The sequence below is a fragment of the Toxorhynchites rutilus genome, chromosome 3, assembly GCF_029784135.1.
Source record: "Toxorhynchites rutilus septentrionalis strain SRP chromosome 3, ASM2978413v1, whole genome shotgun sequence".
Lineage (NCBI taxonomy): Eukaryota > Metazoa > Arthropoda > Insecta > Diptera > Culicidae > Toxorhynchites > Toxorhynchites rutilus.
The window spans coordinates 174,841,471-174,913,559 of record NC_073746.1 but is presented as its reverse complement, the minus strand read 5'-3'; the positions used below and the strand labels follow the sequence as shown (position 1 = coordinate 174,913,559).

The following is a 72,089-nucleotide window of genomic DNA, read 5'->3' as shown; positions in this document are numbered from 1 at the left end:
GTTAGGAGGACATCTTCATTTAAAAACATAACGTCACGACAGGACACAACGCATTTGCGTTGGTTCAAGGTGGGATGGTATAAAATTTCAATGGGTGTTTCGTCGATCAGCGACTTTGTACCCAGAAGCAGTTGAACAAGTTTTTCATCTCTTAGATGTAGCGCATATTGAAGGCGATTTTTATCGTCGCGTTGAGGTTTCGCGTCTTTTAATTCCTTACCGATCACTCCTTGGATCGATTTGGGAACAGTAAAAGGATTCGATGGAAGAAGATTACCTTCAGTGGCTCTCAAAAGTAAGATTTGTAAATTGCCACCAAAAGGGTCAGCCCATCTGGGCGAGGTACGAGTGGTGGGAACACCGTTATAAATATTGGTTGGCCTTCCGGCGCCTGAGCTGCTGGAAGCCATGATCAGGGCCTGGCTATATCGAAGTACAGCCAGGCGCGGAAAAATATTCACAAACCGAGGTAGAATATACGACGTGCGACGGGGGACGAAAACGGCGGGGGACAATGCCAACGCAGTTACAAAACTAACACCGAAATCACTTGGCGGAAAAACACTTGCGGATAAATTCACTGGCTGAAAAACACTTGCTGCAAACCTATCACTGGATAAATGTCACTAGAGAAATAGAAATCACTTAGAAAGCTTTGGGATAAGTTATAGAAAATATCTAACCTATGCCCTCTGGGCGTCCTGATCTTTCTAACTCCTGATAATAAAAGTATTTTTATCACTCACCGATCGTACAGAAGAACCACTCCGAATTCACCTAATGGTAGTGGGGTAGCGGGGAAGGGACCGGATACCGCCGACGGCAGGGCAATCGCCGCAGCGGTTCGAAGCGACAAAGTGAAGATGACCTCCTTTCACACCTCCTGAGTTGCTGACGGTTGAAGAGCAGAAATTGCGCCAAAATCGCGCGTCACTGGCAGGAAAACGATGCAGATGAGACGGGTGCAAACAGCGAGACACGCAAGGCGCAGTGAAAACTGCTGGTCAAAGTGGCCAATCCGACCGGACCAACTTCCTGAATGGCCGTTGGGGGCTTCTCGGCTGCTTCCTCCTTTCCTGGTATCCGGACAACTGTTGCTGCAAAAAACGCTTTATTTAGGACCGAAATTAGCTTTGAAAAAATCTTTGCATCCGGTAGTAGGAGAAAACTTATATTTCTATTGTTCTCTTTTAGAATGGCGCTAAAAACATAACCGTTCAGGTCGAGTGTCAGTAGCACCTTGGAACGAAAGCAAAGGAAGCATCTTATTATAAGCCATAAAAGTCCAGAATGTAAACCCCACCCTCTTTATTATATAAGCTTACTGTATACTTACTTCGATGTTGTTCGTTTCTCTCTTAGAGTAAGCTACGAATATAATAAGGGTGGGGTTTACATTTTATACTTTTATGGTTTATAAAATGACGCTTCCTTTGCTTTCGTTCATTTCTTACTCTACTCTCGCACCGTGAGGACTCGTTTGTGTGGGACCAAGCACACAGCTCGTTAGTCTTTCGGTGGTAAGGCACCACGGAAGCAGCTCGGATAAGTGCACCAGCCGCGGGGAGTGTGACCACATCGCTATCGACCGGGAACTTTGCGTGAAATTCGTCGCTATCAGAAGTCGACCGAATTGCTGATCCACAATCTACCTTTGCAGCATTTGATTCGTGGAATTGCTCAGGACTTCAAAGCCGATTTGCGCTTCCAAAGTTCCGCGGTTATGATGCTGCAGGAGGCCTATTCGAAAATAACAATTTGTGTGCTATCCACGCAAAGCGCGTCACATTATGCCCAAGGACATCCAACTGGCCCATCGTATCCGAGGAGAGCGTGCTATTAGCTTAGCATAAAATCAACGGCCCTTTTCAGGGCTCCAAATTTGATGGATAAGAGTTCAGAAAAGTTTTTTACAGACCAAACTGAAAGGAATATTTTCGTTTGGACGCCATTCAGCATCGAGAAAATTTCGGAAAGATCTAATCGTTGCTGAAAAATAATCTGCCAGTTCCCTGGGAATTGAAAAATACATTCATGCGAAAGAGTTTATTTTAATGTTTTCTAAACATATAACACAGCGACCAAATATTTTTAAATCAAGTGCTATTAACAGGTGGTTATCGAGTTAGCAATAACCACTGGAGGGCTGGAAAGAACTAATCATTGCTGAAAAATAATCTGCCAGCTCCCCGGGGAATCGAAAAATACATTCATGTGAAAGAGTTTATTTTAATGTTTTCTATCCTATAACACTGCGACCAAATATTTTTCAATCAAATGCTACTAACAGGTGGTTATCGAGTTATTATTAACCACTGGTGGGCTTCGAGTATCGAGGAAAATCTGAAAAGAATTAATCGTTGCTGAAAAATACTCTGCCAGTTCCCCTGGGAATTGAAAATACATTGATGCGAAATAGTTTATTCTAATGTTTTCTATCCATAATAACACTGCAATCAAATACATTTGGTTTTGTGATTTTTCAATCAATCGCAATTAACAGGAAAGCTTCTGAAAATTATTCTTCCCCATCAGTAGGATATTTCCGTATCCAATATTGGATGCATAAAACCTTGTGCCTCCAACGTAACGCTCTCGGTTTCGAAGTCCCCCAAATATCCATTCATTCAGAATGAATTCAGATTTAACTTCAAACAAATGATTTTTAAATCAACGATAGTCCTACGTCACCCTTGCGGTTATACCATAGATATAACCCACTTCCTGTTTTTTTTAACAAAAGCCATTGGTGTAATTGATTATTGGCGTTACGAAACCCCAATCTTCAAGAATTATTTTTTTTCCCGTTTTCCGGAAAATGACAAAAAATCAAAAAAGCGCCAAACAAAAGCATTGGCCAAAACCTACATTTTTGTTCCTGTAGCAGGTTCAATCCAATGGTTTTATTCCTACATCACAATGTGTGATATTTTATTGAAGTAATATTATAGAAAAGTTTACATATTTTTAAATTTTGTAAGGTTTTGTTTTTTGTTAGGCTATGTGAGGTTATGTACTTTCCGCGCATAGTTGCTTTAATCTGATTTTTATGCCCAATAAAGTGATACAAATTTGAATGGAATTGATAGTGGTGATAACTAACGGACTAAGCTATCATTTGATGCCATACCTTACCATATGGTTGTTTTCCAAAGCCATAAAAAATTATCGAAGTAGCTGTTCGATTTTTCGAACGCTTGGCATAAAACGGGTTTAGTGCGCTACACATACAACGTCCTGTCACCGTGAAGTCAACGTAAAGGAATGAAACGTCAAATATTCTCCCATGGAAATCGTATTCACATACACAATTACCGGCAACTTTGACGTCGGCAAAATAAGTCCAAGAGAATAGTTGACGAGACGGTGACTGTGACGCTGTATGTGTAGCGCACTTGAGGTGCGATTCACATACAACATCCACGTCACGTTCACGTTACGTCCCGCCACGTCGTGTCAATTATTTTTCCAAGCAGTTCTTATGCAAACATTCACATGCACCGGCAACGGCAACTTCGACTTGCCGTTGCTGGTGTATGTGAATGTTTCAATAGGAATTGCATGGAATAATAATTGACGCAACGTGACGTGACGGAACGTGAACGTGACGTGGATGTTGTATGTGAATCGCGCTTTATTCTTTTATACAAATCCTGCCGGTCGTATTCGATAAACGGTCACTGACGGGTCGCTGCGTTGCCATTGTATGTGAATGTTTCCATAAGAATTGCATGGAAAAATAATTGACGCAACGTAACGTGACGTGAACGTGACGTGGATGTTGTATGTGAATCGCACTTACGGCAATCAGGCGCTCGATGACAACAAAAGTGGACGAGGTGGCTGCGAGACGAAGAATAGAAGGTGGGAAGATTCACGGGTTTTGGTTGTATTGAACTTTGATTGTGTTAGTAGCCAGGAAGATAGGAAATTCACATACAAGGCATACCAGTCAGTTACTCATATGGTACAAAATTGAATGTGTCAACGAATAACGTTGAAAGAGGATATGCAGAAGCTAATTACAGATTTCCAAATTATATTTTTCGCATTATGAAAAAAACAGAACATATCACGAACTAAAATGTTCATTTTTTTCTTTAATTTCAGAAATAGTATTCTAATGTCTACTATGTTTGGATTCTAGAGCAACTTCATGGAAGTTTGACTTTAGTCTGCAATTGTAATAACTTTTTCCCAATTAGGGTGCTGAAAACTTCAGTCGTCTAAAACTAAGACGCAAGCGGAAAACTTTTCGTCTCCATCTAAGTCATACGGAGTCAATTAGATTTACTTTTCAAGTTCATTTTACATGAAAAAAAACTTGCAACCTTTTTTCCCATGCACTGTCAAATGTTTATCCGTCAAAGGAACAACAGATTGTGTGACTATGACTTTGTTCGTTTACGTTTTTGGTCGACGTAACGAGAAGTAAAATTGAATTGAAATTAAGCTTAGAACACTTCAAAAATACTGAAATTTCAGTTTCTGTTAAAATGTCGGGCCCTTATGATTTTGAACGCTAGGATTGATTTAGGAAAAAAACTAGTTCGTTCATTTCATTTGCTTATTTTTACTTTTAATAACAACACTTTTCCTATGTAGTAGACTATTATAAGGAAAGTAACATACATAAACATCGAAGCATTTCGAAACGAAATACATGTATTCCATACTTGGTGTGATAAAAATGTACTAACACTGAATGTGAAAAAGTGCAACTCTATAACATTTAGCAGAATAAAACATGTACCAAATATTGTAATATGTTAATGATTGTTAAATCAAAATGTGGAAAAATGTGAAATAGTTAGAGATCTAGGCGTCGTCCTGGACTGTAAACTCACATTCATAGAACACTACAACTCTGTAATAAATAAGGCAAATAGTGTGTTAAGTTTTGTCAAACGCTTCTCACATAACTTCCAGGACCCATACACAATAAAGCTTTTATATATTTCATATGTAAGGCCTATTCTGGAATACTGTGAATTTGCAATGCTTTCTTTTGTTAATGACCTAATTTCGCAACGAGTTCAGTCAGCTGAATTAATAGAAAAACTATATTTCTATGTACCTGGGCGTCAACTAAGAACATGAAATTTGTTTCTAACCAAAACATCCAGAACAAATTATGCAAATAACTCCTCTATCAATCGCATGATGCGTATATACAATCAGCACTGCGAAATAATTGACACAACAATGAATAAAATACAGCTAAAAAGAAACATGTACCGTAAAAATAATATTTAACCTAAGAAAACATTGTAACATTAGTGTATAAGTGTGTAGTCTACTTTTGTTTGACGAAATGAATAAATAAATAAATGAACAAAATCTGTGATGTCACAGATTTAAAAAATCTTCCCACCTTTCATTTTCCATCTCGAGGTGGCTGTACGGAATCTGATGACAGGGTAGTTCAGATTCGGTCAACCGGAAAATTAGCTGAATATTTTTTTCTCTATTTGATACTAATTGAACTTCAAAAAGAAAAATAATTTGATTTTTAAATTAAAAGAATTTATCAATTTACAATCTTATGCTACCAAATTTTGATCATAACACCCTTCAAATGTGCTCTAGACGAAGAGGATCCGCTCGCATGTAACCGAAGTACATCGTGCATATCATAATCGCCGTCGTATTGCTCTGCGTTTCATAACCTTAGAATTTCCGAAAACATGAGAAACGAAACACTTTGATAATTCCGAAAACAAAATGAACCCCAGAATTTCGGACAGGATATTTAGGAAATTCCGAAAAAGAGATATTCTTCACTGTTTTTAGATTTTCCCTTCTTCTCTTAATTTTATTCATTGAAAACACTTTTCATCCAAATAAAAATGTCGGCATACACATTTACGATTCCATTTAGATTTTTTCCATAGCTACCTATTTTATTAATTGTAAATATACATGTATTTAATTGCTATCATTTCATAAAATCCTAAACTGATATGTTTCCGTTTCGTGCACTAAGTTAATCATAAACTTTAATCAATATTCAACACATCATACTAATAAGCTTATTTCCTAGCTCAACTCTCAATGTAACACTAAATCATGTTTATCACAGATTGAACATAAAACATTAACCAAAGAAAACCAGACGACGGTTAAAAATCATTCTGTGCCAGACATGCATCTTTGAAGTTAGTAGCGTTCAACGGAAGGAAGTAATCGTCATGAAGGAAACGTATTATGTTTTCTATAGGACACAACTTTGCTCTATCTCCTCGTATACCGCGAGGAACACTCAAACTCTTGCCACCTTCACAAACTCCAATCGTGCTCGTTACATCATTCCCGTTGTAAAGTAATCGGAAATAGTATTGGGTATCCTTATCGCTTTTATAAACTTCGAATGCCATACGAGAGGCATACGGTATGAAGGGTCTGTCTGTTGTCAATCCTAGAGCTGCCATTACGTATTCCATGGTTTTATCGTGGCCCGAATAGAGAACGAATTTCACCTTATCACCGGAGATCATTTTAAGCATGTAACCAACAATGTTGCGCAAAAATCCATAAGAACGAAGCAAACCTTGTTGGCGCATTTTCACACTTCTCCATTCCTTTGAACCAGCCCACTGTGTGTAGGACATCAGAGCGGTAACGTGACTCCTCTCAACACAGCCCTCAATTTCCGGTTCCTGCACTCCAGTTTGGCTCGCATCACTCGGTTCTTCGGTGTTCGGTTGATTCTGGTTCGTCAAAACTGTGTTATCATCTTGGTCTATATTGATAACATCTTGAGGGTCTTGGGTACTACTACTACTGCTCATTCGCTGTTCGCGAGGCTTCAATGAAATTTTCCTACACGGGAGTGGAGCATCATGGCAAATATGTGTCAGAATTGCATCCCGAATTTCCAGAGGACTGACTTGGCCGTCGAAAGGTTGATTTTGCAGCATAGTCACCGCCATCCACTGAACAATTGCTCCCACGGCAGGGTGCGCTGTGAGTGAGAGCTTGCTTTCCTTATCAATTTGCTTCTTCAGGTTATCCGCTTGTGGGCACGCACAATCCGTGAAGCAGAAAGATAAGCTGTGGCTTTCTTGTATCTGCAGAGCCTGCCACTTTTCGGGAGGAATTATACCGAACATGAGAGCCATGGCCGATTGGAATGTACGCCGATAACGTGTCGCATAAACTACTATATCATCTGTGTTGAAATTAATTTGACTGCTGGTATCGGAAGTGCTGTTAAAAGTGGTTGTTTTGGTGTGCACAGTTGGTCTAGCATTCAGTGATAAAGGATGAACGTAGGCCTGCCTGATAACTTCTCCGATCCGCAGCAATTGAGCAACACCCTTTTGTGTCAGCTGTCCGAGTAAGCATGCCTTTGGACTGGCCGGAAGCAATGGGAAACCATGAAATGGACCGGTTTTCATCCAGTGTCCAGCAGTCGTGGAACTGCTATTCGTAATATAATGATTATATTTCGCTTGCACAGTGTCGCCTGCATAGCTGCAATCCACGGAGTCAATATCACGCACGTGTGTCATTGGACCCCGATCTCCATGCCGTATCAAAAGTAACACGCCCTGCAAGGACCACCCATCGAGCACACCACCCTCTTCTCCGAGTCCAATCATTGGAGGGTGATTACAATCAATATCGTTCATTTTCTTCGCCCGAATTCGTTCCTGTTCCTCCAGCAGGAGCTGCTGTTGTCTGTGGAAGAAACTTTTCGAACCCAAAATGCTGTAGCTATTTTCCATCGATCCAATGTATTTGTACATTCCTACAGATGATAAAAAAAATCAATATTGTACATCGTGTTATCACATATATGTACTTATTGGAGTACCTGCAATGAGTAGGAAAATCCAGATGCTTAGAATCAAATAGCAATACAGTGTTCGATGTTGCAATGAGAATCGAGCGATTTCCCTAAGCAACATTTCTTTAGATCTTCTTGCAAGACTAATTTTGTTTATGCTTTTCCATGGAAAACAGTGTCAGGCGTTCGGAGTAGCATTAACATCAGTAGGAAAGGTATCCTTTTCGCCTGCGCGCGTTTGTGGTTTCAATATTTTCCGCTAGATGGTTACGATTTTTTATGAATGAATTTGTTTCGTACGCAACATGTGGTAACCCATGTGGTGAAATGCATAAAATAAAATTATGCTTGCTGCCGGTTGTGAACGACATAAATAAAATATCAGGTATACCGTAATGTTCTTGAATCCGGACACCTTTTCATTATATTCAATATCATACCAAAACCATAACATCTTTTGCACGTTGAATTAATGTGCCCGATAGTTACTATTGTATCAATTTAGTATAGTGTCAAGCAAGGAGTCTCTGTTGAGTAGTCATCGAGAGCGGACGTGTTTTCTTATTGCTCCGCTTATATTTAGTTTAACGGTCGTTTGATTTGATTTGACCCTTTGCAGTCGGAATTAATTTCACGTGAGAGAGGTCTCCTTATCTTCCCACGCTAATAATATTTTGTTTATACCGAGTACCGTTACCTATTATTCATAGAAACTCTGTATACATTCGTGAAAAAGGTTACTAGACATTACAATTCGTTTAAAAAATATGTAAACTATTACATCGTGGTGGCTGAGAGCAGACAAATGACCGCAAAGGGTTAATTGCAATTCAACAACTACGTACGTGAATAATGTGTAGAAATATATTTATTACACTCTGAATTGCGGTGTGGGGAAGCTTGCTCACGTTTCCAGAAGCATTTTACTCAACATGATTCTGTTGTGTCGATAATTTGCACATTTTGAAGATGCGGCGTCATATATCCCAGCAAACATTAAATCGTATAATTTTGCACGTGCCAAGTCTTACAAGAAATCCGAATAAATCATAATCGCATATAATATCAATCAAAGTATGTATCTTGTATATTTGAAAACGCATAAAATGTAAAAACTCGATTTTATATACCATTATCAAATTAAGTCGCAATTCGGTATCAATTTTATGATGTACATTATCGTAAAATATATTTAATCCGCATCATATGCGTATATTATGCTGATGCAGTTTGTGTGTCGTATAAGCGTATAATTTAAATCGATTCAATACTGTAGTAAATCGTGTTGCATGCTGAAGAAAATAATGAAAAAGTAAATCATATTAGATCCTAATAAAGAACATATTAAATCATATTGAAATGTCAATGAAATGCTGATGCACTCGAAAGTTTTAACCGCTGTTAAATTAAATTTCAGATAGCTGTGCGAGATGGTGGATGATAATCCAGACGACCGAACCCACATCGGAGCAATTTTCACCAAACATCAATCTGTGCCATTTTAAACATTCATATTCCACTCCCAACACAAGTCAATCAAACAATTATTATTTCTACAAACATAAATACTCATATATAAAAATGGCGATTCGTGAGGCTGTAATAAACATTTCACAAAAATATTTTGAGCCTTTTTTTTCTATGTCTGTAATAAATCGTATATAAGTATGGCAAAAGTCGTATTTGATGCTTTGACAATTCATGAATATATTCATATTAGATCGCAATTCAATTTCAACATAATCGCTATTATAGCCGGTCAAAGTTGCATATTCATCCAAACAAATTCGGTAAGCATTTGCCATGTATGTATATGGCCTCCACTTTTGCATGCATATGCCAGTTAGGCGCATTATATGCCAACCAAATTTTAGGGCATATGATGTTTTATATATACGCTTGTTATGCGATTTAATGTTTGCTGGGATGTATTGTTTTGTGTTATTTATGTGCTTTAACAAGAAACGTAGGGATTTATTCGTTGTTATCCACAACTATCAATTGAAACAGCAGTGGAAACAAAATGGTTGATAAGTGCTGAAAGAAAACCATATTGTACATCCTTTGCTAGTTTCGTGGATGGTATTCGCGATGACAGTGGTACGATGTCAACGTCTGGCGGTGACTTCAATTAGGGGTCATAATTTGGGTCCCAAACACGTTAGTGTAATCTCCATCAGATTAGAAGGCACAAAGCCGGTTTTAAAATGTTAAAAATTGAATGAAAAAAATTTTCATATCATGTTATTTAATTACTTGAAACATGTATTTATGACTTTTATTCAACCATATAGCTATACATTTTAAACATTGTTACTGAATCTTTTAATTAAACTAGAAAGTTGTCTTAAAAAAAAATGGTATGAGATTTTTTCACCACCTGCAAAACAAAAAGTGTTTTTCATTTAAAGAGAATGCTATTTTTGATATGGGAAAGTTAGTTTTCATTCCTAATTCTAATGTTAAAAACGTGTTCATTCCGCCTGAAAATCAGTTATTCTTTGACGCTCCCCTAAAATAGTAAAAGAAGCTCAATGCAGTCAAAGCGGATTAGTTTCGAGATTGATTTCTCCCTGCCCTGATATTGGCGAGAGGAAACGACAAGTGCGAAAACGAGTTCTGTTCAAAAAATATCGTGTGTGTGTGCGCACTCTTAACCAACCCTACTGTTTGGTTGGTTCAGTGTGCGCACTAGCAACCCAACCCGATCAAACTATCGGCCGAAAAAAAAGTCTGCAAGTCTGCAGGGCTCTAAGAATCTCTATCGGCCGAATATTCTCGAAAGACTGTGTATTTAATTTGTGTTCGACAACGGAGAAGGAGAATCAAAAAGAGATTCCGAGAGCGTTGGGTGCATCCCATTCTCAGTGATTCACACGGCACGTATGTCGGATGCCAAAACTGAGAGCGAATTAAGAGCGAATTGAACTACCGACCAATAAACAATCGTCGTGTGTGCGTAGATCAAAGCTAGTCAGTACTGATAAAACAGTTTGCAGATAAAACAGTTTGAGTAAAATCGGGAAGCCCATTAAACTTTTTAAACATCCGATACTGAATCGGTGTAGTGTGCACATATGCATATCGCTCCGTACTGATTAAGTCGGCCGATCAAACTATCGCCCAACAAAAGTCTGCAGGCTGCGGGGGCTCTAAGTCTGATTATTAGATGTCATTCGTTTCGCGTTCGAAAAAAAAGGAGAACGCAGCTAAGTATCTCTTTCCTCTTCTCATACTCTCTGCTCTCAGTTTCGAAACATATTCTATCATAGGGCTGTCATTTTTTACTGTTTTGTAATTATGCTGAGAGACGTTATATTTTTGTTTGTTTTTTTTGTTTCCCTCAGCTGGGCTAGTGGTGATCAGTGACGGTCCCAGCTCCCAAAGATACTTATTGTAGATAGATAGATAGAAAATAGATAGAAAATAGTCAGAAATTCGACTAGAAAGTAGTCAAATTATGTAAAAAATCCGAAAACAAACCGTATACATTTTTATTTTCTTATTCTGTAACTGTCAGTCACAGACAGTCAGCGCTTTCCTACCATAAGGCTAGGCGCAAATTGAGAAGCGTATAGCGCTCGTAAGCGAACGCGAGACTACCAACAGGACTCATACATGCCACAAACGTAGCGTGATGGAGCGCAAATTGAGTCGCAGTTTGGTGTAAATAACATGCCACTCGCATACAATGACTGATTAACACAGAGTTGCGCGATATATTTATATACTAACACAATCTCCCAACCAGAACAGCCATACAGTGTCAAACCCACGGCGCTATATGATTGTTCACCAACACAACTACCACAACCGGCATGACCAGCACGAGAAACTGTGGTTCAGCCACAGCGTCGCGCGAGTCGTGTCTCACGAGCGCTCCACCATCTCGCGTCATCTGGCCAATTTGCGCCGTTCTATCTTTTTCCATTAGCCACTAAAACAGGCGCTATATCGCGCCAAGTTACTCGCGCTATATGCGTCTCAATTTGCGCCTTGCCTAAAGCTCAACGTCGGCTTCTCAGGTTTCCCACAGTTAACTCTTCCCCGTCGCGATTGGATATCTATAAACAAGTACGTGCGATAAAAATAACTACACAGGATACCTCTACCTCTACCGCGTGTTGTGATGAGTTATCGAATGGACGATAACTCGCGTTAACATAATCATATCAACGTTAACATAATCATAACAACTATCCCTTCCTTGATAACCTCTAGGGAACACCGTGTAATAGGATCGCTAGACCACCTACACCCAATACACAATGCCCTTATGGCAATCAAGTTCTAGCGAGTGCGTTATGCATGCGAAAGCAAAACGGAAACTCAATAGATTGCCGAGCTGGCATCCGCTTATGTTATTTCAATAGCCTGTTTTCAAAGCAAGTTCTAAGCTATTAAAACAAGTTCTCGGTTTTTCGAATTAAATGATTATCATACCACTCCGTCCAGCCGACAAATAGTAATTAACGGTCAAAACCTTGCACTCCAAGCGTCACGCTCTCGTTTTCGAAACATTGAACACCCCGGTACAGAAATGAAAGACGTAGTCCCACGTCAAAACGGTAACTGTACTGGCATGTAGGTGCAGGAAATTGGCATATTCCTTAGGGGGACCACTTTACCGCCACTCTAGTACATCATATTAATCAGACTGCTGGATTTTGAGCTGTTTCGTAAAAGCTAACTGATTGTGAATACGTTTTTATGAAAAATATAAAATTGTCAATATGAAGTGAAGAACTCGTTTCGTCATTTTCGGAACCACAACAAGAGAGCAGCCTTCAACTGTCAACATTCTTTCACAACCACATGCGCATCTTCTTAAGCCGCCTCGAAAACAAAACACACAGCCACTTGCTGAACACGTCGATTTCGCACCACACAGAATGGTGACCGCATGCCGCCACAAGTGTACTCAACCCATTCATTCAACGGTGTTTGTATTGACATTAGCATACCGATGCGAGCAGCTGACACCGAGAGAAGGTTGGCCGTGATGTGATCAGTGAAAACGTGTGAAAATATCAGAACCATTATTCTGCTGGCAGATTGGGATAACAAACTAAATATTTAGGTAATTAGTTGCTATATACAGATTGACAAAATTCAATTAATCAAGGTTGAATAGGCTGGCCTCACCGGAACATCCGCGTATTTAGTATGTTGATTCCAATTCAAGGTGTTCAGTGATCCTGTTTTGTTTTAGAATCAAGTCACACAATCAGCAGAAATCCAATTTGTTGCCACAAGTACACAACACATTCGCAAACGGTTTGTTTTGATTTGCGAGATTAACGAATCGAACTGTGAAAATCGATAAAAGAAGACATAATACGGGACTTGATTTCACACAAGGAGGAATGTACGCATGGAAAATCAAAACAAAAATTCTTGTAGTGGTGCCTGCTAGTTGACATGTGGAATTAGTGTATTGTATTCCTTCCTTATTCATGAATTGCATAATACTGTTTTCGGGCGATGAAATTGATTTTGCTCCGAAATTCTATTGGCTCCATCAAAGCGAACCTGGGTTCGCTCTCAACGTGGCTAGACTATTATGTCATGAATCTAATTATAGCGATCATGTATCTTCGCCTCGTTCATGTTCAAAACAGTGATTCAATGAGTGCGTCAGCTTTTCAAGGATGTCGATAACAACAAATTTATTCCTGTTCCTAAGATGGGACCATTGTGGACCGAGGGATTTTTTAAAGCATTTAAAAATAAGAGTTTAGGGTAAATGATTTTGGTTTATGCACTTTTGGGTGTTTTCACGCAACTAGCAAACTATCGCAACTAAATCGATTTTTCTTCATTAAAATCACATAATTAAGACGAGTTTGGGTTTGTTGAAAAGCCCGAAATTATTCAAATAGTTATGTTTTTTAACGATTTTCCTCAAAGAGAAATTATGATCATGGTTTGTCCAGCTTTGATCATGGTTTGTCCAAAAAATGATCATTCTTTTTTGTCCGGTTTTAGAAATATACATCTTTGAATGAAAAAAATCGAATTTTCAAGTAGATGTTGCATTTATCTTGGCTTGAGTTTGCTGTCATTATATTGATCCATTCATAATTTAGGCTTTCTTCAGAATATTACCTTTTATTGGGCATTTTAAAAGTGTTCACTTCAACACACTCAACACAGAGAAACCTTATTTCTGCTATGCGCGAAGGACACCATAAACAAACTGCAGCGCGCCAAGCCGTTGCCATAGGAATCATGTGGACAAAACAACATTAGTGAATCGGACAACTCATGATCAGAATTCAGCTCATCGGAATGCGTTAATTGCATGGTTTAGCCTGGTAAATCTGATACAAATGGTGTGCAAGCTATGATGTTTACAACATTTGTAAGTGTTATAATCCAAAAAAAAGGTCTGAATACGTACCAAATAATTATCTGGTGATTGATTAAAAGTTAGCTCAAGTGAGGGGCGCATTGACGCCAATATTGACACTCCGTTGGATAACTATTTTTATCTGTATTATAGTGACTTTCAACACATTTGGCTGGTTCTTCACTTTTTACTTCCATTTTTGGAAGAATGTCGGGACTGAGAATTGAACTCGTGACCTTTAGCGTGAGAGGCATGGATGTTACCACTACGCCAGATCGCCTCCTTCTAAAGTTGGATAACGTGTTTAAACTCTACTCCCTTTCTTTCCTAGAATAAGTGAAAAACATCGGAGAAGTTCCGGCTTACTGCAAATCTTCTGATTTCGGCCCCATCGCAAGGCAATTCTACCTTAGCCTACGATTCAATTTTCAAAAGAGCGGACCAAATGCAAACACTTCTTTCCCATACATTCATTGGCTTTCTTATGCAATTGCACCACGAGTGAGACCCGAAGTTGTTGTTTCTGGTATAGTCATTTCACCATGAAAAGCCGCAAAAACTAAGTGAATTGACACTACTATACTGCCATTCTACGCATAGTTGTCCCATGTTTCATTTTGACAATTTTCACTTTTCTTAATAGAACGATGTTTTTAAGCCTAAACTTTCAGAAAACCACAAAACACTTCGTTCCCAGCTTTTCAAAAAACAAAATCAAGCTCAATTATCCCATGTTGATATTCCAGACATAACCCATCATGTGTTTTATGTAGATCCATGATAAATGAATCGATTCAAGTACAAGTATTTTATGACACGCTTCCAGCAGGACTAATGCACTCATTTCTGATTTGGAAGAACTAACTAATTCTCAAACAAATAAAATAAAAGTTTAACAGAACACGTGTACACCTTGTTATGCTTGTTTTAGAATGAGCGAATTTTTCAGAGGGCAAAATTGGTTCTTACGAAATATTTTCGCTAAAGTCATTCACATTGAATTACGAAACCATGCGAATTTGTCAAACTATCGTGCTTACAACGAAACGAGGGGCTTCCAAACGTCGAAATCAGTACCGTGTTACAATAGAACGAACTGGGTCAATTTTCGTACCGTTAGATGAAGCGTGTTTGTGTTTGATTGAGTCACACTTACGAGTTGTTGATTTTATGCATTCTCAAATAGATAACGATGATGGGATAATAAATATGTAATCAACTCGGGCCGCACTGTGTATAGCACGAAAATAATCTTCGCAATGCATACTGAGTGTCTCGTGTATTGTTATTGCGAGAACAATAATGAATCCTGAATCATACGTTTGAATGTATTGGTTTAACGACGATGTTGTTTTGAGTTATAGAAGCTTTCTCAGCATATCAGACTTTCTCAGTTCATTCGCGTCTATGCCAATTTGGCCAATTTGGAAAAATAAACTGAACACTCGGCCTGGAAAAGGGCTATTTGAAAAGCCTCGATGCCGCTGCCAACTGGTCGTTATCAAGCCGTTTATGATTAATAAATTATGAATGATTTATTGGTGACTTTTTGCGAATGATCAACTAATTGTCATGAATTCGAGCATAGTTTCCGTTGAATGTGAACGCAGTCATTTTGCTGAGAAATGCTGAAAAAGTACCTAGATATGCAGTAAGTTCAGTTTTCATAGTCCCGTTCGCAGGCTATCGACTAGGATTGGGCGATCTTAATAAAAAGATCGATCTGGACGAATCTATTTTCTAAACAGCTTAGGGATCGATTCACTGATTGAACAAGTACCAGAGAATCGATCTTTGTTGAATCGACCATTGAAAAAACGAATCCTTTTTTTCAAATTTATTTACTTATTCTATATAAGTGTTGTCTTTTCTTTAAACATGGAATAAACATTTTACATTTCTATTCAAACATAAAAAACTTTTTATTTTGATTCTCAGCACGAAGGTCACAAAAAAGTGAATACACAGAAACATTGTATTGAAATAAATAAATTATTTACTATACGCTCAATGCACTGATATTTTTTCTCACCGTTGAAAAACCGGACCCGAAACGGACAGTCTAGTCGAAACGGCCACTGAGAAGGTTCTATTAAAATCCAACAATTAAAAATTTGCTACTAAATGGGAATTCATCAAAAGCTGAGCAAACCAGGCGAAAGACCTTCCGGACCCGGTCCAACGATGGAAAAGGGAACTCAACATCCCAAGACTCCGTAGACATTTGAATCCCACTGAAATTAATTCTAATGATGTCATTAATGAGATTGTATTGGATGTGTTCCAGTTAATCATGAAGTGGGACTTCCAAGAATCGGTTCCAAATCTTACAGCATCTTGTGGAGAGGCTTACCAGAGTTGAAATTAATTAAAAATTTGCGGTCAAGACATGTTTAATACGTTGAGCCCCGTACCGTTATTGTTGCGCATTCCATTCAACTCTCAACAAGAGAGCGAAAGCGCACGGGAAGCACTAATACAGTATCAATGTCGGTCTCTGCTTCCAAAGATATTTATTTCATAAGATTTATTATAAGTCGCATTTCGACATCCACAAATGAACTATATTTTATTATTTTTATTATTTTGTAACTGTCAGTTCCAGTGACCAACGTTTCTTGTTTAGATAAGTTTTATTTTCATTCGAAAACAAAAACTAAATATTATGGAGGGGTGACTCCCTAGTAACCCGCCCGGGTGTCACCCGGTTACGCCACACCACTGTGTTTATATATCGGATTTTTCAATAAGAGCGCTTCAAAGTTTTTTTTAAATAAAACTAAAAAGGTTTTGGATATCAATGAAATTCTTTATTTATGTGAAAGTACATTTGATGCCATTGTGTATGTAACTCGATTTCTTTTGCATGGTCACCACGGGCACGCTTGTAGAAGTCCAGCCGCTGAACCCAATTTTCGACGGTTTTCAAGCATAAATCGGCCGATACTGCAGCAATTTCACGTTCGATATTCGTACGAAGTTCTTCAATCGTCGTTGGCTTGTTGGCATAGACCACAGAATTGACGTAGCCCCACAGGAAACAATTAAACGGCGTCAAATCGCCAATTGATTGGGCCATTTCGTGAGATAACACACTAACCAAACTTGGTTTTCAATAAATAGATTTTTAAATTCGCTGTGTGTCTTGCGGCGCCATCCTGTTTAAACCCCATATTATCCAAGTCCATATCATTGAGCGGTAGCGATTCCCATTTACAGTAACTACCGGTCTTGATCATCACGGTAGAAGTACGGCCCAATGACGCCACCGGACCATAAACTGCACCAAACGGTATTTTTTTCGGAATGCGATGGTGACTTATGGAGTACGTGTGGATTGCTGTCTGACCAATAACGCATATTTTGCTTATTGACGAAGCCATTCAGCCAGAAATGAACCTCATCGCTGAAGATTATGGCCATTTGATGTAGGCCAAGATCTTTTTGCAAAATTCGCCATAACGACGTCACAGAGCTTGAGAACGACGTGTGAGAGACTGATTTGGGTCTTCCTCAATTGATGCGCTAGCGGCAGCAATATTCTCGACACTACGGGAACATTTTGTACTGTGCCTGTGGCAGTGGCGTCGACTGGGGGGGTGCGGAGGTGGCGGACCGCCCCCGGGTACGTAATTTTAGGGGTGCAAAAATACCCCTATATTAATAAATACTTCACCATTCGGCATACATTATATTGGGTTGGGGAAAAAGAAATATCGTATATTGTCAATATATGGCAACACTTAAACATATCTTGTGTTGTACTTATCGCATCGGGTCATACTATACGGCTATTCAAAGTTCATCTTTCAGACAATCAGACAATCTGTGCTACAAGTTTCGTTTTGACAGTGTTGTGATTGTCCTTTTCAGTCTCAAGTTATAGCGCGTCAAAGATGGAGTCCACCAAGCAAGAAATTCGCCATATTTTACGTTTTTACTACCTGCGAGGTAAAACTGCAACGAAGGCGTCCGAAAAAATTCGTGTAGTTTATGGACCCAATACTGTAACGATTCGCACAGCACAGAGTTGGTTTGATCGATTTCGTTCTGGTGTAGTGGCTGTCGAAGATACACCCCGGATAAAATCGTTGAAATCATCCAAGTAGACCGGCATGTGAGCACTCGCCCGATTGGCCAGGAACTGGGTATAGACCATAAAACCGTTTAGAACCATTTGCAGAAGATTGGATTCCAAAAAATGCTGGATGTATGGGTGTCACACGAGTTGACGCAAAAAAAATCTTTTATACCGAATCAACGCCTGCGATGCACTGCTGAAACGGAACGAACTCGACCCATTTTTGAAGAAGATGGTGACTGGTGATGAAAAGTGGATCACGTACGACAACCTAAAGCGAAAAAAGTTGTGGTCGAAGCGCGTTGAGCCGGCCCAAACCATCGCCAACCCCGGATTGACGGCCAGGAAGGTTTTGCTGTGTGTTTGGTGGGATTGGAAGGGAATCATCCACTATGAGCTGCTCAACTATGACCAGACCCTCAACTCGGTTCTCTACTGTGAGCAGCTTGACCGTTTGAAGCAGGTGATTGACCAGAAGCGGCCAGGAATGATCAATAGGAATGGTGTTGCTTTCCACCAGGACAACGCTCGGCCTCACACATCTTTGATGACCCGTCAGAAGCTACGGGAGCTCGGATGGGATGTCCTATTGCACCCACCGTATAATTCGGATCTGGCTCCAAGTGATTATCATCTCTTCCGGTCCATGCAAAACGCTCTTGGTGATACTAAGTTGGCCTCAAAAAAAGCTTGCGAAAACTGGCTGTCTGAGTTTTTTGCAAATAAGGAGGGTGGGTTTTATAAGGGGGGATAATGAAGTTGCCTTCTAAATGGCAACAAGTTTGCGAATAAAACGGCGCATAATTGACTTAAATTGGATAATTTTAAGTATGTTAAATAAAGCGTCAAATTTAGATCAGAAATACGACATTTCTTTTTCCCCAACCCAATATATAGAAAGCGAAGAGCAGGGGGTGCAACCAGATACTTCCGCCCCGGGTGCGAAAAATCCACTCGACGCCACTGGCCTGTGGATTCAATTTTTTCCACTAGACGTTCTATTGTTGATCTGGCAGGACGATTATGACGACCATAAATTGGACGTAGCGCTCTTAAAGTTGAGGCCATTGACTACGAATTTCGGTAGTAAATTTTAATAATCTCGACTCGTTGTTGGATTGTATATCTTTCCATTATGAAATGGCAAACCTTACTGAGCGGGTAAAATATGGCGTCGATTGCTGTCCCTATCGATCTACTTTTGTAGCGTCCCTATTGAAATACCCGTTATATTATGTCATATTTCAGGAATCAGATGTTCGAGAAACGCATTCTCCCCCAACACAAAAATGATTAAGTCGCCTGTGGCAGTTCCTATAATAGTAGGAATATCGTTACTGAGTGTTGGAACTGCATTCGTTTACGCCTACCTGACAAAGAAGAAGGAAGATGATCAGAACAGCGAGACTGCAAGCAATAGATTCAGTAACCAAGTATCGAAGCTTGTTAGAATGCTGAGCAAAGATGAATCGAAAACGGTTGAAATAACACTCTCCAACAAGATTGTACCCCTTGTGGTGGGTAGGAAAGGATACACACTGAAGCACATCCAGGAGTGCACCCACACCGAAATTTGTTTTCGAGAAAAAGATGAATCATATCAAATTTGTGAAATTCATGGAACCGAAGCAGGAATACGCAAAGCAGAAGAATTAATAAAGAAAGAAGCATCTCGACAAATTACGCTGACGGAGGAAATACTTGTGCCGCAAACCGCATGTGGCAAGATATTAGGTAGGCTGAACATTCGAATATATTTACCACAGAATCAGCATATTCACTTCTTTCAGGTCGATGCGGCGACGCTCTTCAGGAAATTTGTCGGAAATCCATGGCGAAGGTGTGGATCGAGGGAACTCGCATCCGCGGCGAGAGTCGTCGTGTTATGATCACTGGCACTCAAAATCAAATAAATGTCGCCAAATCACTCATCGAGCAGAAGGTAAAAGATGATGCCGATTTCAGGAAAAGTCAGGAGCAGTTAGACATGCGTCGTGAGCCTCGTATTCGAACACCTCCGAATAGTATCACAGCAACTCCAATCCCTAGAGAGATACCGCCCCCAACGGTTGAAAAACTCAGATCGACGAGCTCATCTGGTCAACTTGAGGTATTCGTATCCGCTGTGGTTTCACCGAGTCGCTTCTATCTACAACTGGTTGGCCCACAATCGGCGGAACTAGATATTCTTGTCGAAACTATGACCGAATATTACAATCAAGTCGAGAACCAAGAGATCCACAGAATTCGGAAACCATATCTTGGTCAAATAGTGGCCGCAGAGTTTAACGCCGATAACAAATGGTATCGTGCTGAAATAGTTGCTATACTTCCAAACGAGTTCAAACCTGGTGAAGTTGTGTTAGACCTGTATTTTGTTGATTATGGTGATAACCAGTATATTCAGCCGTCGGACGCTTATGAACTTCGACCCGATTTCCTGGCACTTCGATTCCAAGCAATCGAGTGCTTTCTTGCACATGTTGAGCCAAATTCTTCGATAGGTTCGATAACCGGAGAAGAATGGGATCCATCTGCTGTTAGCAGATTTGAGGAACTTACGCATGGTGAGTCGTCAGTCTGGTATGAAATTCAAACTTTTTCATTGTATATTCGTTTCATTTAGTGGCGCAATGGAAGAAACTTCTCTCTCGTATTGCAACATACAAAAAGAAGGGGTCACACCGTGGGTCCCTCGAAGGTCGCGAAGGGTCGCCCGTACCCGGCGTTGAGCTGTATGATACCGCTCCAGGTGGAACGGATATCAATATCGCGTTGGAGCTTGTTAATGAAGGTCATGCCAAGGTGGCAATCAATTTTGGCGATATCAACAGAAGTCACGTTCTTCAAATAGAAGAAACATCACACACATCTAGCTCTGGAGTTCCCGTAAACCTATCTTCTTCTTCGAAGACAGTAACTCCGTTGAAAATTAGCCCGAAAATGCCACAACAAAGTGTCATCGAAGAACTTAGCCCTAAATCGGACGCATTACAACAAACAGATAAAGGTAGCACTAGTCAACAATCATGTAGCTTTACAAATTTGAAAAGCTACCCAAATGATGTTACAAATACGACAAAGACACGCAACGATAGCTCAAAGAGCACCGATAACGATAGTGCTAAACTGTCTAATATTTATAAGCCAAGCAGTGATTCGAATGAGCTTACCTGTGAGGAACAAAGCAATGGCCTGATACAGTAATATCTTTGCGAGAAGTATTGAAATATTTAATTACTTCTCTAAGAGATACAAATTTAGAACTAATCAATTGTTCAGTTTCAGTTTTTTGAGAAAAAAAAGTCACAATAATTTGTTAAAGTTGTAAATAGATTTTATAATTACTGATTACAGATCATTAAAACTAATAGATACCGGAGAAGTTAATTCAAAATAGTTCTGATTTTCTAATTGCACACATACAATACAATTTATTTTATTTATTTATTTTTAAACTCGATATGAATAGAATTAGAATGTGCTTAATATTGGAATACTATGGATTCCAAGTAAAAGATCAATGAGAAGTGATAGGAATGGTTATCTAGTTTGTACGTACGATTTCTGAAGTACTATTTTTGGATGATGTCTACCTTATACAATGTAATTGTATAGAGAAGTTGATCAGGGTGATTGACAAGCTGGAATATAAACGCCAGCCTAATGAGGATCAATAAAATGTATTATCATAGAAAATCTTTGTTTTAAATAATCATCAGAGTAGAATAAATGAACATGACTGTTCTTTGTGATCAATATTTCGATTGACATCCGTAAAACAAACCAAGTTTCCTCACTCTATACCAGCTATACTCATCCTGAAGGGTGTAGCTCAACCGGGAAATAGCCAGGATTTTTGTCGTGGGACTACGTCTAACCGGAATATATGGGGGGTAAAATGAAAACCTAAACACAGAACATGCAGGAAAAAATGAAAGATTCTGAATGCTTATAACTCGAACATTTCTTACTGGATCGGAAAGACGTTTACATCAATTGATAGGGAATATTTCTACGCATCCATCGCAATTAATAAAATGTTATTTTTCATTAGAAAAACAATTGAATAACTGTAAAATGTTAAGCGTTATCTAAACGCCCTAACTACCTCGTTTTGATTGGCCCGATTTACGGTTTCCCCAACACAGCCATCATAACCAAGCAGCCTTGTGGAAATCGGCATAGCAAACACATGAAAGTATGGGGATTTTTGTTCTCACCACAATGTGTTCCCTAACACAGACTTCAAAACCAAGCAGTGTTGGAGAAATCGACATTGCAAATACATGAAAGTCGGGGTATTTATTGTTCCGACTGAAATGTGTTTCCCCAACACAGACTTCAAATCCATGGAGCGTGGAGAAATTGGCATTGCAAATTCATGCAAGTCGGGGGTATTTTTGTTCCGACTGAAACGAGTTTCCCCAACACAGGCTTCAGAACCAAGGTGTCTGAGGAAATTGGCATTGCAAATTCATGCAGGTCTGGGGTATTTTTGTTTCGACTGAAATGTGTTTATCTAATACAGACTTTTAAACCAAGGTGTCTGGGAAAATCGGCATTGCGAATAAATTCAAACTGCGAGTACTTTCGAACTCGCTTGCCTTTGTGCAGACTAGAATATGTTTCCTTACCATGGTCCTCTAAATTTAGGGACCTGGGTAAACCTTGCAGAGATTAGAGGCGAATGAACTTTCAAGTTTAAAGGCTCTATAATATAAAAAGTATAAGTTGAAGTTGTTGCTTCATGCAAGCCGGGGGTATTTTTGGACTGAGCGCCTGAAGTTCATCAAATCAAGCAAATTCGCGGCTCGAGAAGTACGTACACTTGAGAGATGCAAACTTGAGATGGAAATGTAAAATAAAATCATCGTTTGATAATTCTTCCGTTCACATATTTTCTCCTAGGCATCGTGAGTGAGCTCAATATACCCCTCAATAAGAGTAGCTCATTTAGGAAGTCATGGTGTGCATTTATTATTGATACTGGCAACACATCAACGTGGCGAGAAGCTCTGAAACATCGTTGCATAGTCCTCTTTCGATTACGGACCGACCTCGAGGTAAGACGTGTGGACTTGCGCAATGAATAAGTGCTCTGATGCGCCGGGTGATTCCTGTCTGGATTTAGGGCCTCAAAGGCATCATACCAAACGTAAAAGAACTGTCATTAAATTTTATTTTTAACGGAGAACATAATCTATCACAATGCATGAATTGTCCTTACATGGCATTTATTCAATCTCTTTACACATAAAGCAAATATATTGAATTCGATTGAAACCGGAAATTGTTTCATTCAATCAAAATTTAATCAATACAAACAAATGATTGCTAAACTATGCTAGTCCCACGTCAACTTTGCGGTTATATCATAGATATAACCAAGCAAACCATTTGTCATGACAATTGTCATGCGTAAATGCGAAAACAGAATAGAAACATACGGTATGAGGCATGATGTCGACGCCAACCTCTCTCAGTTTCTATTCTGTTTTCGCATTTTCGCATGACAATTGTCATGACAAATGGTTTGCTTGGATATAACCCACCCATTTTTTTTTCACCGGGAATTTTCAAACAAAAAAAATCAGATGGATTAGTATTTTAAATTATTATTTAAATGTAGTGTACCTGTATGTTTTATATACATTGATCATCAATCAGTCAACGGACGTTTATTGCTCTCTATCTTTTTAGCATACGCATAATTCTTTGGCTCTTGCTCTAACGTTCTGTGATGATATGGTGTTTGATTTTACCACCCTCTACAGCTTTGAAGACGCTCGCCGAATCCGAACAAACAACGACACTATTAGTATCTCACCCTTTAGGGTTTGATATTTTTGCTTAGACCTAACTCCGTATGGAGTATTAAGCGTTACGTTGGCTGGGCACTCCTCCCATCTGACTAACGCATGAACCATTCTCTGTACACATACCATCTCGGATGGCGGATCACCTATTTCAGCTAGTAGACTCTTCATAGGACTACTGTAAAATGCACCCGTGATTATGCGAGGTTATGCTGAGAGGGGTGACACCCAAGAACATGACAATTATATTATATTGAAAAAAAACAGGAAGTGGGTTATATCTATGGTATGACCGCAAGGGTGACGTAGGACTATCGTTGATTTAGAGATCATTTGTTTGAAGTTGAATCTAAATCCATTCTGAATGAATGAATAAATGAATATTTGGGGGACTTCGAAAACGAGAGCGTTACGTTGGAAGCACAGGGGTTTATGCATCCAATATAGGATACAAAAAACCTTGTTCTGAAGAATAATCGTCAGAAGCTTTCCTGCTAACTGTACTTGATTAACAAATCACAAACCCAAATGTATTATATGGATATTTTATGGATAGAAAACATTCAAATAAACTCTTTCACATGAATGTATTTTTAAATTCCCAGAGGAACTGGCAGATTATTTTCCGGATCTTTCTCGATGCTGAATGGCATCCAAACAGAAAGAATTCCGTGCGTGTATGTGTGTGTGTAGCGGCTGCTTCGATGGTCACCATCTCTTCTCCTGAAGGACGGCTTCTCTGTGCTCCCTCACAGTTTCAAACAAACTGCTTGCGTTTCAGGGCAGATCTCGATCCTTCGCCGTCCAGCACCCTCAGCAACGATGTTGTCTTGTCGATGTCCTCACGAAAAATGAATGCATCTCACCACCAGAAAATCGCTTAAGTATGCTTTTTGTGTGTGATTGAATCGAGAGAAGGCGTGGTTTACGATGGCAATTTGGAAGGCAAATTAGAGGGGAATGAACTCTCTGAGCTCGGAACTTTCGGCGACTGAGCAATAATCGATTGCGGGCGCATACAATATTGGATACGGAAATATCCTATTGATGAGGAAGAATAATCTTCAGAAGCTATCCTGTTAATTGCGATTGATTGAAAAATCACAAAACCAAATGTATTTGGTCACAGTGTTACATGGATAGAAAACATTAAAGTAAACTCTTTCACATGAATGTATTTTTAAATTCCCAGAGGAACTGGCAGATTATTTTCAGTGACGATTGGATATTTCCACATTTTCCTCGATACTGGAAGCCCACCAGTGGTTTATGCTAACTCGATAATCATCTGTTAATAGCACTTGATTGAAACATATTTGGTCACAGTGTTACATGGATAGAAAACATTCAAATAAACTCTTTCACATGAATGTATTTTTAAATTCCCAGAGGAACTGGCAGATTATTTTCCAGCAATGATTAGATCTTTCCGGAACTTTCTCGATGCTGAATGGCATCCAAACGGAAAGAATTCCGCGCGTGTATGTGTCGATCCTTCGCCGTCTTCCTCCTCCAGCACGTTAGGCAACGATGTTGTCTTGTCGATGTCCTCACGAAAAATGAATGTCTCTCACCACCAGAATATCGCTTAAGTATGCTTTTTGTGTGTGATTGAATCGAGAGAAGGTGTGGTTTACGATGGCAATTTGGAAGGCAAATTAGAGGGGAATGAACTCTCTGAGCTCGGAACTTTCGGCGACTGAGCAATAATCGATTGCGGGCGCATACAATATTGGATACGGAAATGTCCTACTGATGAGGAAGAATAATCTTCAGAAGCTTTCCTGATAATTACACTTGGTTGAAAAGTTACAAAATCAAATTTGTTTGATCGCTGTGTTCTATGGTTAGAAAACATTAAAATAAACCCTTTCACATGAATGTATTTTTAAATTCCCAGAGGAACTGGCAGATTATTTTCCAGAAATGATTAGATCCTTCCGGAACTTTCTCGATGCTGAATGGCATCCAAACGGAAAGAATTCCGCGCGTGTATGTGTGTGTAGCGATGTCTTCCCGGGGAACCGTTTGTGGCATCACTCTCCTCCTGATGGATTCCCTTCTGGCCTTAGGTGCACAAACAGGCTCTTGGTGACACCGTTCATCAGCGCTTTCATGATAAACGAAATTAGCTTCACCACAACAGCGACAACATGCTCCAATCGCTGTTCAATTAGAACTGAGTGGATTTCCGAGCGGCGCTCGCTTATATACCGATTGGTGATTTCAATAGCCTGTTTTGAAAGCAATTTTAAGACTATTGAAACAAGTTTTTGGATCAAAAAGTAACAAGTATAGAACGCGTAGACATTTTATCTTTCGAATGAAGTGTTTATCATACCATTTCGTTCAGTTGTTTAGGAGCTATTAACGCTCAAAATCTCGGTCTCCGGCGTAACTCTTTTGTTTTCGAAACTTTGGTTTTACACCCCGGTATAGAAATGAAAGACGTAGTCCTACGTCAAAAAACATGATTTTGAATGAAGGTAACCGGTTATTACTTATGGTATCACCTGACAATACAAGTCACTATGGAAAAGTCCATGTGATAGAATCTTTCTTGTTTTTTTTATTGTTCATTATTTCGTTATGCTACATCTTTCATTTCTGTCCTGGGGTGTAAATTCAAAGTCTCGGAAACGAGGAGGTTACGTTCGAAGTACAAGGTTTTCAGCGGTTATAGCTCTCTCTACCGGAAGAACGAAGTTTTATGAAAATAACATTATTCGAAAGATAAAAGATCTATGAGTTTTTTTACTTATTGTGTTAAAAACGTGTTTCAATAGATCGAAAATGCTTCGAAAGCAAACTATTTCAATCATTATTAATAGCGATAGCTTCTTGAAATTTCATTTCAGTCTCGATTGGTCTGCGGTTGATGCATGATGCATGAATCTGGTCATCCTCAATCACATCACAGATATAACCCACACCAAGTTTTTTAGTTTTGGGTGGGAGAAGCTGTTTTCATGAAGTCCCGTTTGCAGGCTATCGACCGCTCCAATCATGGGCCCTATCATAGAAATCGAATCGAGAAATCGATACAATCACTATCACTATCACACCGAGTAAAATCTGGAATTATAGAAATCGAGGAAAACTGCTCGATTCGTTAGCAAGCTCGAATGTCAGCGGTTGTGATGAAATATTTTGAAACAAGTTTGAAATGTTTCACGAAGCACTATAGAAAGGATGCCAAATCTTTTTTTGGTGGCATCTGCTATGAAAATGTATTTCCAAAAGTGTTAATATGGTTATGTTTTGGAGTAAATTGATATTCCCTCAAAGAATAAAGCTTAATAGGCGTAAAGCACGCATGCATGTGTAAAAAAAACGACAGCGTGGAACAATTTGCTTTACAAAAAAAAATTATCAAAAAATGAACTTATTCATGTATTTTCATGACTGCAATCTATGGAATTCCGAAAAGAGTCACGCACGAATTTCACTTTTTTTTAGCAAAACAATTTTTGTTATTCATGTAATGCAACATGTAATTCTCTTTTAGCGTCGATTTCTTGTTGTAGCGGCGTTAATAGCTTTATTGTATTGGGACCACCACCTGTTGCTCTAAATTCTCGCTTGTTGTGTGCTAGTGTTTTCTTTACGTTTCCCCTCATGTCAATCCAAACCTGTAATTTAAATAAAACCATTATTGTTTTGCAGGATAGCTTTAGCATATGGTATAGAAAGTTTGGAATCTTCTATAGGAGCATTGCGACCACTGCGACCATTATTTTGATCTATTGTAGTGAAAGTGGTGTAGTGTGGCATAGTATAGCAATAAAAAAGAAAATTGTTGCCAAAAATAACTTACTAATGTATGCTAGTAGAAGTAAGCAATTTTTTGGTAGGAAATTCGGTTGAAGAAATTCAAAGAGTATGATAAAATTTACTTATGAAAGTTATGTGTATCGTAAAAGAAAAACTTACTTTCTGCCATTCTGAACCTAAATGCATTGGTGGTCTCAGTGCATTAAGTTCCTCTCTGGATTCCTCCAACTTTTCCTACACCGGGATTATATAAGAACTGCCTCCACAAAGATCTCGAGCAATGTCTACGTTCGCTTCCATTGTTTCAAGGAGCCGTTCAAACTGGTGGTTATTTGGTTTTTTTTCTTCTACCACTCATTTTCAGCCACTGAAATATGCGCTGGAAGTAAATTCTGCATTGTAAGTTATAACATGATTAATGTAAATAATGCTGGATTGAACACTTACCTTGTATAGACTATTCTGGCAGCACCGTAAAACAAATGCTGATCAAAACAAACGAACATGTGTTGCAAATTGCATATATTGAAGCGTTTCTGAAATGTTTCCAAAAGGGATGCAAGCCAAAACAAAATAATTCTCTGAAGATATGCAACAAGTGAACCAAACAACTCGAAAAGTTCTGACACATGCATCGATAGTTATCACTCGCTCGGTGCTATCGAATTGCTCGATTTCTATAATAGTAAAATAGAGCTAACGAGAAAAATTCTTATTGCCTCGATTTCTATAATAGGGCCCCATGTCATGATCAAATGAAGGAGTTCATATTTTGCTGGGAAAGCAAAACAAAGAAAACCGTATCCATAGAGTTTGTATACAACACTTTAGGCTTATGAGGACAATGTGATTTTGCTAAGAATCTACAGTGTGTGACATTTTTAGAACTGTTTAATATGTTTAGTTGTTTTAGCGCAGTTTCAACTGATCGCTGAGAGATGTTTCTGAGCAACACAGGTGTGTTGTTAAAAGATTGTCGCGAATTCGATGTGCTCATTCAGATCAGCAGCCACTGAAGTATTCTGCGATTCAAATACTGGATCGAGTGCACAGTCTTTCCTACCAGAATTTTATGATTTAATACTTCCGTTTATCTGTACTTCTAGTGCGTTGTACTACAAGTACTAGCGCAGAATATTTGCAAACCAAAGGACCATCTCTGAGTAACGTTGTTATCAGACTGAATGCACTTATAATATGTTCGGTTGTGTCCCATTTACCCGAATACCATACCCGAAGCACATTTACTCGAATGTAACACATACCCGAATGTAACAAATACTCGAATACAACTTATACCCGAATGCGACAAATACCCAAATAGGCATTTACCCGAATGTAACAAAAACCCGAAAGCGACCTAAACTAACTAGAGAATAGTCTCCTGTGTTTTAAACTAACCGGGCAATCGGTGAAACACAGGTTTGCTTACGAGAGGCAGCCTCGGTTCCTTGTCCTCGTTAGATGGGGACTTCGCCCCATTACAGTAATCTCAGAATAAATTTCATTGCGATAAAATAAATTCATAATCAAAATTGCACTTCAGTGCCATAATATCTATGTACCGAAATTGACAGCTTTCTTTTAAGTAAACGGGCTGCGTCATCCATATGAATGGATAGACTTCATAATACGTTATGAAACAGCATTCTTTCACATTTCATTATTTTCAAAATGATTTTATTCAACGCCACTATTTCTCAAATTGCACTACCCACGAAAAATACTTTTTGAATAGAAATGAACGTACGAAACTAATATTAACACTGATCAAAAATAAATATACAAATTCTTCCTAATAATGAAATTTGCGTGTTATTTGAATATTTCGGGCAAGTCTCGCATTCGGGTAGATGTTACATTCGGGTAATAGTTGCATTCGGGTAAGTGTAAGTTCGGGTAGAAGTTACATTCGGATAGCAGTCGCATTTGGGTATTTGCTACATTCGGGTGAGTGGAATTCGGATGAATGCCTTTCGGGTGAGTGGGTTTCGGGTACATGTGACACAATCAATATTTTCGCTGTTGAAATGAACAGTCTACTCGAAACAGCTATTAAGAAGGTTTGATTAAAATCCAACGATTAAAAATTAGCTACATAAAGTAGAATTTCTGATAAGAGCAAACCAAGCAAAAGACCATCCAGACCCGGTTCCACGATGGAGAAGGGAATGTTGGAGTGCATTGGCCATTTTCATCGGGAATTACAAGAACGGTCAAAATTGTCTAAAGAAGAAACAAAAAAAATTTAAGCAATTCAAGCTCGACACATGTTACGAGTATCTGATAGCGAACTGAAAACGTGTACGTTTCTGTGGCTTCTTGTAGAGAGGCTTATCTGAGTTAAAATTAATTAAAAATTTGCGTCGAACGATGGGTCAGACATGTTTAATACTTTGAGCTCCGTACCGTTATTACTTTCTTGTTTTGTAACTGTCAATTACAGTGACCAACGCGTGAAGACTTTGTGATTACTTATTCGTCCTACCTAATATTATTATAAATACGTTTCTTGTTGAAATAAGTTTGATAAGTTTGAAGTAAAACTAAGTATTATGGAGGGGTGACACTCCAGTAATCCGCCCTGGGTGTCAACCGGTCACGCTACGCCACTGGATTTGCCATTCATAAAAATACTCTCTTTGAACACCCCTGGCCCGTTGTCTTATTGCTAGAATACTTGATTTCCCAATAGAAATCGTGAACCCAACTTCGTCTGCCCAGTCGATACACTCTTGACTGCGCTTTGCAATCGATTTCTGGATTTCTGCCATAAGCCTGATCTGCCGTTCTACGCATAGTTGTTCCATGTTCCTAAATCAGTAACTGAGAAAAACGCAATCAAAGCTTTCTAGCATATTTCTCTACCAGAAGCTTTAAGCATTTCAGTTCGGCAATACACCGGGTTTTTTATAAGCAGTATACTATTGGTTAATGAAATGCGAAAAGTCCCCTCACTCGAATCAATCAAGCTTGATTACGGTTCAAAAATACATGGTGGGACTGTTATGCCTAGCATATCAACTAGGACAATTGAACTTGATGTTGTTTTTTGAAATACTGGGAACAAACAAAAAGTTTTTTTTGTGTTTTACGGAATATTATGCATAAAAACATAATTTTATGATGAAGGGAATCATCTAAAACACCTTAGCAGAATGTAAATCTCATTGTTATTAGGCATTCGCTAACAAGGTGTACACGTGTTCTGTTAAACTTTTTTCATTTGTTTGAGAATAAGTTAATTCTTCCAAAACAGAAATGAGTGCATTAGCCTTGTTGAAAGCGTGACATAAAATTCTAGTACTTGAACCGATTTATTTGATATGGATCTACACAAAATACATAGTGAGACAGTCCTGAATAGAATGTCAACATGGGACAATTGAGCTTGATGTTGCTTTTCAAAAACTGGGGAGAACCTATAACTTTTTTTTGGGGTTTTCCGGAAGATTATGCATAAGAACGTTTTATGAAGAAAAGTGAACTGCTACTTTGAAACATCTGTCGGTTAGAAAGCTAGCAAGGTATGATATATTCGTGTGAAGAAATATGATGAGATTTATAGAAATCGCATCAACCGTTTACACTAGCGCGAACTTTTATAATGAATATATTCATATTTTCGGTGAATTGATTTCTAACCAGTGAGAAATTCACCAGCGTTTACATATGCCTGAATTTATTTTATACACTCTATACATATACTCTATACTATACAACCTCTATACAACCTCGAAGAAGTGTATATATATTCTCACCCGTTTACATCTATTTTCGGGTGAATAAATCCATCTATAGCTATAGAACTCCCTAATGTAAACCCGCCATAAGAGAGCACAGGCGCAAACCTGTGCTAACATGTGAGGGCTTGAAATGCTTATGGAGGCATGTTTTAAGTTCTACAAAGTAGCTTTCGACTCCCCTACCAGAGCGGAATCCAAACTGCAGTTCGTCCAAGAGCTTCTCTCTTTCCAGCACCTCAGTCAGTCTTCTGTTAACCATTTTTTCCATCAATTTCCCCACGCAGCTGGATCTATAGCCAATGACACTAGATGTTTTCTCTTTGGACTTGGGTAGAGGTATTACGATCCCAGTCTTCCACACACTAGGGATGGTACTACGCATCCATATATAATATCATTAAATACTTGCAGCAGCAAGCATTTCGACGCGATTGGGAGGTGCTTTAGCATGGGGTAGTCTATATCGTCCACACCACATGCCTGCCCTTTCAACCTGTACTCTCCCCCGGCGTGTTGCTATAAGCGTTGGTAATTTCTGCTATTTTGGACAGCAACCCATTTTCGCACTGGTCGTTACTACTGCGTTGCACAATTTATGAACCGGCTGTTACCCTATGCGTGCATTGTTATTTTATTAACCAGAATGGCAACTCCCGGTGTAGTTGCCAAGTTATGGTGAAGGGTTGCCTAACTGTGTATGTCAACCGAAATTTAGCAACTGGTGGGGGATGCTTTAATTGGACAGACCTGTAATACGACACGAATAATTGGACATTTGATTCTCTGATTGGAGATTTTTGTAAACATACTTTGTGCAAGTTTCTACAACACGATACATTTTTAGGAGAGTTCTCAACCTAGATCATGTATTTTGCGCACTTTTCTAATGGTTATTTGTTAGATTTTCCTGTTTCCTTATTTTCCTTATTTTCATAAGCTATACGAAAACAACTGCTTATTAGTATTTTTTTGTCGGACGAATTATTCGTACATATTACGCGACGAAAATGGTAAACGAATGTTACACAGGCAGTAGAGACCGTCGGTTCAACGTTGATTTAGGGGGCCTTCGTAGCTATTTGGTTACGCGTTCGCTTACTAAGCGATCGATCGTGAGTTCAAACTCAGGGCCCTCAATTGACCATCTTTGTGTTGTTATAGAATAACTACGTTCACGCAACCATCATCAGCGATGGAGATCGATCCACGGTGGAACAAAGATCGATTCATCCATACAACTGCTTTGCTCTGCAAGAAACATCGGGCTGTTGTTCTATCAACAACCCAACAATGATCAATATCAACTGTCTCCGCTGTCCGGTCTGCTGAACAATGGAAGAACAGAAAGGAAACCATTACGCCTAAATTGCTAGTACTGTGTAATTTACCATAACGTAAAACCCCGGCTCTGTTACAGCTAAAATGTTAATGAGCCTAATAAATAAACAAATGGGATATTTCATAAACACGTTAGAAAATGATTGAAAATAATTTACCCTTAAGCATTGTTGCTATCTGCGAAGTTACCAATACAGTGTACCAATCGTTGGTAGAGATGTGTATTGCAGCTGAAATTCATTTCACATACGGTTGGTAACACGTACAGAAAATATCGTCATTCTACTAACGTTTTCGTTACCAAAGATTTGGTAGCTTCTTTTATTAAAGGTTTTTATGGGTGCAGTATATAGACCTGTCATGGAAAAATGGAAAAAAATATAACAAACTTCAAGAACCTTGAACGGTAAGAAAAAGGCACACTTTTACATATACACCTTGAGAAAATTCATCCTGAATGAATCTTTCAAATTTATATTCAGTTTTCCCGCCATTTTCGTACGTAATGGGAAGTATCGCTCGTGAGTTGTAATTAGTTCGTCTGTTTTTCGAAAGTGTTTTGATAGAACCTGTAAAGATGTCTAGTAAGGAAATAAAGCATAAGAAGTTGAAAAAACACTCGTCAAAGCAAAATGTTACTGATTGTAGTTATAAAAAAGTTAAACGACATATTGCAAGTCCTTCATCCGATCATAAAAAAACGTTTGCTTATGAAGGGAAACTTCATAAAAGCATGGTAAGTACATCGAAATAATATTTCTAATTGGTACGGAATATTTGGGATCTTTACAATTATAAAGATGAATTGTTTTTCGTTTTATTAAATACAACTTATTTTACATTATATGGAGCCGAAGCTTACCGTTACTGTAACGTACACTGGATGGTTTTCAAATGCATACTCTTTATAGGAAAAACTAAACGAAACTCCCTTGGATCCTTCCAAATATCATCTTAATCGACATGAAAAAAGACCCTGGGACAATTTTATCCGAGAATTGCATCAACTAACCATCCAGAATGATAAAGCCGATATATCGAAAATCGTTGATGAAAAAAGCGAAGACGAAAACACATCCGAAGAGTATGATTCTTTCCTCAGTCGACAGGTTTCAACAATCTTCAGTGATGACGATCTCGATGCATTACCCATAAGCACTTCAATGTGCTTCGAAGAGCGATGTCCTCAGAGGGTTTTCGAATACTTAGAGTCACTCGATGTATCAGGCTATGAACTTCGCCCATCCGAATCCCACAGGGAACTTCTTCAGTCCGATTATTGTAATGAACGTAAAGTACAATCAGTGGAATCCACGCATTTCAACTTGGCTGTCTCCGAATCGGAATTAATGTCAACAAGCAAGGAGCTGGTTTGCAAATGTTCCAGCGAAAACAAGCCCCATGAATCGGACAATTTTTCGATCGACTCAAACGAAAAGTTTATAGCTCGAACACTTCTCTTAGATGGCGAAAGCAATATGTATAGTTCCACGATGCGAGACAGGTCACCAATCAACGAGAACGGTGCTGGTTCGGATGGAGATCGGCCCGAGCAGGCTTTGCAGACTCGACCAAATCAAACGTCTATTGGTGTCACTTTGACACAGACAGTCCCGTTTGATTTATCAGAATCGAATGCATCGCTGGAGGTTGTTGAATCATTCGATGTCGGCACCGATGAAAAGCAATTAGACCAACAGAGTTCAACGTCAATATCAATAGTGGCCGAGTTTTCGGAAGAAACGATACGGGAGCAAATTTCAGTGGATGAATCTGTTCGAACTAAAGAAAAATGCTTCCCCGAAATTCAGAAAGAAAATGCCCATAATTCACTTCTGGATACTAAGCTTCGTCCAGACGCAGGAGAGGTAAATATCCAGATTTTTTTCTGATCAACCAAAATGGTACTTTTTTTTTTTTATATAAATCGTTTATTTTTACAGGCTCAGTTACATTAGTTTAAAGGAGCCGAATTCTTAAGTATATGTTTTAAAACTATACATAAATAATTTTCCTAACACTATGGTTAGTAAGGTGGAAAACCGATTACTCGCGGTTTACTCGAGTTTAGAGGGTGACATCTTTCAGGAAAGGGATGGGATATAAGGGAATTGTTACAATGTTGATGATCACACTCGATTCTTAAATCTATTGTATATTTACATTTCAACTTATTTTACTGTTTATACCATGGGGGCCAATCGCTCGCAATGGATGAAAAGGAGGGTATAAGGACATAGGTACAATCACACACGAAGATCGATAGCTTTAAGGAAAACATATATTTGGGTCATGTAATCAAGGTCTAACCGAGCCAACACATCTCTCACCGGCACATTGGGCTGTCTTCCTCGGGCCCGAAGGGAGTTTTCTAAATTCGATCTGGCGACAAGATACATCTCGCACGACCAAAAAATGGTACTTTGATAATCGATAATATGAATCACATACATACACGTATGAAACCGTTCGCGAATTCGTTTTATATGTCGCAACTGTTCGGTGTACCGGAACATATTTTGTTTATGAAACCATATAGGTCAAGAAGATTTTCTATTCAAAAAAGTAGAAGGGTCTGAGCCTAGGGCACGGAAGTTTGACGTAGGCTTGTGATTGTTCAGAACAGTTGTTTTTTTTTTTTTGATGTTGGGAATTTGCCAACTTATAACGCCACGGGGGGTGATTTCCGAATCAATAATATCAAGACGACCAAAGACGTGGGATTTATGTCTCAACTGGGATATTATTATATTCCTGCAAATACATTACATTTCGTGTATGTGTTAGTTTACATGTTTTTATCTTAAATACTACATGAGAATCATTCAAATTTGTTCATTTGACTTACGTTTAGTCCCGTTGTGCGATACTTGATGGTGATCAGTATACCAAAGGAAATGTGATGTATTTCGTCGGTCTCCTAGTGTAGATTTTGTTTTAATCAACCCTTTACCGAATACTCTCCGTACTAAAACCTTTTATATAGGCTAGATTTAGACATTTAAATTATATTTTAACTAGTAAGTTTACCTTCGCATGTAGGTTTAGGATGTAGGTAGATTTTAGGTTAGAACAAATTCACTAGGTATTCTAGAGTGAGCACTGCACAGGACTTTTAGTTAGTTATCTGACTTTCAATATTTCATATATTAGTTTTTACCTGATAAATCAATAGATAGCACAATAATATACCATTAATTAGCACAAATTCAATCAACAAGTTAGCTTGTAAGTTTATAATAATTTTGCCGCACGTTTGCATGGAGCACGCGAAATTGTTCTTTTAACAATAGATTTCGATGGTAACGTTTGATCAACCTCTTCGGTGAAATAGGTGTCATACAATACCTGCATACACTGGTATGAGTGGGGTGGAGATATTGGATGGGAAGGTGTGCAAACACGCCAGGAGCGTACTCAACACTCCCCCCTGGTACGTCGATCAGTTGGTCGGCTTACAGTTCATCGCGCCGTACATCCAATACGGCCAGCTTTGCCACAGGACGCTCGAACATCCCATTTGAGGTTCTGACGGTTGCCGCACGAATCTTGTTGTCCTTCCGGTTGACGTTGATTCCAATGACCTTGCCCTTAGGCCAGCAATGACGGGGCAGCTTCGGATCGACGATAACCACTACGTCTCCAACCGCAATTGGCTTTGTATTGGTGTACCATTTCGTTCTGCGTGTAATCTCCGGCAAGTAGTCGCTCAGCCAGCGCTTCCAAAATTGATTGGCTAGCTGTTGAGACATCCGCCAGGTCCGTCGTAGTGTCGCTCCGGTGTCATCTAGGATACACAGTGGCTTTGTACCATCGGACGAACCTAGGAGGAAGTGGTTAGGGGTGAGAGCAGGAGCCGATTCGTCATCGACCGGGACGTGCGTCAGTGGCCGAGAGTTTACGGTGTTCTCGATCTCTGTAAGCAGATTTCGCAGCACCTCATCACTTGGCTTGTGTGCCGGCCGAATTGCCATCAGATTCCGTTTCACAATACCTATCGGGAACGCCTGCCACCCATGTGTGGCGAAGCTGGGGGATTGAACTTCCAGGTCGTCTCGGTACCGCTAAACTCCTTCATCAGCTCGTCCTGGTTGAGAGCCGTTGCAACATCTGTCAGTTCCCTATTTGCACCTATAAAGCAGGTGCCACGATCGCTGTAAATTGTCTTTGGCGTACCTCGGCGTGCTACAAAGTTGCGGAGACCCATGATACACGAGTCGGTACTCAGTGTGTGCACCATTTCAATGTGGATAGCACGGGTGGTCAGGCATGTGACCAGCATACCCCATCGTTTCTCCACTCGACGGTCTACAATGACTTCGATTGGTCCAAAGTAGTCGACGCCAACATGGGTTAAGGGTCGGGCAAAGGCATCAAGCCGCTCTGGAGGGAGATCGGCCATTATTGGAGGCTCAGGAACGGCGCGGAGATTCTTGCAGTGTTGGCAGTTGTGACGCACCTTTGCGTAGGCTGCTCTTAGTCGAGGTATGCAGTATCTCTGTCGGAGCTCATTTATAGCGGTTTCATGGTTCTGGTGGTGATACTTATGGTGCCAGTGTGCAATTATAAGCTTGGTGGTGTGGTGGTCACGTGGGAGAATTATCGGATTTTTAGCGTCTTCGGTGGCTTGAGCACAGGCGCTGATTCTGCCTCGCATCCTCATTAATCCATGATCATCTAGCCAGGGTGTCAACTTGAAGAGCGAGCTGTTTTTGGGAATGGACTTCGTTGATTCTTTCGACGATTTCAGGAGAGTAGCTGCTTCGTCTGGATAGGCTTCCCGTTGAGCTTGGCGTATCACGTAGCGTTCAGCAACCTGCATTTCTTCGGTGGAGAGTGGACCACAAATGATGGGTTTATTTTGCTTCTTGAGACGGCAGTTTGTTGGGAAACGGTGGACAAGCGCAGCCACCTTGACCATCCGCTTCCAGCTGGAAACATTGATCGTTTGGTCTGGCACCGTGAAGTAAGTTAGCAGACAAGGACGAAGTTCAGTATCAGTTTTACTCCCTTTCGTCAGTTGACAAGGCCATGCTTCCTCTGGAAGTCGTAGAAATTCTGGCCCGCTGAACCATCTGGATTTTGGAGTCATGTCGGGGAACTTCCCCCACTTCGTGCCATCATCAGCAACGTTTAGTTTTGTTGGGACCCAGCGCCAATGATTCTGCTCTGTCGATTCTAGTATCTCACTGACTCGGCAGGCAACGAACGGTGTGTAACGACGATGGTTCGAATACAGCCAGCAAATTACATCCCGAGAGTCTGAATGGTAAACACGCTTGGAGATGTTGTAGGACAGAGACTCAAGGACCGTTCGAGACAACCTTGTGCCTATGACCGCTGCCATGAGTTCGAGCCTTGGGATCGAGTGATATCTCAAAGGGGCTACTCTTGTTTTAGAGGCAACTAAACAACTGTGGACTGCTTCGTTCCGCTTGAATCGCAGGTAGCATGCGGCAGCCATACCGTTTTCACTCGCGTCTACGAATGTGTGAAGCTGAATTTCATCGTATTCTAGAAAAAGTTGCGAGCGGAAGCATCGCGGTATTCGAACCTGTTCAACTTGAGGCAAGACTTGTAGCCAACTACACCATTTGGCGAAGGCATTGTCATCGATGTTGTGGTCCCATTGGATGCCACTACGCCAGATTTCTTGTAGCAAAATCTTGAGGAACACTAAGAATGGTGCGATTAGACCAAGAGGGTCGAACACCGTCATGAGAACCCGTAAAACCTCTCGTTTCGTGGGCTGGCGACGGCCTTCCCATAGATCACGATCATAGCGGTTCCAATTGATTTTGAACGTAAAGACGTCTGCAGCGGTACACCACCACATCCCGAGCACCTTTTCAGTCCCTGTTTCTGAGGAGAGGTTCAGGCTCTTCTCTTCGACGTTACTTCCGCGCAGAGCTTCTAGAACGCGCAGTGAATTGCTAGTCCAGTTACGGATTTCAAATCCACCCTGCGAGTGGATAAACTTCACATCCTGGGCGAGTCTGATAGCCTCTTCTTCGGTGTTGACGCTCACCAACATGTCATCCATGTAATGCCGCTTCTCAATCACCTCGACTGCTGCTGGGTAGTCCTGAACAAAGCGAGTAGCGCTCAAGTTCATGACATACTGAGCACTACTAGGGGAGCAGCAAGCTCCGAATGTCATGACGCACATGACGTATACGACTATTTTTCCGTTTTCATCTCTCCATGAGAATCGTTGACACTGCTGGTCTTCTATCCTGATAAGAATTTGGTGAAACATCTCACGTATGTCACCAGTGAGGGCTATGAGATTTTCACGGAACCCGATCAATACGGCGAACAGCGATGCAAGACGATCAGGGCCCTTCAGCAAGGCAGAATTAAGTGATACTCCGAACACTTTAGCTGCTGCGTCCCACACGATTCTCACTTTTCCCGGCTTATTCGGGTTTGTTACCGGGAACACTGGAAGATACCAGACACGCTGGAATGATTGCCGCAATTCTTCATCTGATAACTTTCGTACGTAGCCTTTACTCAGATAATCGATTATTTTTTCTTTCAACGCTATAGCGAGCGTTTCGTCTTTCTTCATGCGCTTTTCAAGACACTGGAACCGTCGTTGAGCCATTGCTTGGCTGTCCGGTAGACGAATGGTGTCGTGACGCCAAAGTAGGGCGGTTTCGTAACGTTCACCTGTGAACCTGGTCATTGACTGGAGGAGAAACTGTGCTCGTTGATCGTCATTGGAAAGGAGCGGTTCATGTGGCCTCATAATCCCCAAACTATCCAGCGCAAAGTAATCTTTGATAACTCGATGAAGATCCTCGTCTGTTTTACTATGATCCTCGTGCGAACCGATGTGATAGACAGAGTGCACTGGACTGATTGCAGTTTCTGCGGTTCCTCCTCCACAAACCGTCCATCCTAGACGGGTCTTAATGGCGACAGGATCGTTTGGCTTTCCTTCGCGGCATTTAAGGGCGAGGCTGAGATACTGGTTATTGAGGCCAATCAGAATTCTAGGTCGAACACCGTGGTATGGTTCGATTGGAAGTCCTTGCAGGTGAGGATACAACGATGAAAGCTCCTTCATCGTCTGGATGGGAAGCAGAAGTTCGCTAACCGTACGTACTCCGCTGATAGTGAAATGTTTGGCCCCGCTGTGGACACCAGCTATCTCCAGTTCGATAGCCCTTGACCTCGTCTCCTGGCGCTGCGTACCACCGGTCCAGTGTAGGCAAAGTGATCTGACTTCTCCCTTGAGCTCTAGTTCGTCGGCTAATTCTTCATCTAACAGCGTAAGATCCGAACCATCGTCCAAGAATGCGTGCGTACGGATGGATCTATCTTTGCCACGCAGCATTACGGGAATGTAGCGAAACAGTGTATCGCTTGACTTGGTCTGGTGCGTGTGACACCCATGCGCTGTTGAACTAGCTCCTGCCCTGGGTGGTTCTGGACTATTAACCATAGGAATTGTTGTTGAAGATAAAGGTGTCACTGACGTTGTTGCTGATTGTTGTTTTTGATCGTTGTGTAGCAACGCGTGGTGCCTGAATTGGCACCCGTTTTTCCCACAAGGTTTAGTTTGGCACCCACCATTGTGACGACAGAGGCAACGGCGGCAGAGAGAAAACTCTCGCACTATGGCCCAGCGCGAATCCCGAGAAAGATCCAGAAAGCGCTTGCATTTTTCAATTACTCTGCAGGATCCTTTACAAACGGGACACTCGCCGTTGACGCTAGATTTGTTTCCGCTTGGAAGATGAGATCCGTGGGATTCTGAGGAGAAATTTTCCGAATGAGCATTTAAGAAGGCATTTCCCTTCTTCGATCCACGACTGTCGTTCCGAACAAATCTTGTATTCGTTATGTTCGGAATAGTCACCGAGCTTGCGGCTTCAGCGAGTGAATACATCCAGGCACTAAATGCTGCTAAGTTGACTCCCGGCAGTGAAATCTTGTACTGTGCCCAGTTTAGCTTGATCGTTGGAGGTAGCTTGTTCACAAGCTGATGAAGGAGGGTAGTATTGTACAGGTACTCATCTAGGCCGCAGGCATCTACGGTCGCACAGAAATTTTCCACACTTACGGCGAAGTCCACTAGAGCCTCTAGTTTATCTTCTCTGATAGCCGGTAGGGCGTTAATTTTCTCGATGAGCGTATGAATAACGGCTTCGGGTTGTCCAAACATCATCTTCAAAGTTTTCAACACGCCGGGGACGTTGGAAGGATGTACCAATCGGCTTTTCACTGCTTCAAACGCTCGTCCTTTCAAACTTTTTTGCAACCGAAAGATGTTCTCATCGTTGGTGAAACCACACATGGTGGTCGTGTTATTGAACGTCGCAATGAATAGAGGCCAATCCTCGGGGTTGCCGGAAAACTGGGGTAAATCCTTGGAAACAGCGTGCCGAGCAGCTAACTGTTTCTTGGTTAGCGGATACCAATCTTCTTCACGTCTCGGTGGACTTTCACTATGGACACTACGTGGCACATCGATTGAGGTTCTGGATCGATGGCTGACATGCGGGCCAGTAATGGGACCCGTTCGTGGTTCAGGAACCGAGCGTTGATCTTCCCTGTGTGAGTTGTGGCTTGATTGCGCACTAGGAAGCCAGCTTCTTATGGAGTTCAACTCACTATTCGTATCTGATCCACCGAAGGATCCACTGTCACTAGCCATCTCTTCCAGTAGTTTGTATTTCTCCTTCAAATAAACTCGTTCTTGTTCTAGCTTCTTCGCATCCAGGGTATGCTCTTCTTCCAGCTTCTGCAATTTCAACTTAGCAAGTGACTGCGAAATTCTACTGGATGCTCGACTTGACACTTTGGATACCTCGGAACTCGCCTTTTTCACTATTCTCGGTGGTTTTTTCAGTTGCTGTTGACCTTGGGGAAGTTGCTGTGACAGTTTTGCTTTCGATGACTTCTTTTTCTCGTTTTTCTGAAGCTTCAAGTCTGGTTCGGGTTTGTTCGTGTTCGATGTCTTGAGAGCCAGAGAATCACTTGGCTTAGTATGAACCAAAGGCTCACCATCAACTACAGCTGTTGATTTTTTTGTAACTCCACCTACGGAAGTACCTCCGCTGTTCAGATTCAGCAACGTCTTGGAATCTTCGATCGATTTTGTACAACCTGTACAACTCCAGGGCATGTCCTCAATTGCTTGGGTAACTCCAACACAGGTAAAATGGAACCATTTAAGACACTTATCACATCTCACCATTTCGTCAGTATCGTCTGCACGGCAAACTCTACACGAACGACCAGGAAATGAAATTTCCGGCTCAATCGTTTCGTTGGTGACCTCTATACGAACACCTCCAACTGCACCACTATTGCTACCACCGGCATCGCTGCCTTTATTCGATCGACCTCGATACGACATGACGGCACTTGAAGCGTTTATCTTTCAATAAACGAATATAATAAAATGTTGGGAATTTGCCAACTTATAACGCCACGGGGGGTGATTTCCGAATCAATAATATAAAGACGACCAAAGACGTGGGATTTATGTCTCAACTGGGATATTATTATATTCCTGCAAATACATTACATTTCGTGTATGTGTTAGTTTACATGTTTTTATCTTAAATACTACATGAGAATCATTCAAATTTGTTCATTTGACTTACGTTTAGTCCCGTTGTGCGATACTTGATGGTGATCAGTATACCAAAGGAAATGTGATGTATTTCGTCGGTCTCCTAGTGTAGATTTTGTTTTAATCAACCCTTTACCGAATACTCTCCGTACTAAAACCTTTTATATAGGCTAGATTTAGACATTTAAATTATATTTTAACTAGTAAGTTTACCTTCGCATGTAGGTTTAGGATGTAGGTAGATTTTAGGTTAGAACAAATTCACTAGGTATTCTAGAGTGAGCACTGCACAGGACTTTTAGTTAGTTATCTGACTTTCAATATTTCATATATTAGTTTTTACCTGATAAATCAATAGATAGCACAATAATATACCATTAATTAGCACAAATTCAATCAACAAGTTAGCTTGTAAGTTTATAATAATTTTGCCGCACGTTTGCATGGAGCACGCGAAATTGTTTTTTTAACAATAGATTTCGATGGTAACGTTTGATCAACCTCTTCGGTGAAATAGGTGTCATACAATACCTGCATACACTGGTATGAGTGGGGTGGAGATATTGGATGGGAAGATGCGCAAACACGCCAGGAGCGTACTCAACAGATGTAGTTCTATTCATTGTTCAGGTTCAGAAATTTGTTAATTTAACTCTTTTGAAACTTCAAATAGTAGCCTTGAAAAAAGACGTTCGTTATATGTACTCATAACCGTCAAACGGTTTGTAACGAACAAAAAAAATAAGCTTCTGTCAGAAAGGTCAACTGTCTAACAGTGTGACACGTAAAAGGGTGGAATTATAGATGAAGAATATGTTGATCGATAAACAAAAAAAATATCGTCATTGATTACATTGAATATGAAGTTTATAAGGACGAAACAAAAAACAAGTTGAAAATACTTACGATTTCGTGATATTTTGAGGTAAAATACACATGAAATTATAAAGTTGCTTTATTTTTAATGGATAGCTATGGTATTGTGATTTCTTTCCATTGTCTTATTCTCAGTATTAGTCTTACTCTAAGGCATCGGGAGCAGTAGCTTTTTCGGTGAAATAATATTCGTTTACAATCACAATCAAGTCGCATTGGTTCTACTGGTCAATCTGTCATAGAAGGAATTAAGTCATTGAGAATTATGAATATGAGTCATGAAGATTATTAATATTTCATTTTGTTTCATCTTTGTGATGCGATGTAAGCGGATCTCAATTAGTCCTCGAAAGATAATCGCTGCCATCCAGTATTGATAACATTTTCACTGTACAATTGCCCATGTTACCGCAGCCCGGAGGACACTCGCCTAAGATGTTCGTCACCCCGTCATATATAGAAGTCATTCGCCAACTGCATTCCAACTTCAACTGGACTTATCTATCACAGGCGTACTTTGACTAAGCTGCAAAGCAGTTATGTATCAACAATAGATGCCGTCTTCAATTTGAAGTATTGCTTTTGCTGTTTTGCAGTCCAGTTAGCGAGTAAAGTTCGATGATTGTATTGATTTTCCGGCCCAATTAACGAACGATCACTATATGGGTGACACTTTCCTCGTTGCTTTGATGAAATCTTGCATCTGATTATTTGGCAGTTATCTGGTCTTGTTATTTTTTTGTGAAACGAATTATAGCACATAATTATGTGTTGCATACAACATTCATGGGAAGTTGGAAAAAGAATGGATAATACATGATTAACCTTCGCATCCGCTCGCAAATCATACCTTTTATTTGTTGAATTGCTCACTTGTTTTATTATTGATGTCTCAGGCGAAAAAAATGCTGGATAAATTTTCCGTATACGAAGGCAGTCCGATAAGTACCTAGGCTAACAAAAAAACAAAAATTTTGGAAAAGTGGCAATTTATACATAGTCTACATAGTCTCCTTTTAACTCGATACACTTGATCCAGCGATACTCCAACTTCTTTGATCCATCTGAAAAATACGTTTTCTCAAGGTCTGCAAAGTAAGCCTCCGTCGCGACGATAACCTCATTCGACTAAAATTTCTGCCCGGCGAGTCACTTTTTCAAGTTTGGAAACAAAAAAAAAAAGCGGCACGAGGCCAAATCTGGAGAATAGGGTGGGTGGGGCAGCAATTGGTAGTGCAATTTGATCAATTTGGACGTGGCGACGGCGGATTTTCCATTTTTCTAAAATCCACGCACACGCCCGCTTCCACACACGGCCAAAACAAAACTACGAGTCCTATTAGGCTGAAAATTTGACAGTAGCCGTTTACGAGAATGTACTACACGATAAGTAATCTCTCTTGCGATACTGACACCATCGGGTGTTGAGTCTAAGTACTTATCGGACCGCCCTTGTATATTATAACATATATCGAAAGACCGATTCTGCGTAGAATGCATTTGAAAACTCTTAATAAACGTTACATTTTTCGTAGAGTAACCCCCCTGTATAGGAATCAAACACGTAGTCCTACGTCAAAAAAGAGTATAAACCATCAGTTTATGAAAGAATTTCCAACAACGGACTGCTAATGCAAAGCAATCTTAAGCCTAATTCCAGCCGATACTATACTACTCAAATATACCGGTTAACGTAAGCGCCAACATGACCAAAACCCACTTTTTTACTGTTTCACATTTTTCACCATGTACATACGCCAAACGTTAGAATATGGTATATTTGTTCAAAAACAGTTGCGAATTCTTGAAAACAGCCATTTGTACACAATTATAACGTCGTGGCTACGACGTTGATTCAATCATTTGAGCATTTTTCTCGCTAGGAAATAGCCTTTCGATTTACGTCGCAACTGCAGGAACAAAGAGTATATCTGTGCTGTTTTGTACCCACGAGAGGCATCGATAGCATTGGTTCCTACCATCGCCGCCCGTAGAGGAACTGAATTCTGTCCCACAGTAGCAACATATGGTGTCCTGTGGACGATTTTTTATTCGTTATTCCGTTATCAGTACTCAGCGCTTTCCTCTATCTTTTTCCTCGCATTGCTAGGATTTTGGAATTTTTGGTCTGCACCTGTTGGATGAAGTTAATAATATTTAGTTTACTTGCTTCTCCTAGTGATATACAGTTACTGGAATCACTGATGTCACATCGACGTTCAATTGCCTTACTGGTGGAATGTTGTATTTCTGCTGTACGTTCTCCAGTGAACCGAAGAATTTTACGACTGCATTCGTTGGTACAGTTGAAAACAACTGTAATTCGTCCATTTCGACTGAAACGCAGAATACAGACACGAGTCAGGTCCTGAGCTCATTTAGGCAATCTTCTTCAGCAAGTGGTAGACCTGAACCCATGAAACTCTAGTGCTCTTAGCACTAGCTAAGCTATTTCCGCATATGTTTCCGGACATTGAAAAAGGACCAAAGATGCAACTCAGCAGAACTAAAATGAGCTACATGATCACATACAGTATTGCGCCATACTTTTGAATGGCACCCTTCGTTTACTTGAAAATTACAAGGATATCGTTATCGGAGTCGACGAAACGTTAAATAAGATTTCTCAAAAGCAACAGATGGATTTTAGCGTCCACTACTGGAATGTAACGAAGGGAAAGGTGGAATCCAGGTACATTGGCTCAGTTTTGTAAGCTCAACGAGTGCACTGGACTTGATCAACGGATTGAAGAAATGTTTTGAAGCTAAATCTATTTTAAAGGGGGTCAACTCAGCATTGACGGTCCCCATGTTAATTGGATAGTAATTAATCAGTTGAATGAAGAAATCCGTGAAATCCGAGGCAACTAAAACTACAAGTTCGCGAATAAAGATAGCTGGGATTTGTATGTTGTGCACAATTCAAAGTTCAAAGAAGGAATGAAAAAGACTGGTTGGAAAATTGATGAATTCCTCCAGTGCTTGTAAGCCTGTTTAGTAACGTTCCGTTAAGATGTACGGAGTAATCTTGAACTACTGGATCGGCAAAATTCCCCCTGAAGTTTTGCGGAGTAAAATGGATCGAAAACTAACCGGTGGTAGAAGTAGCTCTGGGCATGCTGCAGTACCTTAAAACCTACGTAGTCGCAGCCTAAGCAGAAAAGAAACGTCAGTACAAAGATACACATCCATATTTCCGTAGGAGCTTTGCTGCTGTTTTCACAGTCAGTACCTTCAGAGTAGTTGCTTGGGGGCTAAATTATGCGTTTTCTTAACATCAACTGCTGCAGCTCAACAATTTTTGACGAGCCTATGTCACCTTTCCTTTTCATCGAACTGACAAACCTTATCAAACCAGTAAGACGTCGTGCACAAATTACGTAACGCTAAAAATCCGGATTTTGGACCTCCCCCCCTACGTAACGCTATTTCCTATACACAGAAAGTAACGCAACCTCGACCGCCTCCCCCCCCCCTTATCGCGTTACGTAATTTGTGCACGATGCCTAATGGATAAATTGATCGAGCCTACACTTTTTAAAGGAAATCTGAAGTCCCTCATAAACGTCTATCTTTCTGATGATTGGTGTCTGCCAGCAACTAAAACTTAATTGGGATTCGCTGTGAAAGCTGCAATCAAAAGTGTTGTGGAGACAAACCAAACCTCTGAGAAAAATATCTTGATTTTTCGACAGAACTGGAAAGAGTACTATATAGCATTTCTTCGAAAAATGAAAGAACGATCACCTTTGTCGTATCCCGTGACACGATATATTTCTTGTATCGATCTAGCGGTTATTTCAAACTATTCTGATGTTGCAAAAAATCGCATGAATTTTGCTATTGAACGTTTCTTGGAGAAAAATAGAACCAGTGGTACCGTGGCAGACAAAAGTAAACAGGAATTCGTCGAGTTTTGTGATACTTTGGGTTCGTGCGATATGCTAAAAAACTATCGTCGAAAAGAAGAACGTTTGGTCATCTTGTGGGTGAAGAAATTCATAAGCGCAGCACGAAAAGAATATACAAATTCAGCCATTCCATGTCAAACCTATATAGTGGTTCTAAGATTTTCGTGAAAAATTTTAGTTTTAGTCTTTATCGCAGAACATTAGACTCGTATTTTTTCATCTGTTTTATTGGGGTGACCATTTCCATTTTAGGGTGGTCCGAAAAATCAATATTTCCCCTTTTTTTCAAGAAAGAATTATTTTAAATTCATAACTTTCGAACTACTGGACTGATTCAAGTGATCGGCATATCATATTAAAACCAATCAGATGGTTTTTTTTTTAAATATACACAGGTTGCAGAAAGCTTGGCTTTTATTTTCGTTATTATTGATTGTATTCGTTTTCTATGGTTTTTATGGTCTCGGGACCAAGGGAGCTATTTTTTTTTAATACTCTTCCTGGGAAGCTGAGCCTTTTGACGTAGAACTACGTCTTTCAGGAAGAGTGCCAAATCAGAAAACAGGTCACGTTTTTATGAAATAAAGTTTACGTTAATAATTATTTTCACTGTGAACGAATTCTCATGATTTGCATACGAAACGAATCGGTAATTCTCTAAGATTTATTTGATATGTTGTACATTACAATTCGCTAATCTCTAAACGGTTCAAATTCATAAAAACTGGAAGAATTTCCCTTTTCCCATACATTTGATCTGCCGATTTGTGTGCTAATTCTACCCGTATTCCGAATGCTTATAAACCGAACATTTCTTAATAGATCGAAAAGCTGTTTACATCAATTAATAGGAAATATTTCTACTCGTCTATCACAACTAATAAAATGGTATTTTTCATTGAATAACTGTAAAATGTCAAGCGTTATCTTAACGCCCTAACTGCCAAGTTTTGATTGGCCCGATTTACGGTTTCCCCAACACAGACTTCAAAATCGATGTACCTGTGGAAATCCATGTGGAATATACATGCAAGTTGGGGGTATTTTAGTTTCCAGCGAGCTGTGTTGCCCTAACACGGACTTCTAAATTAATGTGCATGGGGGGATCCGCTTTGCAAATATATGCATGTCGTGGGTATTATTTGATATTGAGTAATTTTGTACACGCTTGTCGCTGTGCAGACCGGAATATGTTCCCCTAAAACATAGTTTTAAACTGAGAAGCCTCGTCATTTCAGGTGAATGAACTTCCGCAGTTCGAGAACTACGTAAACATAACATGTGCAATATTTTCAGAGAGAAATGTAAAATACAATGATCGTTTGACAATTCTTCCGTTCACATATTGTGGTAGTCCTAGGCATCATATCAAACGTAACAGGACGATCATCAAATTTATTTGTAACGAAGAACATAATCTATTACAAAAATTACGATGCATTCTAAAATAATTTTCGAAGTGGTAAAGAAGTGGATTGCATAATATAATTGCGTAGTTCTACGTCGAAAATATGCGGTCGTGTTCTAGATACAACCCCTTACAATTTTTTTACATAACATATCCGAAAATCAGAGAGGTGTTTTTTTTTCGTTATGATTCTTCAAAGTTAACCGATGACCGAAAAAACAAAATTTCCCCTTTTTTTCAAAACTTTATTTTCTCAAAAAATCATAACTTTTGAACTACTGGACCGATTGAGATTATCGACATCTAGAATTGAAGCCCATGAGCTATTCTATTTCGCTTATATTACGCTTGCAATAAAATTGATTTTCTATATTCCTATTTTTTGTCCATTAAGCTATCGCAACCAAAACATCCAAACTTTGAAAAATCATAACTCGAAAACGAAAAAAAACACCTCTCTGATTTTTAGATACGTTATGTAAAACAACCTCAGCTTACAAGAGAAAATACAAAAAAAATGTAGCGCCCTTGGTCCCGAGACCATGAAAACTATGAAAAACAAATACAATCAATAATTATGAAGAAAAATCCAATTTTAAATTGGTCTAGTATATTAGAAGTTATAATTTTTGCATTTCTGGAAAAAGGGGAAAAATGATTTTGGACCATCGATCAAATTTGAAAAATCGTAACTTAAAAACGAAAAAAAAAACACATCTCTGATATTTTGATATTTTATGTAAAAAAGCGCCCTTGGTCTCGAGATCATAAAAACCATAAAAAACAAATACAATCAATACTAACGAAAATAAAATTCCAGTTCTCTGCAACTGTAGTATATTTTTCAAAGAACTAGTTCATTGTCTTTAATTTGATATGTCAATCATTTTTCGGTCACCCTAAGGAAAAAAAAAACTCTAATATTTTGGAACAAAAGGAACAAAACTACCATTGGAGAACAATTATCGTTTTGACATGGACTTTGTTTGACTTTGTCAAAGGGATCCTTATTCTGTCACATGGCAATGCTACATTGGAGCGAGGATTCTCTGTGAACAAAGTATGTTTGTAAACCAAAATGGCCAGAGCTTGGTAGATCAGCGCATTAATCACAGTGAATGCATCTAATTTTGCAAACCTGTAGAGAGTTTGCATGCATATAAAAAACCAGTTTTTTTTAAATTACTGGGAAAACCAGGAGTTTCAAAACGCAAATCAAGTTGCTACCCTGAAGGCTGCATGTCGCACTGACGTACCATTCTTCACTACTTCGATAGCCCCGTTCAAGCTGGTCTGTGACAATTTTTTACGATCGGATGTTCTGGTATAATTCCGCACCATGATTCCACATCTAGCTACTTCCAACTATGTTTACAAATTTTGACAGCTGTATTTACAGGCTATGTTGAAAAAATACCTGGTCACACTGTCCCAAGCAGGCATGCTCATTCTGATCTTTTACATGAAACGGCAAAGTACCACAAGGAATCAGTGGAAATGGTCAGGAATAATACCAGTACGAATTGATATAAAGTCATAAATTTCAGTATGAAGCGTGCCGAGCTTATTTTGTTCATTGTTTTTCTTATATATTTTCCTGAAAATCGGAAATTGTGAGATTTTTTTCAATATATTTGTGTTTATTTATTTATTTATTTATTTATTATTCGAAACCATCCGACAATAAGTCTTAATGGTAAAAAAAGGAACTTAGATTGGGAAAAGCCACCTTGAGCAAACGTTAAATTCGAACTCAAGGCGGCATAAAAACCCAATATCTTTTCACAATGGTATACAAAATAAAATGACATAAAAACTAGGCGAATAACAAAGATGGAAAACAATTATGACAATACTATACTACGCATACATTTCACAGTTGCACACAAAATATTCTAAAAGGACAATAAATTTCCACGACGATTATATTCTAACGCCATCTGACGAATAGGTTCTTGAAGACCATAATTAGTGCGATGCGCATCAACCCGTAGCAGATGTTGGTTCCGTCGAGGCCGAAGAGGGCAGTACAGCTGAAGTCGCGACAGAACAGCAGGGCAATCAAAGCATCCCGATAGGATTTTATGGACGGTCTTAACGGTAATGTCCTTGCGTCGCTGCTCAAGAGGAGCTATGCCAACTAGCTGACAAAGATCCTCATAAGGTGGCAAATTATCATAATTTCTCCAAGGCAGCATGCGGCAAATTCTACGAATGAAGCACTTTTGTATCCTTTCAATTCGAAGTATCCAGTACTCATAATGCGGATTCCAAACAACACAGCTTGTCTCAAGGATGGAACGAACTAATGAGCAATAGAGAGTCCGTAAAGTGCCAGGATCGCAAAATTCTCTACCGATTCGAAAGATTGTTCCGAGCTGACGGTACGCTTTATTAATGATGAATGTATAATGTTGTCTAAACGACATTGGGCTGTCCAAAACAACACCTAGGTCCGCCACGTTATCACTTCGCTGGAGTAACGAGCCATTAATGCTGTAATCGAAAACTATTGGTTGTTTTTTTCGGGTAAAACTGATAACAGTGCATTTCTGAATGCTGATTGTCATATGATTAAAGCTGCACCATTCCGCAAATAAATCAATCAAGCTTTGAAGTCTTAAACAGTCTCTGGTGGTCTCAATTGGCAGATAAATTTTTACGTCGTCAGCGTAGCATAACCTTGTTCCATGAGGCAATAGTCGGATGATGTCGTTAACGAACAGCGAGAATAGCAAAGGTCCTAAAATGCTACCTTGCGGTACTCCGGAACCATTCTGGAACCACCTCGATTGGGAGGAACCCACTCTCACGGAAATTTTGCGACCGCGTAGATATGTGCTTAGCCACGAAAGCAAACTAGAAGATGCTCCTAATTTGTTGAGTTTGGCAAGCAAAATTCCATGATCAACACGATCAAATGCCGCTTTCAGATCGGTATAAGTATTATTGGTTCAATAACAAGCCCAAACGAATGGTGGCCCATTTTGCCCCGCCTGATCATATTTCCCCTATCTACCCTACGCAATTCTGGTGCACTAGCGAAAGTGCGCGGACTAGTAGAGCCGTATGTCTCTTTCATTGAACTATAGTCTGTACTAATAAACATAGTAGGGGCGCTTCGTATTTTTTAAATATAAATATTAGGTTGTGCAGTGCTTTTGTTTCATACGCTCTACTTTATCGATCACATTCGGTTAATTTTATAGATGGTTAAAACACACTTCCAACACATTAGTTATTTTCGATTTAATAACCAAAATATTCAATAGGAATAATTTATATGACAGAACAACGTTTGCCGGGTCGGCCAGTCGTACTGTAATAATCTGAATTGCCATATCAACTTATATTTTTATTTGCTTTGTCAACACTAGTGTGGAATGATAATTTCTGCTTTCACTTTCAGAGTCGACAAAATTTACAGTTTCCTCCAATGCCGCAATTGCCATTGTGTGAAGCGCAACCGACAGCGAACAATCAACCGAAATCGCAAATCACAGAAAAGAATGCCAAACTGAAAAAAGCAAAAAATAGAAGCAAATCAAAACCGCAGCAACAAGTAATCGACGCTGGATTTCCGTCGAAAAAAGGTTCTGAGCTCCAGCACTAAATATTTTGCATACTTTCATTTAATCTTTGTTTTTTTTTCCTACAGTCCGTTCGCCGACTAACAAAAACACTTCAAAAAAGCTTCACAAAAAAGGGTTGGAACGAGATCTGGTAGAACGAGAGAATGAGACTTCCTTATCACAAAATACCGAAAACGACATTAGAAGAATTTTGTCGTACACAATACAAGAAATGGATAGTCCGAAAATTGCTAGAAACTGTGCGAAATCTATCAACAAAACAAAGAGGCCTAGTCCAGAACTTGACGTTGCTCATTTGATGCAGGTCATCAAATCGAGTATTAGCGAAACACTGGCATCTCTGTTGAAAAGAAAAACTCGAAGGACTCGTTCAGCGTGTGCATGTCGAAATCCGTGCCATGTTATCGTGAAAAGAATAGTTCCAAAATCTAAACCAACAGAGGAACGCGGAGTGCAGGTTGGCAGAAGAAAAATGGTAGAAGTAGCTGTCAATACTTCACCAGAAATCCCACCTACGACGGAGGACCGCGGAGTGCAATTTGATAAAATTACAATGGTAGAAACAGCAACAAACACTTGTCTAGAGGATATGCCGCTTGAACAAGAGGCAGGTCCTTCGAAGACACCATGCAAAGAGGTTAAGAGTGCCAACCAAAGAAAAAGGAAGCAAAGCACTGAACAGCAGCCGAAAACTGAAGCAAAGCCGAAGAGAACCAGAGCAGTATCCACAAACCGGAAAACCGGAAAAGTAACAATGGTAGACATAGGAATAAACACTTCCCTAGAAAATATAAAAAAAGCAAGGCCTCCTCAACAAGAGGCAGGCTCTTCAAAGACACCAGAGATTAAGAAAACGATCAGAAGAAAGATTAGCACTGAACAGCAGAAAAAAGCCAGAGCAAAAGTCGCAGACCAAAAAGCCCAAAGTCCTAAGCCGCAGACAGAAAATCCGGAACAGCGAAGGTCACACGAAATTCAATCAACAATAACTCAATGCCTCAGAAAACTCGAGGAAAGCAAAGCAAGCGCCGCCACAACGAATGACGTTCAATTTATTCCGATCACGGTTCCGGAAACTCCCCGCAGCTCACACCGGTACTTCCAACCAGTACACAACTTACGAAAATTCGTAGTGTTGTCCCCTACTAGTAATACTTGCATTGACACGGCAGATAAACTGGTAATTGAAATTTTGTAAGGTGTCCTCAATGGCTGGATATATAGGAACTGAATGCCTGTACTTATTTTCCCCTTCATATATGGTCAGTGTTAAGTCAAAGGGGACCAAGTCGCAAAATAATAAATATCGAGTTATTGATTGCATTAGGTTAAGCATTTTGTAAGCTACATACCACGTTTATCAGATTTGGAAAATCAAGCAGGAATAACAGATCTAAACGAAAGCATCTTATAGCAGTAACTCTCAAACTTGTTCTACTCGAAATCATAAAAATATGACATAGTCCGGCAATACATGTCTGACTCAACACAGACCATATGTGTTATTAATGATAGGTGTGTCCTATGTATCCAGACTTTGAGTAAACAAATAGTTAACTCATACATCGCGCGGAACATAGAAATTATTGGGAACAATCAACTATGCTTGACAAATGAAGAATTTATATATATATATATATATATATATATATATATATATATATATATATAAAAATGGATTTCTGTCTGTCTGATTCTTATGGACTCGGAAACTACTGAACCGATCAACATGAAAATTGGTATGTGGAGGTTTTTGGGGTCGGGGAAGGTTTTCGTGCTGCCATACAAATGAAACACAAACTTCTGCATTACTCGAGAATTAATCAATATCGATCGATATCGATTTAGTGCACCAATGTTTCTATGATAGTTAGACCCTCCACCCCCCCCCCTCTCTAAAGGTGGGCTGCCATACAGATGAAACACAAATTTCTTCATTTCTTCATTTATTTCTTCAGGTGAAGGTTTTAGGATGCAATAAATGTTTTTACGATAGTTAGATACTCCTCCCCTCTCTTTCTCAGGAGGGGAGGGGGTTGGGGCTGCTATACAAACGAAACACAAATTTCTGTATTACACGAGAATCAATCAAGCAAATGAAACCAAATCAGGCATATTGAGGTTTTAGGGTGCAATAAATATTTCTATGGTGGTTAGACACTCCTCCCGCTCTCTAAGGGTGGGCTGTCATACAAATGAAACACAAATTTCTGCATAACTCGAAAACTAATCAAGCAAATAGAGCCAAATTTGGCATGTGAAGGTTTTACGGGGCACGGGTGACGTGTAACGGAGAAACATGTTATTTGCAAGTGGTTGAAAAATCTTGAACGAGAATTGTGTCTGCAAATAATCCAATATTATAATGATGAGTTTTGTTAGAATTGCTAAAAAAATTATAGTAAAAGGTAAATTCAACGGGGTCGATTAGAAGATCAATCAATGAACAGTTCTGCGATTGGACCCATAAACCTGCTCATAATACGAGAACGTGAATGTTTGAAGGTATTGATAACAACAAACAAATTTTGGGCGGGACGAAGTTTGCCGGGTCAGCTAGTTTTCGATAAAAGTTGACCTAAGGCGACGTGCACAAATTACGTAACGCTGAAAATGCACCCCCCTATGTTACAAAAAGTAACGCAAGACAAACCCCCCTCCCTTATGTTACGTAACACTAATCTTTACACAAAGTCAAAGTCGTTCGTTTAACATAAAATGATGAGATATCTCAATTAATACTTATACATCAGTCGGGATAGGTACTTTCAACCCATCTGGCGTTAAGCTGAGAGGAAAATAGACTGATATAAATTGATGTTGATTTACACTTGGTTCAATGCAGCAGTTCCTGTCGTTACATTTCACTACTTGCAAAAGTCCCTAGGATGTCCTTACGTGACGAGCAAACCACTCGACTTAATATCGTACTAATTCCGCTTCATCGATTTTGGAGTTGGCAAACTCAATATATTCAGCTTTGAGGGAATACCCGTCGATTGCTAGATTATTCCACACATCAGCTGACGTTTCCCCTGCATACTTAATATGTTTCGTTTCCAGTTGAGATCCCTCATGACCATGAGGAAGTATTCAACCTACTATCTCCCGGGGAAGAGGAGCAATTCGACGTTCAACGATTGAAAGCACTGCGTCCTGGAGCATTTGTAATAAAGCGTATTGGAACAAGATTCAATTGATTGAAACGATGGATCGAAAATATCTATGACCTTTTTAAAACGGATTCTCGTATTGTTATCCATCCGCATTATTTATGATTACTGGCTTGATTATTTCTTGAGGCTGAATAATCTCAAATTCAGGCAGCTCGTTCACCCTTTTGAAATCGAGCCCATGAGAAAATACGTTTAAAGAACAGTGTCTCCTGAACGAACTGTAACGTACATTGGACCACTGTATTTAACTGCTTCAGCATGATCAACGTGCCCTAGCTTTATTTTGTATTTTGTGATGATGAACGGAATGAGCTTTTATTTGGCAGCCATGACAAAATCAAGATCTAAGTTTCTGGTCTGAAAAAAAACTTTATATCCTATCTTTTTTCAAAAAATCCGTATTGAAATCTGTATTAGGTTTATAAGTCCAATTTTTAAGCATTATTTTTCAGCTTTAGTATCATTGATTGGCATAGCAATTATTGACGATTTGGTATCCGCGTAATGCCAGGAAGCATATACACTGTAGTAAAAATACATTGATTTATTGAGGTGCAGTGGAAATTCATTCAGTTACCAGGCGATGCTTGTTCACATTGGGCAACGTAAATACCTTCATTATAATATACTAGCTGACCCGGCAAACTTCGTCCGGCCAAAATTTATTTTTCGTTATCACATTCACGTTTTCTTACTAAGCGCACGTTCATGGGTCCAATCGCAGAACTGTTCATTGATTGATCTTCTAATCTACCCTTAAAATTACCTTTTACTATAAAATTCCTAGTACTTCTACCGAAACTCGTCACTATAATATCATATTATTTCCAGACACAATTCTCGTTCAAGATTTTTCAACCATTTGCAAATAACATGTTTCTCCGTTACATGGAATAAATGTTTGATACAGAAAATATGATAGAACAAAGACAGCCCTAAATCGGACAACTCCTTTCTTGAGTTTTGCTCTTATCAACACATTCGGCGATCCATTTTTATTTATAAAGATAGAATACGATATAGGAGGCGTTTTATCACATTAAAATCCATTTCCATTTTCGAACGAAGATCAATTTCGTTAGCGCAAATATTAAATGGACTAAAAACGCCTGTCAATATGTAATTGTAGAACATATGCGAATTGAATTTCCAGAATTTTCTTATTTTCTTTCAGAATTTTTCGAAAATTTTCAATTGTCATGTTTGGTTGAAATATGTGTATTATTTTTATGGGACCCCCTCTCCATCCCAGAGGAGAGAGGGATGTCATACCATCATAGAAAAAATTATCATACCCAAGAACTCTCACCCCAAATTTGGCTCCATTTGCTTGATTAGTTCTCGGATTATGCAGAAATTTTTGTTTCATTTACATGGCAGTCCTCTTACCCTTAGAGAGGGAGTAAGTGTGTCGAACCACCATAGAAACATTTAGTGCTTCCTAAAACCTCCATATACCAAATTTGGTTCCTTAGTTCTTGAGTTATGCAGAAATTTGTGTTTCATTTGAATGGTCAGTGAATCAGTGAATCGATCTATACGCCGTTTAAAAAATCGATCCATCAAGATCGATTTTTTTCCAAAGATCGCCCAATCCTAATTACAGTTAAACAGAAAAGCTGGTGTTCTTCGTTTAAGAGTATATTTTACGTTCGTTTCCCACTAATAGGGACAAATGAAATGTAAAGTTTAAAGCATCGAAAGTAATGTAAGTTCGTTTTCCAATAACGAATTTCATGCCAACTCGATTGGCCATTGACAGCATAATCTCAGACTACAGAGAAACGTTGTGAGTGGTAAAACATTAGTCATTCAAGCAATTTGTTCTGCTGGTTTGTGTTTTTTATTTCTAATTCTTCCAGCCTCCTGGGCTGATTCATCGGCAGTAGACATTGCCGCAAGGTACAACAACTTACATTAAATATACATAAAACATTAACCTAAATTGATGGATTACATAAATTTGACTTTGAAGTAATAACGAAATAAGAACAAATTAAAACGCTTTTAAAATAATTAAACAAAAAATACCGGTTTTCTCCGATTGCTGCTTGCTTGCTGTACCAGAAGGATAGGAGAGGAAGTCGTACCGTTAAAGATGCCAAGGTGTTCTTAGTCCCCTCCATCGTGGAAGGGAAGGAACAAGGATTTTCGTGGTTGATTATGCGTTAGACCCTGAAGAATTCGAAAAAACACTTTCTTTCTCTCTTTTTCTCTCTTTTTTTTCTCTCTCTCTCTCTTTTTTTATCTCTCTCTCTCTTTCTCTTTCTCTCTCTCTCTCTCTCTCTCTCTCTCTCTCTCTCTCTCTCTCTTTTCTCTCTCTCTCTCTCTCTCTCTCTCTCTCTTTTCTCTCTCTCTCTCTCTCTCTCTTTCTCTCTCTCTCTCTCTCTCTCTCTCTCTCTTTCTCTCTCTTTCTCTCTCTTTCTCTCTCTCTCTCTCTCTCTCTCTCTCTCTCTCTTTCTCTCTCTTTCTCTCTCTCTCTCTCTCTCTCTCTCTCTTTCTCTCTCTCTCTTTTTCTCTCTCTCTCTTTCTTTTTCTCTCTTTTCCTCTCTTTTTTTCTCTCTCTCTTTTTCTCTTTTCTCTCTCTCTCTCTCTCTCTTTTTCTCTCTTTCTCTTTTACTCTTTTCCCTTTCTTTCTATTTCTCTTTCTCTTTTTCACTCTTTCTCTCTCTCTCTTTTTCTCTCTTTCTCTCTTCCTTTCTCTGCAAACTACCTTTCTGTCCAAAAAATTGGGAAAAGAGTTGGTGGAACCTTCCGAATATCTGTAGACGGTATTTTTCTGCTGTGATGGCCTTTAAGTCTTCTAGCAAACCGACTGAACTCGCCCCGCCTCGGAAGTTGTTCCTGATATATGCCATTTTCGACGAGAACAGTCAGGAACCTCCAATCATTCGCCACAAACCAGGATTGTTTTGACACCGGGGGAAGGTTGGAACGCACCATCCGCTGCAGGATCGTATTACTATGGGCGATCAGGTGGATATCCCCCTAACTCCTGGTTTTCGAGAAAGAACTGGCCGTCCTGGATACGACGATCGAGTCGATGATTAGGTCGAAAGGGGGTTTGAACACAGACAAAGGCAGCTTGTGCTGATGGCAAGAAACTGGAGACAGTCCTTACAGTGCCTTGTTATAAATCGGTGTCAGAGTTTTTGGGAGCTTGTCCCCGGCCAAACACGTCAGCTCGAGGCTATAGGTGAGCAATTGAGACCCTGATGTATGTCCCTGCATATCACCATACGGCCGCTCTTCTGCACTGAAAGTCTAAATCCTCTTTCGGCCGCTCACCGACCGAATGCATTGAAAGCTGCTTGCATCCTGATGCGTGGAATCCTGTAGGTTTTCGACCACTGCCATCATAAGAATGTCGTCCCCTAGGCAGGACCTGGAACAGGCGACAAGAAAGAGGGTGACCGCTCAAGAAATTGTTACATTCAATCACTGGTTTGATCAATGATTTAATCATACACTCAAATGATTACTAAACCAACGGTAGTTCTACGTCAACCTTGCGGTAATGTCTTAGGTATAGCCCACCCATATTGTTTATTACAACGCACTACGGGGAAACGCGACCTGTACTCGACGGTCGGTATGGCTTCTATGTCCACAAAAAGCACGACAATAATATGACTGAACAAATTAAGGTAAATGATGCTGGTTTGTCCGATTTAGGGTCGATTTTTCTTCATGAAAATCACATATAATCAAGACGAGTGTGGGTTTGTTGAAAAGTCCCAAGTCTCTCGTAATAATACCATAAAGCGTTCAAATTATCCAGATTTTTATGCAAAGAGAAATCATGACCAATGAACGAATGAATGAAAAAAATCGAATTTTCATGTAGATGCTGCATTTCTCATTGCTTGAGTTCACAGTCATCATATTGATCCATTCATAATTTAGTTTTTCTTGAGAATATTGCCTTTTCTTGGGCATTTTAAAGGTGAACAGCACTAAACACAGAGAAACTTTATCTCTGCTTCGCGCGAAGGACAACAAAACAAAACAAACAAACTGCAGCGCGCCAAGCGGAAGAATACTTGGAAGTGTAATAATCCAGAAAAGGTCTGAATACGTACCAATAATCATCTGGTGGTTGATTAAAAGTTCAAGAGCTCAAATCAGGGACGCATTGACACCAAAAACTTTACAACACGTGAATCCGCAGAGATATTCTATAAAAAAAACTTCTGTAAATCATTTGAATACCTAATTTGACACAGGTGCGCTGAACTAGAGTATTCAAAAAAAAAGACAAACCAAAATCACATTTTCTACTGGACAAACCAACATCATTCACCTTAATACAAATGAAACGTCATCCGGTGTTTGCCAAACATGCACCTTTTGTGTAGTGTTCACAAGACTGCACGTTAGATACCCCAGCATCATAAAATTAGTATTCAATCTTTGTGTATTTCAATACTTGTAGCAAACAGAAAAGCTGGTGTTTTTCGATTATGCCTGGGTATATTTTTACGTTCGTTTTCCAATGAGATGGATTATTCACACTCCTCTAAAAATTTGACAGAAACTGAATAATGAGGCCAGCTTCAGATTCATTACTCAAATGCTTTTTATAAAGTAATAATATATCTTCCAAAAATCTTTTCAGCAATTTGAATATCTGAAAGTACCCGCGGATGGATATCGAATCACACCGATAATTTGCACACCCTCTTTGAATGCTTCTCTCTGGTCGATACCAGAATCAGACTACGGCGTTTCGAACAACCGAGCGTGCGCTGCATCCGATCATGATGTAGAATCAACGAATGTATTTTTCGATAGAATCGACCGACTACGTCTGAGTGATGTAGATCATTCCTCAAGCGAAATTGTTCCGAATAGTCAGCAATCAACAACAACGCCGACGGTGACGAGATTAACTAGAGAATGTAAACAGCGAGTACGTCCCTATCCGCAATACCCAAAGATTCAACCACCACTCACTAGAAGCCGAACGCTCAAAACACTCCAACCGATAGAATCGCACGACTCCGAGCGGGCTCTGCTGGATCCGATTATGATTGCACCTCTGAACGATCCAGACATCTACATCGAAGAACACCTAGAATACATAGGGAAACGTTTCAACAAAAACCATGAGAACCGAACGCTACCCACTTTGGAAGAGATGTACGGTCGGCCAATGGTGCTAACAACAAGGGATATAGAGTGGAAGAAACTTTTGCACATGGGCGACGAAAATATAGATGAATGCTCGAAAGTGGATGCTGAGAAGATAAGGAGACCTGAAAGCAACGCAATATGTCGAGTTTCTTGGCCTTTTTGCAGCAGTGTAAAAAGTTCACAAGAACCCGAATCGTTCTCACCAAACCTTTCACCAGTCTCTTCAAAATAACATTGTTAGAACTAAGTAGTTTTTTTTTATTTTTTAGACCACAGAACCTGCTTTCGTGATTGAATTGTTCAAATATGTTTTTTTAATCGATTTTAGTTTTTTTTTTAATTTTATATATTAAAATATTTTTGGAGTGTATTTTTTCGAGTATCAAACCAAAAATTCAATCCGCCATTGAAAAATGGAAATACAGATTACAGATTTGTTACACAGCTACGATATATTGGTACTAATCAACTTGATTTTGTTCGTGTATGGAAACGCCTAGTGGCCTGTTCAAGTAGTAGTAGTGAGTAATATTGTTAAATTATAGAGGCTCTAAACATTTTCAGATCATCAACCTCTAACCTTAAATAAAAGTCAGTTTGGATAACTAAAACTTACTGTTGGCCTTGAAAAATGCTGTTTTAAAAGCCGCGAGGGTCGTTACCGCCTTGATTATATTCTGAGTGACAAGTTTGATAACATGCGTGCTCCTGCGTAAAGTGGAAGAACTTTCTTTGTAGAATGAACCCTTGGACAAATCGGGAATTGAATCCGAAATTCCCATAGTGACATGCGACGCTAATTGCCAACAAAGAGGCGAATGAACTGAAAAGTTTAAAGCCTCTCAAAAACAAACAACCAACCAACCAACAGTCATGGAAGCCACGAATCTACCTTCTCATTACTAGTAGATTTCGAAAGATCGCCAAACATTAACATTAATTTTTTTCATATATTGAATCATTACAACTTGGTGAACTAGCATGTCGATAGCATTGACCGAGTAAAAGCTGTCGGTCTGACTGTCCGAATTTTTCGAGTTTGGTTTGCTTGTCACATATCCTCAGAGAATTATTTTGTTTTGGTTGGCGTCCCTAACATTCTCCTTCGGAAAACGTGTCAGAAACGCATAAATATATGCAATTTGCAACACATGAAGTTCGAACTCGGTAAGAGATTATCTCGATTTACAAATTTGAAATTCGATTTACATCTTCTTCTTCTTGAATGGCGTTAACGTTCCCTGTGGAACTTTTGCCGTCTCAACGTATTCATTAACTAGCGTCGTTCATTAATACTTGGTTGAGATTTCTATGCCGAATAACACGCCTTGAATGTACTCTAAAGTGGCAAGCTCTAGAATACGCGTGACCACAGTGCAAGCCGGAAAAATTTTCTTTGACGAAAAATCCCCCAACCAGAACGGGAATCGAACCCGAACACCCGGCATGATAGTGTGGGACGCTAACCACTCGGCCACGGGTGCACATAAATTCGATTTACATAATAGGGCCCTAAATCTGGTGAAAAAACTAGGAAGTAATTTGGTTTTGGACTCCAACCTTGCCAAAGTCATTACGCTTTTCAAACTAATGACAATATATTCGGTTTCTATCGATGGAGACCGATTTACTCAATTTCAAACATTATGTAGGGTAGAAGTACCAGTTATAGTGGGTCTAAGGCTAGAGCTATAAAAACGAAAATTTTGATATTTGAGTGTCAACTGGAAGCGACAGCAACAGAATTGGAAAATGATTTTTATAAAAGTCCCCTATTGATCCGAAGGGACCAACGTGAGTCATACGAAAAGTTCATCATTGGTTCCCTAGCTCGGTCAGGGCTTAACGTGTTAAATAAGCCGGAATAACTAGTGTATACGGGACAGAAAGAGACAGGATTGTTTGATGAAGTATCGTAAATGAAACGCTTGGCGGCCTTACGGAAGTTGGCCAGAACCTCAACTATGGCCGTTGAGAAGATGTATGTCAGCGTGTGCTTTTACCTTTTCGTGGCTTGGGTGGTCGGCTGTCTCTCCATTTTTGCCATTCGCCCAAAAGTTTTCTATCGGTCGCAGCTGGGGGATGTTGGGAAGGTTGGCCGTCTTCGCGACAATGTTTATCTCCAGCCGATCCATCCTCCAGTGATCTTTTGGTATAATGGGCTGATCCTAGGTTCGGCATAAAGACCACATCACCTTCCCAACTCTGGCAAACACTTTCTATATATCTCCCCGTTCACCATATGACTCGGAAGAAGAGCGGCTTGGACATTCCCTTCACGTCTGTCAGAGAAAGACCTTCTTCGAGAACTTGATGTGAATGATATATTCGACGTCATCGCTTACCTGGGGAACGTAAAGTACCCGGTCCCCTGCCATTCGTTGAATTTTAGCATCAAGTACGTCTCAGAATACAGTTATTTATGAAAAATTCAAATCTAAAATGGCCACCACCACAAAATGGTGCCATATATATATATTTTACAACCCCATCAATATGGGTATCAAATTAAAGAGCTTGACTAGTAGAATACATTTATTTATGAAAAATACAAATCTAAGATGACGGCCACTAAAAAAGGCGGATTACCTATTTTCTCAGAACCCCATCAATATGGATATCAAATAAAAAGGCTTGCCTAGTAGAACACAGTTATTTATGAAAAAAGCCCAAAAATGTATCAAAATGAAGTTCTCGACTAGTAGAACATAGCTGATAATGAAAAATCCAATTTCAAAATGGCCGCAGTCCCCAAACAACTAATTACTTTTTGAATGGTTTCATTCAGCTTGACCTGTTTCTATGTATGTTTGAATGTTCGTTAATTAATAGAAAATTGACTCCGTTCCTGTTGGATGATTGATCTGAAATATGGAACATACATTTAATTCTACTGTCATTATAAAACTGCGTATTCCATGATCTTGAAAAGTTCAATTTGACCGCCGCAAAAAAATGGCTGAATGTTTTGATTTGGAGAATACACTACACTATGAACAACATAAATTCGAAAAGGTCGCCACCACAAAATGGTCGACTATGTATTTTATGCAATCCCCTCAATATTGGTATCAAATGAAATGATTTGACTAATAGAATACGGTACAGGTCGGACTCGATTATATACAGAATCGATTATATGTGATTTGATTATATACAATTTTGGACTCGATTATATTCAGTTTGGAAAAAAATATATTTTTTATATTTCATGAAGAAATGTAACATTTCAACGTTAAGGTGAAGTTTAAGTGGCTATTACATGTACAGTGGGGTAAACATCGTGATATTTGAAGATTTTGCTTGAATTTTCACCAGGAATTGTTTATATCGTTATTGCAGCCAAATTAATAGCGAATTCGTTTTTGTTCAGTTTCAACCCCAGTGCCGCATTAACTGCTGTCAAAACGTTTTTATATTCACTCAGTTTCGCACTCAGTGTCACACTAATTCGCCCCGAAAGCTGTTAGTTTCGCACTGAGATGTTTCACGGGTTGGCACTCGGGTTCACCAATACAACTATACTGAACTGTCAAGTTCCGAGTATTGTTTTGGAAAATCTAAAAATAGAGACTATGAAAATGGAAAACCTGCTGCTCTTGCTTTTGTATTATTTGAATCGTGATCCAATTCGGATTCTGATTTTGAAGAGTATATTCGTGTAGACGGCATTAAGCTCCGTGTGCTTTCATTGGGAGGCGAAAATTATTATGGATATTCAGGAGGAATAAACATGCTCTCAAAATCAAAATTAGGAATGAAAATTTACTTTAACGTATCGAATATTTATTTTATGTGATGAAATAAGAGGGTTTTTTTCCGATATCGCAGAAACATTGAACGAAAACTGTGTCTAATGATGATTTTATATTATAATAGTAATTATTTGTATAAACAAATAGGAAATGCATCGACAAATGGTTAAGTGAGTGTCAGGACTACATGTGTTAGGTAATCAAACAATATGAAGTAAAAATTTTCATTCAAACTTTTATATTTTTACACTGCACTTGGCCCTTCTGATCTTATAGAGAACACTTTACCTCCCAAGCACTAATATCTCCACCAGACGTCGACACTGTACATTTGTTGTCGCAAATATAAACAAATCAGACTATACAACGCACACCATCAAACCACCGCATTCGTGAAACTGAAAACGTTTTTTTATTACAGAGTCAGTGTGGCACTGACTCAGTTTTAAAAACGAATTCGCTATAAGAAAGATAGAAGTTGTGCGTCAAAGAACAAATTGTGGAGCGGTCAAGGATGGAAAACAAGGGAGCATGATGTGATTTACGATTAACCGCAAACTGCACAGATCGCAATCTGTGCAAACTGCGACTAACTATTAATCCTCACCCATCATAACCAAATGATTTTCTCTTGTTAACTCTGAGTTGACCAAAGCATTGCTAGACTGAAACTAGTTCGAATAATTGAGTTACTCTCCGTCCTCGTTTTGTTTAAAACTCCTAACAAGAATTTGCGCCATGGGAATGAGTGTCTCTATGACGTACGCTTTACGATTCTCGCTCTCTCGTCCGGGCGTTCAATTTTCCTTTCCGAGTGCGTTTACTTCGATGAAACTGGGTAAAATAAAAAAATGCGCTACAGCAGATAGGACGACTGTCATGTTAATCCCCCTCAAAGAATAATCCCCCTCAAATCACTAATTTTATGAGTTAATGTAAATGCGTTATTGGCCAAGGCTATTACGACATCGAACACGTGGTCTTGCGAGATATATTTTTCCGCCAGGCCAAATACAGACCTCTTTTTTTCGGGCCCGAGTAAACTGGTGGCTAGAAAAGACCTTGATTACCTTGAATTAATCAAAAAACATAAATTAGCGCAATATGTCAAAAAAATTTTTTTTGTGTAAGCACGTAAATATTTGCTCATAAAAATTTTGGATTGTGGAACTCTACATAATTTGTATGCAGATACACTATCCACAGTTTGTGGGGGGGGGGGGGGGGAAATACTCATACAACTCAAATGGATAATGATTCTCTGCTATCACAAAGCTGAGAAATTTTTTGACGTTTTGTTTTACTATTGATTCATTCAAAAAAAAAAATCCTGAGACTGGCTCACCATATTGCACTGCTACTAAAACCGTAGGCTAACTTCAAGGATATTTTTTATTCATTTTCGGCGAATAATCAATAGAGTGCCGTGTTATGAAACATCAGAATAATAGCAAAAACAATATTACGATCATAAGGTGTTGGACAGGTTGGACCTTCAAAGGATAAGTTTATCTTAGGCACATTGAATTGATTTCATGACTTCCAGTCGGATGTTTATCAGCTCTGATAATAATTGTGTGGTCCTCACAAAGCATATATTCCAATGCCGTCAGTTCACTGAAATTCTTCGCATACCGTTTGATGACAAGGTAGGATGTTGATAATCATTTGCTGCGATACCTATTGTTCCAACAGTATTCATTCGACAAAATGAAGACTGAATACCTGAAATTAACCAGATTTAACAATGCAAATCAACGGTCAAAGCAGTATGTACACTTGAGAGATGCAACAAGTTTGAAGGGATATAAAAAAACATTAGTCGTTCGATAAATCTACTGCCAGATATGTCGGAAGTTCACGATATATGAATAAAATACGTCCATACTAATTCATTACATTTATTCGCAACGAAGAACGTAACCACACAGAATTGAATTAATCAAATATGTGATCCGTTTTATCTATAAAATAAAAAAGGGTCTGAAATTCAATCGAATTCGAAAGGTGTTTCGTGAAGTCACTAATTGAATTACTATTGGAAAAATTATTTGGAGAGAACTGGGAATGTTCAGAATTATTGGTATCTAAAAAACGATTTTGGGCGGGACGAGATTCGCCCAAATCTGCTGGTAATAAAACTAATCAATAGCATCCATTACCCGTCTGCTGTTCATCGGGCGGGAGACGACAGCAAAATAAAATCGACACGAGACTGAGTCAGCCACTCACTGCGGACAGTGCAATAGAGAATTAAAAATCCCTCGACGAGTGTCGTAAGACTTCAGTTGATCGTCTCTTGTTACACTTTCCGATCAAGAACTCATCATCCGCTCTATGGAATGGGATTAACCGTTTGTGGCTTGCACTCACGATAAAACTTGAGTAGTAGAAGTAATGCTTCGTGAGTGCAAGCAGTGGGGATTCCGCTTTCATATTGCTTTTTTGAGATCTTGGTAGCTCACCGTTCCAAGTATTCTCTCTGTGTACATATGAAGAATAAAAGAGCATCGCCTGCTGGGGGTGATTTAAAAATATCCGACTACATGGATATACTTATTCATTGATCGTTGAATGTGATTATTCACCATCCCTGGGATCGGTTGAAGAACTTCATTTTAATTGATAGAAACAATCTAGTTTAAGTTAAAATTTTTAGGATAAAATTAATAATAACACATAAAAAAGAGTTTCAGTGTTTCACTTCCAAAATGTTATTAAAATTCATTAATGTAGTTGTTCCACTACTATTTCCTGTACTAAATTTTCTCATCTTTCAAATGAAAGCATTAGAATCGTCTTCCGTAGCGTACTTTTTGATATAGAGCCAGTTTGAAGCAACAGAGTCCGAAACAAAAAAAAATGAGTGGGTTATATCTATGATATAACCGCAAGGTTGACGTGGAACTACCTTAGCTTAGCAATCATTCGTTTGTATTGATTAAATTCTTGATTGAATGAAACAGTTTCCAAATTCAATTGAGTTCAATATATTTGCTCTGTGAGTGAAAAAAATGAACAAATGCCGTGTAAAGTCAATTCATTTATTGTGATTGATTGTTCTTCGTTACAAGTAAATTTAATGACGGACCTTTTACGTTTGGTATGATGACTAGAACAAAATATATGTACGGAAGAATTATCAAACGTTTGATGAACCAGCCTAAGGCTGAAAATCTTTCCAATAAAGACAAAAAAAATTATCAAACGATTATTTTATTTTACATTTCCCTCTGAAGTTTACATCCCAAAAGTGTACATACTTCTCGAATCTCGAATTTGCTTGAAACTGGAAAGTTCATTCGCTTCTAGTGTCTGCACGATTTTGCCAGGTTCCTATGTTTAGAAGATCATGTTAGGACAGACATATTCCACTCTGCACAAAGACAAGCGAGGACAAAAGTACTCGCAGTTTGCATTTATTTGCAGAGCCGATTTCCCCAGAAACCTCGGTTTTGAAGTCTGTGTTAGGGAAACACATTTCAATCGGAACAAAAATACCCCCGATTTGTATGAATTCGCAATGCCGATTTCCCCACGCTTCATGGATTTGAAGTCTGTGTTAGGGAAACACATTCCAGTCGGAACAAAAATACCCCCGACTTGCATGAATTTGAAATACCGATTTCTCCAGGCACCTTGGTTTAGAAATCTCTATTAGGGAACACATTTCGGTGGGAACAAAAGCTCCCCCTACTTTCGTGTGTTCTTCTTCTTCTTTTTAGCTTTAAGAGGGTTTAAACTTTTCAGTTCACTCGCCTCTAGGCTCTTTCGTGTGTTTGCAATGCCGATTTCGCTGCTTGGTTTTAAAGTCTGTGTTAGGGAACATTTTTCGATGAGAACAAAAGTCCCCCAACTTTCATGTATTTGCAATGCCGATTTCCCCAAGGCTGCTTGGTTTTGATGGCTGTGTTAGGGAAACCGTAAATCGGGCCAATCAAAACGATGCAGTTAGGGCGTTTAGATAACGCCTAATATTTTACAGTTATTCAATTGTTTATCTAATGAAAAACAACATTTTGTTAGTTGCGATAGATGCGTAGAAATATTCCCTATCAAGTGATGCAAACATCTCTCCTATCCAGTACGAAATGTTCGAGCTATAAGCATTCGAAATCTTTCATTTTTTCCTAAGAGACGAATGAACTCTCAGAGTTTAAAGTCTCTCTAATTCAATACCTTCCTTCCTTCCTTCATTTTTTCCTGCATGTTCTGTGTTTAGGTTTTCATTTTACCCTCCATATATTCCGGTTAGACGTAGTCCCACGTCAAAAAAAGTTCTGTAACTCTGTCATTGTTGAAATTCGAACATATTTTATTCGAATATTCGAACATTTTCTAAGAACCGTTTCTACAATTTTGATGAATAATAATATCTTCTATATCTCAGAATAAACCCGAATTTATCCATCTCATGATCAGTATAATCTGAGCTACTTCCATATGGGATTCTGAAGTTTAATCCACTTATCCTTCCCATTCTCGTGTAATTTGATATACGGGACATGAGATTTGATATAATTATTTAAACAGGTTGGGAGGCGATCCGGCGTAGTGGTAACATCCATGCCTCTCACGCTAAAGGTCACGAGTTCAATTCTCACTCCCGACATTCTTCCAAAAATGGAAGTAAAAGTGACGAACCAGCCAAATGAGTTGAAAGTCACTATAATACAGATAAAAAAAAAAATTTAAACAGAAACTGGTCAGTAGCGTCGGTCAGAACCATAATTTTCATATGGAACATCTGTTGAGTTTCAAGGAATTTGCCAAAAGCAGAAAATGATTCAGACTTTCTTTAGACGGAAATCAAAATTATGGAAAAAGAACTAGTGAATAATTTGAAAATTATTAATTTAAAAGCTTTGCAATGATAGATTCTTTTTTTCTTATTTGAAACTTAAATATTCTCTCATTCAAAGTATGTCTTCAAAACAATATCGTTGAAACTATCTATTATGTAAAAACAAAAGATCAATGGTCTTATTCGATGTAACTATCGTCCTGATTCGGGTCTTGTCCACCAATTGCGAATGTTTGAGTTACAAAAACCAACTCTGCAATGTTGGAAAAATATTACAGTTATCATTTTATATCCAAAATATCAACAAACCAATTCTATACATAATCAATCATAATTATCGTTTTGGACCAGTGGCCTCCATTGCCATTATGGGGTTGCAACTCTCTGTTAGTCTAATCCTTTAAATAGAGAGAAAAAATTTCTATTCATTTAAGGCAATCGAAATTAGACCTTTCGCCATGTTTCAATCGGTCTACGGGAGCTACATTTTTAGTCCTCAATTATATCCCATAGCGCATTTATCGAGTCCAAATAAACAAATTCACGTTCTCTGGATACGTCAGGATTTCGTTCTAAAAATGCCACCAAGCGGATAAATTGCTGTTTGTTTATCTTTTCTTTCTCTAAAAGCAAGACAAGATTCAAAATGTTAGCAAAAAAGTTAAATTAATCCGAAATTAAACTTACTCCATTCCGCGTGACTAGCTTTCACCATCTAAAATAGAGATGTGCCATCCGCTTATGAGCTGTTCATTCGAATCGCTTCATCAGAGTGAGCGGATTCGGATCGGCTCGCAATCAAAAAAACGCAGCTCATCAGCTCATTACGGAGCCGGAGCTGATGAGCTGCTGATCAGATGAGCGAATGAGCTGATGAGCTGTTGAGCTGAAGAGCTGTTGAGCTGCGAAGCTGTTGAGCTGCTGAGCTGTTGAGCTGCATAGCTGTGAAGCGCAAAAGCTGCAGAGAGTAGGAATTGTGAGACGCAAAAGTATTTTTCGTCTCCCGCGCTTCATGGCAAGACGTCAGTTTGTTTTCGTGTATCCCTCTTCGTACTTTAGCTTTAGCAGAGATGCCAGATAGGAAAAAGGTTTTTATTTTGAAGATATTCAATCGTTCGTTACTTCATTAAATTTTCCTTATATGGCCAAACAAAACAATTAACATTATCATATGCTTGTAAATAAATTTGATATATTACATAGTTATTTAAACATGACTGTGGAAACACATACATTTATTTCCGCGTGCTGAATCAAAACAATTCAGAAAACCACCCGGCATAAATGTTGATGATTGATACTGGTCCTTTTGTTACCTTTGTGATCGCGAATAATTATTTCTCGTTGCACCTATTAGTGGATTTATTTTTATATCCTCGGATGCAAAAAAAAATTTCAGTAGTTTTATCAGAAAACGTTGTCTCGGCCAATATTCCTGAAGGCATTCTATTTGGCTACCGCTGGTTTTTCTGTTGTTTAAGTTCAGCATCTTCTATGTTGGATTTCAGCATTCAGTATTTGTTGTATATTATATTATTAGAATTCATATCAGTTTTAGTTTTTGTACAATTAAAAATTAAATAATTTATTTTTTGCTTTCCGTCTTTCAAGAAAATGCACACTATGCAATGTCCCATGATGATAACGTTTCATATGCAATTGTGTGGACAACTGCAAAATTCAACTGAGCTGAAGAGCTGTTCCAAATGAGCAGCTCACTTGTATGAGCTGAACGGCTCTGAGCCGCTCACCATGATGAGCTGATTTACCCATCACTAATCTAAAACACAAGTAACAAATATACTTGTTTGATATGACATGACAGTATCGTGATATTCATAATAACACCGAGTTCATCAAAGTTGTCACGATGGATGAACTCTTCCGGAATCTACACACACGGTGACAGCCGTAATAACGTTGTATATAATTCTCTTCCTTTTCACTGTGAAGTGACGTTCGTGATCAGGCCCACTGTTTTTACCTACATAACGTTCAAACGTCCGTAATTATGCTACCAACATGACATTTAACGCCCGAAATTATGCAACTGACATGTTTCTTATAAACGGGAATGAACTCTTTCACTTCACGGAATTTATTTTTACACGCAACTGTCCGTGACAATGATGATAAACACAAAGGGCCTGATTCTCGAATACACTTCTCGGTGGAAACAAAATAAACGGCACGCCATTGAACTACGTTTTACGAGTTAGTGAAGTGTCGAAGATAATGATGAATTTTCAGGCAGAATGAGCACTTTTCAAATAAAAAATCATTAATGAAAATTAACTTCTTCGTATCAAACTGGTGTTGAATGTGAGTGGAAAACTTTGTTTTCTTCATGTGGTATAATAATCTCATACAAAAATTTCATCTGAAGATAATTTGATATTATAATGATAAGTTTAGTGGGAAACTTATCTCGTATCCAGATGTCGACACCGTACCGTTGTCATCGCGAATACGTTTCATTCCGTTTCCACCGTGAAGTGTATTCGAGAATTAGGCCCAAAAAGATTAGGTGAAGTGTAAGTGACGTGAAAGCGTAAGGGACAGTGATGTTCGTGATCAAGCCCATTAACTCTTTGTGGTCGTTTGTCTGCTCTCAGCCACCACAGTAAGACACCATGCTAATCGTATATTTTACTCAACCAAGTATCAATTTATGCTTTCCCTAAACGAAGTTTGATGTCTAATGAGCCTGTTCACGAATCAATACGGTGCTCCTATTAGTAATAGATAACGGAACTCAGTATCGAACAAAGAAGTCACCCACACAAGACAACGCATAGTGCGTTGAATGCATAGGAATGTGTGACAAAAATCATAACAGCAGAATTTAGCCATTGTAATACCTTGTGGTGTGATGGAAAAGATTGTTCATCATTATCAGACCTACTGTTCGCATAAATGACTCATGTTATTTGAAT

The 72,089-nt window shown here is 39.2% G+C and overlaps 3 protein-coding genes across 7 annotated transcripts; 2 read left to right on the top strand and 1 right to left on the bottom strand.

The window, feature by feature from the left end:
- Positions 1 to 5,805: 5,805 nt before the first annotated feature.
- On the bottom strand, positions 5,806 to 7,984 carry LOC129777457 (2-phosphoxylose phosphatase 1). The gene is made up of 2 exons (XM_055783725.1): positions 7,820 to 7,984; positions 5,806 to 7,753 (listed from the first exon to the last, which is right to left on the bottom strand). Exons 1-2 carry the CDS (start codon positions 7,911 to 7,913, stop codon positions 6,123 to 6,125), a joined length of 1,725 nt encoding a protein of 574 aa, XP_055639700.1. The 5' UTR covers positions 7,914 to 7,984; the 3' UTR covers positions 5,806 to 6,122.
- A 4,674-nt stretch (positions 7,985 to 12,658) lies between these two features.
- LOC129779173 (tudor and KH domain-containing protein homolog) lies at positions 12,659 to 21,957 on the top strand. 5 transcript variants are annotated; one of them, XM_055786465.1, is made up of 4 exons: positions 12,659 to 12,872; positions 19,474 to 19,959; positions 20,016 to 20,792; positions 20,852 to 21,957. In XM_055786465.1, the coding sequence occupies exons 2-4, from the start codon at positions 19,515 to 19,517 to the stop codon at positions 21,430 to 21,432; spliced, it is 1,803 nt and encodes a 600-aa protein (XP_055642440.1). In that variant the 5' UTR covers positions 12,659 to 12,872; positions 19,474 to 19,514; the 3' UTR covers positions 21,433 to 21,957. The 5 variants fall into 5 exon arrangements, with proteins under 5 accessions (XP_055642440.1, XP_055642442.1, XP_055642444.1 ...); XM_055786467.1 differs by lacking the exon at positions 12,659 to 12,872 and adding an exon at positions 12,959 to 13,069; XM_055786469.1 differs by lacking the exon at positions 12,659 to 12,872 and adding an exon at positions 13,138 to 13,160.
- Positions 21,958 to 33,414: 11,457 nt separating this feature from the next.
- Positions 33,415 to 61,154, top strand: LOC129777479 (uncharacterized). Its single transcript, XM_055783755.1, has 5 exons — positions 33,415 to 33,638; positions 33,814 to 34,770; positions 52,099 to 52,282; positions 52,348 to 53,462; positions 60,077 to 61,154. The coding sequence occupies exons 1-5, from the start codon at positions 33,480 to 33,482 to the stop codon at positions 60,824 to 60,826; spliced, it is 3,165 nt and encodes a 1,054-aa protein (XP_055639730.1). The 5' UTR covers positions 33,415 to 33,479; the 3' UTR covers positions 60,827 to 61,154.
- Positions 61,155 to 72,089: the final 10,935 nt, after the last annotated feature.

Bases quoted from the DNA above. Each gene is read 5' to 3' on its own strand.
- LOC129779173 (XM_055786465.1), top strand. From the start codon at position 19,515: ATGATTAAGTCGCCTGTGGCAGTTCCTATAATAGTAGGAATATCGTTA. The intron at 19,960-20,015 runs GTAGGCTGAACA...CACTTCTTTCAG, and splicing joins CGCATGTGGCAAGATATTAG to GTCGATGCGGCGACGCTCTT. The intron at 20,793-20,851 runs GTGAGTCGTCAG...CGTTTCATTTAG, and splicing joins ATTTGAGGAACTTACGCATG to TGGCGCAATGGAAGAAACTT.
- LOC129777457 (XM_055783725.1), bottom strand. From the start codon at position 7,913: ATGTTGCTTAGGGAAATCGCTCGATTCTCATTGCAACATCGAACACTG. The intron at 7,754-7,819 runs GTACTCCAATAA...TATCATCTGTAG, and splicing joins GATTTTCCTACTCATTGCAG to GAATGTACAAATACATTGGA.
- LOC129777479 (XM_055783755.1), top strand. From the start codon at position 33,480: ATGTCTAGTAAGGAAATAAAGCATAAGAAGTTGAAAAAACACTCGTCA. The intron at 33,639-33,813 runs GTAAGTACATCG...TACTCTTTATAG, and splicing joins GGAAACTTCATAAAAGCATG to GAAAAACTAAACGAAACTCC. The intron at 53,463-60,076 runs GTAATTGAAATT...AAATCTTTTCAG, and splicing joins TTGACACGGCAGATAAACTG to CAATTTGAATATCTGAAAGT.